General features: G+C 34.9%; 6 protein-coding genes, 1 non-coding gene and 1 pseudogene across 14 annotated transcripts in view; 6 read left to right on the forward strand and 2 right to left on the reverse strand.

The window, feature by feature from the left end:
• The first annotated feature begins 2,273 nt into the window (after positions 1 to 2,273).
• Positions 2,274 to 8,715, forward strand: LOC132062166 (uncharacterized; annotated as a pseudogene).
• A 12,485-nt stretch (positions 8,716 to 21,200) lies between these two features.
• Positions 21,201 to 22,758, forward strand: LOC132064662 (peroxidase N1-like). The gene is made up of 3 exons (XM_059457725.1): positions 21,201 to 21,657; positions 22,013 to 22,175; positions 22,320 to 22,758. The coding sequence occupies exons 1-3, from the start codon at positions 21,247 to 21,249 to the stop codon at positions 22,736 to 22,738; spliced, it is 993 nt and encodes a 330-aa protein (XP_059313708.1). The 5' UTR covers positions 21,201 to 21,246; the 3' UTR covers positions 22,739 to 22,758.
• Positions 22,759 to 32,172: 9,414 nt separating this feature from the next.
• On the forward strand, positions 32,173 to 34,204 carry LOC132064663 (peroxidase N1-like). Its single transcript, XM_059457726.1, has 3 exons — positions 32,173 to 32,657; positions 33,245 to 33,407; positions 33,555 to 34,204. Exons 1-3 carry the CDS (start codon positions 32,247 to 32,249, stop codon positions 33,971 to 33,973), a joined length of 993 nt encoding a protein of 330 aa, XP_059313709.1. The 5' UTR covers positions 32,173 to 32,246; the 3' UTR covers positions 33,974 to 34,204.
• Positions 34,205 to 41,700: 7,496 nt separating this feature from the next.
• LOC132062780 (probable inactive receptor kinase At2g26730) lies at positions 41,701 to 45,915 on the forward strand. Its single transcript, XM_059455276.1, has 3 exons — positions 41,701 to 43,313; positions 43,932 to 44,270; positions 45,432 to 45,915. Exons 1-3 carry the CDS (start codon positions 42,026 to 42,028, stop codon positions 45,770 to 45,772), a joined length of 1,968 nt encoding a protein of 655 aa, XP_059311259.1. The 5' UTR covers positions 41,701 to 42,025; the 3' UTR covers positions 45,773 to 45,915.
• A 3,219-nt stretch (positions 45,916 to 49,134) lies between these two features.
• Positions 49,135 to 52,218, forward strand: LOC132064664 (uncharacterized CRM domain-containing protein At3g25440, chloroplastic). Of its 3 annotated transcripts, none has more exons than XM_059457728.1 (5): positions 49,135 to 49,292; positions 49,712 to 50,183; positions 50,686 to 51,087; positions 51,201 to 51,398; positions 51,489 to 52,218. In XM_059457728.1, the coding sequence occupies exons 1-4, from the start codon at positions 49,210 to 49,212 to the stop codon at positions 51,324 to 51,326; spliced, it is 1,083 nt and encodes a 360-aa protein (XP_059313711.1). In that variant the 5' UTR covers positions 49,135 to 49,209; the 3' UTR covers positions 51,327 to 51,398; positions 51,489 to 52,218. The 3 variants fall into 3 exon arrangements, with proteins under 3 accessions (XP_059313711.1, XP_059313710.1, XP_059313712.1); XM_059457727.1 differs by having other exon boundaries at positions 51,500 to 52,218; XM_059457729.1 differs by having other exon boundaries at positions 51,201 to 51,394; positions 51,500 to 52,218.
• Positions 52,219 to 52,609: 391 nt separating this feature from the next.
• Positions 52,610 to 52,682, forward strand: TRNAV-UAC (transfer RNA valine (anticodon UAC)). Its single transcript has one exon. It is a non-coding gene; the product is annotated as a tRNA-Val (tRNA).
• Positions 52,683 to 53,945: 1,263 nt separating this feature from the next.
• Positions 53,946 to 63,324, reverse strand: LOC132064666 (uncharacterized). Its single transcript, XM_059457730.1, has 13 exons — positions 62,916 to 63,324; positions 59,289 to 59,362; positions 58,963 to 59,046; positions 58,762 to 58,842; positions 58,260 to 58,340; positions 57,984 to 58,076; positions 57,313 to 57,492; positions 57,131 to 57,198; positions 56,758 to 56,809; positions 55,869 to 55,922; positions 55,690 to 55,782; positions 55,130 to 55,196; positions 53,946 to 54,496 (listed from the first exon to the last, which is right to left on the reverse strand). The coding sequence occupies exons 1-13, from the start codon at positions 63,055 to 63,057 to the stop codon at positions 54,405 to 54,407; spliced, it is 1,161 nt and encodes a 386-aa protein (XP_059313713.1). The 5' UTR covers positions 63,058 to 63,324; the 3' UTR covers positions 53,946 to 54,404.
• Positions 63,325 to 65,375: 2,051 nt separating this feature from the next.
• The window catches only part of LOC132064667 (protein LNK1-like), an 8,879-nt gene continuing 2,444 nt past the window's right edge, over positions 65,376 to 71,810 (reverse strand). For 3 of the 6 annotated variants that reach the window (XM_059457731.1, XM_059457734.1, XM_059457732.1), the window contains 7 exons: positions 70,012 to 70,589; positions 69,487 to 69,826; positions 69,319 to 69,393; positions 68,514 to 69,119; positions 67,492 to 67,640; positions 65,903 to 66,038; positions 65,376 to 65,823 (listed from right to left, as the gene is read on the reverse strand). In XM_059457731.1, the coding sequence (XP_059313714.1) occupies positions 65,719 to 65,823; positions 65,903 to 66,038; positions 67,492 to 67,640; positions 68,514 to 69,119; positions 69,319 to 69,393; positions 69,487 to 69,826; positions 70,012 to 70,589 (1,989 nt within the window). In that variant the 3' untranslated portion in view covers positions 65,376 to 65,718. Of the gene's footprint in view, positions 65,824 to 65,902; positions 66,039 to 67,491; positions 67,641 to 68,513; positions 69,120 to 69,318; positions 69,394 to 69,486; positions 69,827 to 70,011; positions 70,625 to 71,810 lie in introns of all 6 variants that reach the window. The other 3 variants (XM_059457736.1, XM_059457735.1, XM_059457737.1) reach the window with 3 other exon arrangements.

Here is a 71,810-nt window from a genome sequence, read left to right on the forward strand (position 1 = left end):
CTGGTCCTCGCCGCGACCAGCAGAGCCCTCATACCTTGCCAGGGTATAAGATGGTATCGTGCCTGATGGATCCATTCGGGTAAAATTAAAGTATCGTCCTATCCGGGCGGAGCGATCCTTGTCCTACGGTGGCTACGTAGTTTCGGTTATCCGAGCTTTCTCGGTAATTCGTGCAACTCCCAAAACATGAACATAATATAGTTGGTTAAGAAGCCCATGATTTTCGTGAATTAACTTGTACTTGTCTTGTAATCATGATTTCACGAAATAACTTGTAAACATAGTTTCATGAAATAACTTGTAAATAACATGTATGTATCTTGAATCATGGCATGAACATAGTTATATAATACAATTGCATGAAAACTTGTAGACATGTAGGATATTCATAAAATAAGCATTTTTATTTAAAACATGCATGCAAGAACCCATGGAATACAAGATGTGAGTTTTCATGGATTACAGACGGATTCTCAATAATCATAAAGAAATATTAAGAACTCAATGATGAAATTATAACAATTCATACATAATATAATCATGGACATGGACCTAGGGTTATCATGAGCATGGTATAGAATAGAAACCCTAGTTTTGTAAAGTTTCATACTTTATGGATTAGGAGGCGTGAGGAAGAACAATGATGTTCCCACACGTAGATAGTAACTCTACATACCTTAGTCTCTCCAAAACTTGAATTAAAGACTTGAGCTTTGAAGAAGATTTTCAAAATCTTGAATTTTTGAACCTTGAGATGGGTTTTCTTGAAAACCCTAGTTTTAGGAATGATGATTTCTGGTTTAGATTACAAGGATATGTATTAGAATTGACTTGGAATAATTAGAGTAGGCTTACCTTGGTGTTCTTGATGATGGAGGAGGGTAGGAGGTCGTTCTAGGGCTTGAAGGAATGAAAAATAGTGATTTGAACTGATAGGGACGAATATATACTGTTCTGGAAAATTGCGCTTACGTCCAGCACGACTGGCCGTATTTTGAAATATCGTCCGTATTTTGAAATACGGCCCGTATTCCGAAAGGACTACCATCACCGCGTCTCTTCGGTAAAATGGCCATAACTCTTTGCACAGACGTCCGTTTGACCCCCATAATATACCGTTGGAAAGGTATTTCAAAGCTCTACAACTTTTATAAAGGAAGTTTTCCCAAATTCCAAATAAGTTTTGAAATACGGGCCATATTTTAAAATACGGGCCGTTTTTAACAATGTAACAAACAAATGTCAAATTTCAGAATGCTCAGAAATCCTTGGTATCAATTTACATTTTGAAATACGGGTCGTATACTGAAATACAGTCCGTATTTAACAATGTAACACCCAAATATTAAATTCCAGAATGTCCAGAAATCTGTGGTAACGGTTTACGACTTGATTTACGACCCGTAAACTGAAATACGGTCACTGTTCATGGGCGTAAACTCCCATCTTACAACTGAACAGGAAAATTCCAATCCTCACATCCTTTATCTACTTCTCTAAGTCTAGGATCATGGTCAAAACTTAGGTTAAAGGTACGAGGTGTTGCATATCTGGTATGGTATACATACAAATAATATATACAAATAATATATATAATTTATTGACAGAATATTTTTATATATGGTATACATACAAATAATATATATAATTTATTGACAGAATATTTTTATATATATACTGTTATACTCTACAACAACAACAACAACAACATACCCAGTGTAATCCCACCGTTATAGTCTAATATATTTGAAATATATTGTAGGTATTTACAGAAAAAATAAAATTGTCCAGAATTTTATGTGTGTATATTTAGTATAATAAAGACATATATGGTCTAATAATGATATCTGTACACGATATAATATATCAAATTGAAATTAGAATCATTAGCCGTAAACTAATTCCTAGCAGAGAAAATGATGACGATGAAAGAGAAAGGGATATATATTAATTAGGATCATTAGCCATAAAGTAATTCCTCAAATAGTGGAGAAAATAATGATGAAAGAGACAGGATATCTATGTAATTAGAATGCAAATTAATTTCATTAATTTCTCAATTAATGATCCTTCATTAATGGTAGATAATCTTAGAATATGCTATAATAGTTTTTGTTAATTTTTTTTTTTTAACCTAATATTACGAATTTCCTTAGTTCTCTTAACTAGTTACCATATTTTAGCCAATGGTCACCTAGAAACACACAATAAAAAGGTAGTGATTACTGGTTGGAAAGATGTATCAGTGAAATAAAAAAAGTTTTAGAAAAGAAATGGCAATTCCTAAGAATATTCTTCTTCTCATCATTGGTTTTGTGGCAACTTTGTTCTCTATAGTTTTGGCTACACCAGGGACTGCATAATTTTATACGAGCTATGTTCGCAAGTGTTTTTTTTCTTTCATTTTGCTCCTTTCTTTATATTTTATTACAAGAAGAATCTAATAACTATATTAAATCTCATTGTTACCGACCTTTAAATTTTAATGCACAATTATCCTATGAAATCGGAGGAAATAAGATCTCTTGGCTTCTTACAATTTGAATAGAAGAAAATGACCGAGTTGGTTGGCTACCTGAACTTTCATCGTGTTGGTGAGGGTTCGAATCCCACGTTGTAATCCCCTCCCCCCTATATAATAATAATAATAATAATAATAATAATAATAATAATAATAATAATAATAATAATAATAAAAAATAAAAAAAATAAAAAAAAAAATCGTCGCAAGTTTATCACTAAGTAGCCATGGCCGTTCTGTTCGATTTTGGCCATCATCGAGTTGAAATTCTGAATTTCGACTTTCTAAAATTCTAAACCAAACTCGATCCATTCTAGGTTCAATTCGATTCGTTTTTTATTATTTCGGTTCGGTTAGACAAATCAATTTGTTCGGTTTATTCGAAATTTAAACAAGTAACTATTTCATTTTCGTTTTAGAGTAAATATAACAAAAAATAATGAGATCCTAAATTTGCAGCCTTATAACCAAGACATTAACCAAGAAAAAAATCATAAACTTGCAAGCATAATAGCATATAAATAGCAAAACAAGAGCTTGACAACTTGTGCAAGCATACAAATCCGCCAACACCACATTACATATACCAAATTAATAATCCGGCATCTTGCAACTTGCAAGCAGACAAGCATAATAACTCAGTTTGCATCCTCAAAAAAAAAAAAAACAATATAATTTATACAGGCTAAGATCAAAGAACAAACAAAGCCTTGGGTGGACTGTGGAGGCAATGACCAAAACGCAAAGATGGTTCGTGAGAAGAACACTGAAAAGATGAAAGACTAAAAGGGAAGTCATCCTGAGGCCAACAAAAAGGCCATGAATATCCAGTCCAAGGTGTGCATGCAGACATTAATTTACCCCACTTCTGAAGTTAAATAAATATTACTTCACTATTAAGTATTAAGCGTATATATAGTTAAACTATTAGAATATTAGTCATATTAGTCACTAGTGGCATATAAATTCGGTTTGTTCGGGTCGATTCAGTTGATAATTGAAGCCAACCGTACCCGAACCGTTAAACCGTAATATTTTACAATTGCATTTGTAAATCGAAATCGAATTGTATTATCCAAATTGAATTATCTAAATTATTTCGAATCGGTTCGGAAATTCGGATTGAACCGATTTGTGCACAGGCCTAGCCATAGCTAACAAGAGTTTTTGATAATCCATTGTTAGTTCGTCATTAAATGGTAGTAGTGATGGAATTTTACTGTTTAACGGTAAAAGTTGTTCACTGTCAATTCTTGATTTTTTAATGATGGCAGAGCCTATAACGACGGGTACAACCAGATTTATCTTATCACTAGTGACTTTTAAGAACCAGATTTAGACTTTTACGACCAATTTTCCTGTCATAAATATTTAATAGCCATTTTTCTTGTAGTTTTCGCTTTTAAAGTCAAATGATTGATGTTTGACCAAGAACTTTCATGTATTTTTTTTGGCTAAACTTCTTATATATTTCACTTCAAGTATGTATGTTAAAACTATTTTTTTTATCAAAACGCGATTAATTTTAATCTGATTGACTTATTCGAGAAAACTAAGCTAAAGATAAATAAAATCAAATATTCTTTTATTGTTTGAAACCTCGATTCAAACATTAATTAACAAATTCAGCTCAACTTATTTTCTTATTCTTTAATTTGACGGTTATGTTTTGGGAGTTAACGATTCGAACCACCGAATAACTAGGGTTGGTTATGTTTTGGAAGGGAAAATTGGACCCATCTAATAGTGCTTCCAAAAAAATACATTCTGTTACCATTTCCGCCCATTTAGATATCTATTCGATACTATACTACAATATTCTCATTCATTTATGTGCTCGAATTTGACTGATATATACACTGATGCTGTAATTTTTTTCTAATCGACAACCTCGACGTGTTACAGAAGCACACCACAAGGTACCATGATAGCATCAGCCAGTGATTCCCTATGGGATGGTGGTGCAATTTGTGGGAAAACTTTCAATGTGGCATGTACTGGAGAAACAAGTCCATACTTTCCACACCCTTGCACTGGCAAGAGTGTTGTGGTGAAGATTGTTGATCATTGTCCTGGATGTAGCAGTGCAACCCTACATCTCTCTAAAGAAGCTTTTTCAACTATTGCTAATCCTGGTGCTTTCGTTATTAAGACCGATTATGTCCAGTAAGTATCGGCTAGTATATGCAGAGACGAATTTAGGATTTAAATTTTAATGCTTATAGTCTCACTAGTAAAAATTAGTCAATGAGAGTTTCTTTCCATGACAATCTGCTACTGAATCAGCTGGACGGACTTATCTCAAAAAATTGGGAATATTCTGATAAAAAAATTGGGAATATTCTGATGGAAAGTCCGTCAGAAACATCTCCGACCAGTGCTTTTCTGATGGACTTCCATCAGAAGTCTAGTTTTCCAACGGATTTTCAGCGGACACGTTCATAAACAGTTTGATTTATTTCTAGTAGTGAGTCTATATCATTGCTTTTTTGACGGATTTTTAACGGAAAATTCGTTGGAAAATGACTGATTTCTTGTAGTGATTGTGCGACAAAATTGAGTAAGTTAAACCCTTTAACTATATGCTACATCCGTTAGTGAATATATATCTCCCTTTATTTTAAGCATTAAGGAACTTTTAACATTTATTTTGTGTTATTGTTGTAGTAAATATACTTTATCACTTGAAGTTTATGATTTATTTTTGTTCTAATTTTCAGGACTTCATGAGGGTGTCAAGATGTCTTAAAGACGCCTCTTTATAGAAGATGGAGCTTATGATTCCAGTTTATACTATGAGATAATAGTCAAAATACCCCCCAACGTTTGACCAAAATGCCAACTACACACCGAACCTTTGCGGGGGTCCTATTACCCCCCTGGACAAATTTTTTCAATAGCAAAATGGCCCTTTTTTGGCCGATGTGGCAGAGAGCGTGAATACACCGCCCGCCGGCGCGTGACGCCTTTAAAAATCAAGATCCGACTGTTTTGGACGCCAACTAAGCTGCCACATATGATGCCAAGTAGATAAAATTTGAACTCCTCCATTTTTAGGCTACTTCATCTTCATCTTCATCTTCACCCTATTTAATATCCATCCCCATTTTTTGTTGTCAAAATAATATCCATTATAAACGAAAATCTCAACCGAAGAAAATCCACATATGATTCCGAACAACTTGTTAAAGAACAACTTTCCACCATAAACGAAAATCAAGAAAAAAAAATGAAAAATCAAGAAAGAAAAAGGAAAAATCGAAAAAAAAATAAGATGAAAAATCTAATCTTGTTAAAGAAAATCCGATTGGAAGTTGCTTGTTTGGAGTTGCTACTTGTTGCTTGGTTGGAGTTATTTAAGCACTAATTCTTTGAGTTGATTTGGGAGAAAATTAAACTCCATTGCTAAGAATTTGGAGAAAGCTAAATGAAGAACACCAAATGGGTTTCTCTAAATTCTTGATTGTTTAATCAAATTAATGGATGAACTTTGTTCTATTTGGTGTTAGGAAGCTTCCTTTCACATTTGGGTTTGTTTGGATTAGATTTGAGCAAGTTGGTGTGATTTTTTTTTTCAACTCCTGTGTGAAGACGATGATGATGATGATAATGTTGATGAAGATGAAGGAGAATTGGGTGGGGTTTCGGATCCTTAATAAAAATGGAGTATGGAAAATTGAGAGATTTTTTTTTTTTTTTTTGAAGAAGAGTAGATGGATGGAGGAAGGGGGAAATTAATAAAAAATGGGGCAAAATTAAACACGTGGCACGTGGGCGGCGCGTGTGGACAACCGCCATTTAATATTTGGGGGTTGGCGATTGATCGCCACATCAGTTAAAGGGCCATTTTGCTACTGAAAAAATTTGTCCAGGGGGGTAATAGGACCCCAAAGAAAGGTTCGGTGTGTAGTTGGAATTTTGGTCAAACGTTGGGGGGTATTTTGACTATTATCTCTTATACTATCATATATCTAGTACCATCTACCTTAGTGAGGTTGATTTGATCAATATATATTTCACATATGAATACACGTACTTGATCAATTCTAAGAATAAAAGTTCATTGATATTCTCATTTTTATTATTTTTGTTCAATGTTTGAAATGATTTTGAGTACGCTTTATCAAGTGCAGCTATTTATCACATAAAGATTGCAAGACATGAATATACTCCCTCCGGCCCATTGTACTTGTACTCCCCCCCCCCCCCCCCGAAATAAGAATGTCACTTTAGTAAGAAAAATTTGTCCAAAATAAGTGTCACCTTAGGAATTCAAGATAAAATTAACATTTGTTTTCAACTATGTCCTTAGCACTGAAAAAATAGTCCTTCTTAATATTGCGTGTTCGATTCTCAAATAAAAAAAAATCTAATAAATAGGGAAATTTAGTAAACTCCATATTATATTTATAGATTATTTAAAAGAATAATAATTAGTAACTCAATTAATGTTAAAGTTACTTGGGCTGAAAAGGGTTGGGTCGATTTGGATCAAAGGCCAACACGCTAAACTCTTATCGAGTTTTAATTTCTATATTTATTTTATATTATTTGTTTAATTACCTAACAAAAATTTCTTTCTTTATTATGGCTAGATATAACATATTAAATGAAAAAAAGCTTTTTAGAACTTTTAACCAGACATATGTCAATTTGGACTACATATTTAGCCCAATTCAGGCTATTGTGTTGTCTTGGTTGGTGAATTCCACTTCAAATAGTCTATTGAGTGATGTTGTGTATGCCAAAAATGCATGGTCAGTGTGGGAAGAACTTAAAGAAAGATTTGACAAAATTAATGGGTCAAGAACTTACAACCTACATAGAGAGATTGCTACTTTAACCCAAGGAACTAGTTCAGTTTCCACTTACTTCACCAAACTTAAAGGTTTCTGGAATGAGTTTGAGGCTCTTGTTCCCTCACTTGGATGTAATTGTGAAAAATCAAGAGATTTCTTAGTATATCTCCAAAGACAGAAACTGTATCAATTTCTTATGGGGCTAAATGACACTTATCAGCAAGCTAGAAGCCAAATTCTGCTTATGTCACATTTACCATCTATAAACCAGTCTTATGCAATGATCATTAATGATGAGGGACAAAAGGCTAGTTCTAGTAGTGCATTTGGTCTGTTACTAGCTGGTCCTAGTTATCAAGGTGCAGGGTTATCCAATCAAGTTGGAATCATGCATCCTAGTTCATGTGATCCTACAACACTGTATCTGAGAAATGGTACTAACACAAATAGGTAATTAAAGATTCAAGAAGGACTATAACTTGGAATGTGAGTTCTGCAAATTGAAGGGACATACTAAGAAAAACTGTTACAAATTAGTTGGATATCCTCCTAACTTCAAGAAAAGGAAGTTTGTAGAAGGGTATGGATCAGGAAATAGCAGTTCTGCTCATAATGCTACAACATATAATGCTTTAATGATCGAGAATCCTGTTCAACCTCAAAGTGAAACTCGAGGGGAAAGCTTCATTACCTCAAATGTAACTGGCTTGTATTAGGATATGGAGAAGGGTAATATGCCACAACTACCACAAGGGTCCAAAAATAATCAGCCTGAAGCATGTGTGTTCACTCAAGATCGCATACTGTCAAATCCTGCAGATGTTGAACAAAAGTAATGCTTTCTCAGCAAGTGCAAATGCAGCAAATGCTACAGGATCAGATGATCTATCAGGTAAACCACATGGTAAGGATACAGTTTCAAATATAAACAGTGTATGTTTACTTGCTGAAACCAAAGATGAGTGGATTGTAGACACTGGTGCTACAAACCACATGGTTTCAAAACGTAAACTGTTAGATGAGCCCACTATCACAAAGAATGTAGTACCTAAACCAGTTCATCTACCAAATGGTGACATTGCATTAGCTACTCATGCAGGGTCAAGTACTATTTCACCTAGAAGCACTCTTGAGAATGTCTACTTGTTGCCACAGTTTAAATATAATTTGCTGTCTGTGTCAAAAGCAACAAGGGAGCTAAAATGTGCAGGCTTATTCTATCCTGATTTTTTCATATTTCAGGATCCCTCAAGTGGGACGGTTAAGGAGATTGATAGACATGAGGAAGGACTTTACCTACTTTATCAAACAAGTGCATCTAAAACAGCTCTAATTGTTAGTACTACTTCAGAATTTAGTTCTATAAATGTCAATCTATGGCATATGAGGTTTTGACATGTGTCCACTTCTGTATTGAGAAAATTACTATCTAATTCAGTAGAGAATATAGCAGATGTAATAGAAAAATGTTCTATATGTCCTAGTGCTAAATAGACTAGGTTTCCTTTTCCTACTAGTAGCATTAAAAGTTTTGATTGCTTTGATATTGTACACGTGGATGTTTGGGGTCCTTATAAAATTCCTACTGTTGATGGTTACAAATACTTCTTGACAATAGTAGATGATTATAGTAGAATGACCTGGATTTACTTGTTAAGACTTAAGTCTGATGTCTGTGTGATTCTACAAAATTTCCTATCTTATGTGAAAACACAGTTTGACAAACTCATTAAAATCTGTAGAACTGATAATCGTACTAAATTGGTGAATGATGTGTGCAACACCTTGTTTAAGAATGCTGGTATTATCCATCAAAGAACTTGTGCATATTCCTCTCAGCAAAATAGTGTAGCTGAGAGGAAACACAGACATATTCTAGAGATTAGAAGGGCAATAAGTGTAACACCTCGTATCTTTGACCTAAGCTTTGACCATGATCTTAGACTTAGAAAATCAGATAAAGGATGTGAGAATTGAAATTTCCCTGTTCAGTTGTAGTATGGGGGTTTACGCCCATGAACGATGGACCGTATTTCGGTATACGATCCGTAAAGCAAGTAAATGGCCCGATACCAAGGGTTTCGAACATTCGGAATTTGGCGATTGAATATCATAGGGTTAAATACGGACCGTATTTCACAATACGGCCCGTATTTCAAATCGTAAATGAAACCAAGAATTTACGAACATTAAGGAATTTGACATTTTGATGTCGCAATGGTTAAATACGGATCGTATTTCGTTTTATGACCCGTATTTCAAAACGTATTTGGAATTTGGAAAAACTTCCTTGATGAAAGTTGTAGAGCATTGAAATACCTTTCCAACGGTATATTATGAGGGTCAAACGGACATATGTGCAAAGAGTTATGGCCATTTTACTGAAGAGACGCAGTGCAGTCCATATGTCAAAATACGGACCGTATTTCAAAATACGGCCGTATTTCAAAATACGGCCGTATTTAAGCGGGCCAAAAATCTAATTTTCCAGAAACAGTATATATTCATCCATATCAGTTCTAATCATTATTTTTCATTCCTTCAAGCCCTAGAACGACTTCCTACCCTCTCCCACCATCAAGAACACCAAAGTAAGCCTACTCTAATTATTCCAAATCAATTCTAACACTTATCCTTATAATCTAAACAAGAAATTATCATTCAAAAACTAGGGTTTTCAAGAAAACCCATCTCAAGGTTCAAGAATTCAAGATTTTGGGAATCTTCTTCAAAACTCAAGTCTTTAATTCAAGTTTTGGAGCGACTAAGGTATGTAGAGTTACTATCTACGTGTGGGAACATCATTGGTTCTTCCCCACGCCTCATAATCCATGAATTATGATTCTCTACTAAAACTAGGGTTTCTATACCATGCTCATGATAACCCTAGGTCCATGTCCATGATTATATTATAAATGAATTGTTATAATTCCATCATTGAGTTCTTAATACTTCTTTATGATTATTGAGAATCCGTCCGTAATCCATGAAAACCCATATCTTGTATTCCATGGGTTCTTGCATGCATGATTTTAAATAAAAATGCTTATTTCATGAATATCCTACATGTCTACAAGTTATCATGCAATTGTATTATATAACTATGTTCATGCCATGACTCAAGATACATACATGCTAAATACAAGTTGTTTCATGAAACCATGTTTACAAGTTATTTCATGAAATCATGTTTACAAGTTATTTCATGAAACCACGTTTACAAGTTATTTCATGATATCCATGTACAAGCAAGTTATATTCATGAAAACCATGGGCAGCAAGTGCCACTTATTTTACATGTTCATGTTTTGGGAGTTGCATTAATTACGAAGGCTTCAACGACTGAAACTACGTAGCCACGTAGGATGAGGATTGTTCCACCCATGCTTGGGACGATCTCTCTAATAGTGGATCCTTTCATAATATTATTAAATCTCGTCCCTGGCAAGGTATAGGTGTTCGCTGGTAGGACGCAAGTACGGACCATGTTGTCGGTTATATTCACTCTCTCCCTATACACGATACTTTACACATGTTATATATGTATATGTACTCATGCTCGGGATCGTGTTTCAGCTCGGTCTACGTTATGTTATTATCATGTCCCATGTTATTTCTTTCGATTGCTTTACATGCCAAGGTACAAACAATGTCTTGACGTCCCTTTTATCGCCGGGTCCTGCATTTCACGATGCGGTACAGGATTCTGACGACGACGCCTACGCTTCGGTAGGATACTACACGTACCGGCTTATTGGTGAGCCCCCATCTCATTCGGGGTTTAGACATTGTCATTCTTTAATTAGTTTTGCAACTAAAAAATCTTTGGGGGCCTTGTCCCACAAAGTATGTTTTCCGGTCGGGATTCATGATTAGAGGTTTCATAGACTAGTCGGTTTAGTTATGTTAGACATGCAAGGTGTTTAGCCATCTTTGGCTCGACTTATGTTATTTCCGCAGTCATGATTTAAATAGGTATTTCATTAAATTATTATGACATCTCATGTTTTATAAAAGCTCATCACGTTCATGCTATATTTCCGCTCATGTATGCCTCATGATGATTCAGCAAGCCATGTGGTTCGCTCGGTCACATGCAGTATGGCACCGAGTGCCGTGTTTCGCCCAGGCCATGGTTCGGGGCGTGACAATAAGGTTTCAAGCTAACATTCTTATAAAATTCTGGGGTCACTGTGTGTTAACTGCTATATACATCATTAATAGATTACCTTCATCTGTAGTTGACATGTCTTATGTTAATAACTGGGGATAGCTTAGAATTGGTTGAAGGAACCAAAAAGGAACTGCAACTAGCATTCAAGATTAAGGACCTAGGAGAATTAAAATATTTCCTAGGAATAGAGTTTGCAAGATCCAAGGAAGGCATTCCTACTGAGCCTTAAAAAAATATCCCAAAACATGTACAATATGTGTATAATTAGTAAGTATACGTTGATTGAGCCTTCAGAAAATATGTCAAAACATGTATAATATGTGTATAATTAGTAAGTATACGTTGATTGAGCGTTCAAAACTTATCCCAAACACATGTATAATATGTGTATAATTAGTAAGTATACGTTGATTATACATTTATTAAACAGAAATTATACAACAATGATACATTTCCTAAACATGTACTTTATGGATACATATTTTATACGACAATGATACAATTTCTATACATATGATAGATTTCTCTATACAACAATGATACAATTTCTATCCATATGCTGAAATTAGTTAAAAAAAAGGCTAAAGATGAAATTATTTTAAAAAGGCTAAAAAATATCTTTTAAGCTTTTTGGGTCATTCAGTTGTCGATAGTTTGGGCGGGATCGCCATTTGTGTCCCTTTCCCATATTAATTTGCTTTAAATCTTTTAACTACAATATGTTCTACTTCCACCAGATTTATTTTGGAGAAATTTCAATGATGTACAATCTAGCATACAAAATTACATTTGCATAGGCATATTTTTAAATTACACCCCAAATAGCCACTTTTTCACAATATACAACATTATACAACAATATACAACTTTATACGTCTGGAGTAGACAATGTATCAACCTTGTATAAAAGTGTATAATAATGTATAAGAGATGTTTATATCTAAAAAAATTCAATTGTATACAACAATATACAATATTTTTTCAATTGGAATCACATTTACAGGCTTTTGAAGTGAGAATACAAATTGAGCCTTTTCGGGTAATATTACAAACATGGCCTATTTCAGGTAATTATTTTTTTCTAAATAGTCATAGAGTGTTATTTCCCTATAGTAGTCCACGTCCTTTTTCCAAATTAAAATAGAGGAGGGTGTAATTTCTACCAACACTTTTTTAGAGTTAGTGGCCCGGATGATCACTCAATTTATGATAATTGACCATTATAGTCATCTACTTTGTTTTGTCTTTCAAAGTCACTCAACTTTGCCTAATTAGCTTCTATGATCATTTTGACCGTAAATACAATTTTTGGAACCTATTTAATGACGTGACAAATGTAAATTTTTAGAACAAGAATATTTAAAATTTCAAAATCAATAATTAGATTTATTTAGAACTCAACCCACTCTAAATTCGATCCAATTCTTGACACAACCCGCTTGTTCATCACGAATAAATATCGAATGTTGATAAGTATTTCTCAAACAAATATTAACTACGGCATTAACGAGCCTGTTCCAATGCGTTATTAGAGTTTAACTTCCAGTTAATAAGGTGGCTTGCTAGGTCTGCTATTCTGCTGTGCCACCCAAATACGTTGGGCGTTGGGAGAGAGGGGCTGGCTGGGTAAAGTGTTTAAATTAAATCAAATTACAAAAGATGTGTGTTTTATATTTACACTCTTAATGATGATTAAGTTATATGTATCTTTACTTTAATTTTTGACTAAATAATTAAATTGCTTGGATTAGAGTATAAGTTTTTACCGGATGTGGGTGTATAACAATTTTTTGGCCAGCAAAAAATACTTTTTTAATAAAGGCGGATGCTTTTGGTGTGTTTGGTAGGAAGAAAAATGTGGGTTGAGTTAAGAATTGAGTCGGATTTTGGGTGGTTTAGGTCCTAAAAAAATTTAAATATTGATTTTAATTTTTTAAATATTTTTTTTTCTAAAATTTACAGTTGCAACGTCATTAAAAAAGTATCGAGAATTGTATTGCCGGCCAAAATGACCATAGAAACTAATTAAGCAAAATTGAGTGACTTTTGAAAGAGAAAACATTAAGTGACTATAGTGATCAATTACCATATGTCAAGCAACCATCTAAGCCGCTAACTCTGAAAAATATATTCCATAGATAGTTGAATTTTCTTTTATCTATCTCATGGTTTACCAAATTAATATTTGTTACTCATAAAGTCAGACATAGTCACTTATCCAATTATAAGCTGGCAATTTTGTAACTGAGCTCCCAAGTCAAAGTAATTTCTTCAAATCAGTGGCTGGTAATCATGCAATAAAGAATCCAATCAACAGTGACATGCCTTTTGGATAAATGTTTAATCAACAGTAACATTATAGGATTAATGTTGTGTAAGCAATGGGAAGAGATTCAGGTGCATGACTTTGTTAATTCCTTTCACATTGGAGAACTTTGATTAAAATGAACTAACATCCTTGATTGCGCATAAATGTTCCAACTTAGGGTGTGTTTGGTGTGGTGGAAAACACTTTCTAAAAAATATTTTTTGAATTATTTTTGGTTGTTTAAAACTTTTGGATAACATTTTCTCCAAAAAAGCAAGTTCCTTAGAAATCAGTAAAATGACTTCCCTAGGGAAACATGAAAAACAAGTTCATAAGTGAAATTTTATGCTATTTGCCTCGCCTCCAGGGCCTTCCCCACCACCACCACCTCTCCTCACCCCATAATCAACCCGACCCCCACTCAGCACCCCGACTCCCTCGCCAACCCCCAACTCACCCCCCATCCCTCATCCCCCTTCAATATTCCCATTCTCATCATACTTGCCTAAATTATATATTATATTTTTTAAATAATATTTAATGTTTTCTTCCTATATATTAGAAATTAAGTAAGTAAGAAAATCACTTACTTTTCAGATAATATTTTTTGTTAAAAATAGTTTCTTTCATACCAAACGCACCCCTAATGCTGCCAACTTTTGAAGCAACCAAAAAAAAAAAAAGAAGTATATAGGGGATATTATAAGCTTTCATATCAGTAAGACTTTCAGTGAGTTTAATCATTATTAATAATAACATGTTGGGGTATGAAATCGATCTTTAGTCAAAGATCATTATCAACTTGCAAAATACTAGTAATATTTTCTGAAAAACAATAACAATAAGTATTTTGAGACGAAGGAAGTATAATTCTTCAATGAGTGAATCTGTATTTCACTCAGGTCAACGTTGACTTAATCATATAGCGGCCAAAATTGATGGTTTCAAATTCATGCAAATCGGCTAACTAATTGAAGTAGAACGCGTTCTTCACCTAACTCATACTACTGAAGATGATGACAACTTAAAGATATGAAGGTCTACAAGACTTTTCAGAATTGCCATCTAAGAGGCTGATATATCAACTCCACTTTTGAGTTATCTATTTGTTTATCCTTTTCTGTTTTACGGATTTGCGTTGTGGACTCGTGGTGGGCACCTCGAGAAAATTGTGTGCACCACTTGCGTTATTTAATAGGCAGAATAATGTGGTACAATTTCACCGAATTTCAATTGAAGAAATTAATAAAGGTTTTTTAAATACAACTACTATAGTAGAGGAGGCCGATTCAAGATTTAAATATGATAAATTCAATATTTAAGGATTTTAGTAATGTACTTATAACTTTTGAAATTATAGGTTCATTGATCTAATTAATAATGCTGACATAGCTTTCACATGTATATATCATATTGAAAATATTGGGTTCAGGTGAATCGATAGTCTAAAAACTGCATTAGCCACTGACACTGTAGTGTGCCGTGGAATGCCTGCTTATAATTATAGAACGAGAGTTACAACTTGTTCAGTTACGTTGTTTGTATTATTGTATATGTATAGTCTTTGTTATATATATATATATATAGAGGATATAAATTTATATATATATAGGAAATCAATGCCTCTTGTTTACATTTTTTATTTTTTAAATGTCTTTTTTGGCTGCCAAAGTGAAGTTGGTAACAATACCTGGATTGTTAACTATCGTCTTTCTGTCTTCATCTTAAAAATACAAAGAATCTACAGCGATCTTTATGATCTCTCTTTCGAGATAATATGAGCTTGAGTAAGTCTCAATTGCAGACCATGTTATAAAACTTCTACTAGGAAGTACTCTTATTTATTAGTAGCATTTTATTCTGCTTCAATTTTTTGTTATCACATCTAATAATAGTTGCAGCTGAGTATTAATAATGATGAGAACCTAGAGGAATTCCAACTTAGTTCCACCCTTAACCTTTGATGGCGTTAATTAAGTTAGTGAAGGACATTCTTTTTTCATTTTAAACATGTTCCATATTAAAAGAGTAAGGTCGTAATCTTAATTTAATCCAAATCCAAATCATAGACATAAGAATCCTATGGTACTTATTTGCAATTCTCCACACACTCGACAAAACAAACAACTACTCCAATACATTTCTGGAATTATCACTCAAGTTTTAGCCGATAATTATTCCTTAATTATTGCATGGAAATATACTACCCGGTGGTGGATCCACACTTGTCGAAAGAGTGTCATTTGACCTGCTTTATTGAAAAATTACATTGTGTAATAGATACTATAAATTAATGTATATATTATACATTATTTTTATTTAACTTCTTTGTATGTTTACTTCTTTATAATATAATTCTCTTTAGTGAAAATCTTGATTCCGCAGCTAATATTATTTACCATACAAAAATTAGTTTGATTTTTCCAACTGAGCTACAAATTAGCATCAAATATCACATCAATATGGGGTACATTATCCCTTCCAATTATTATTGTGGGTCGTCCTTTTATCATGACAAAATGTGAATACATTCTGATATTTCTACGCAAGTGACGAGATAAACCTCTGCCCGCATAAACAAGTAATTATGTGTCAAAGGCACTAAAGTCAAGTTGTTAGATTGATATCTTAAATCTTAATTATGAGTAAGATGTCCTTGTATCCAATTGGCCAACACCAAGTTATTAGTTACTCAATTGGCATATATGCATTAATTGGCTTGTTCTCATAGTTCCACTATAAAAGGTTGGAATTTAAAGTGTTAAAAGAGAATGTCAATGTCTGGTAAATATTGAAGGAAATAAAAATACTCGAAGGAAATAAAAATACTCAACAATGGCTATATGAATTTTTTTTATCAAACTAGAGAGAAAAGGTAGGAGACTTTACTTAATAACTCATAACTCTTTAATCTCACTACAATAAAATATGTAATGAATCATCCCTATTTATAATACTAAAACCAACATACACTAGGACTAGAAAACTCATTCCAATATGAACTAGGTAAATAAATCCTAACTAAGTATGAATTAAATAAATACCAAATACCAATCCTAAACAACTTTGGAGTAGTAATCTTGGTTTAATTCCAACATAGCCTCCCTTAAACCAAGATCTTCAACCTTGAGCGTGCCATTAACAATATATGATATCTTGTAGAAGTCAACCATCTCAGACTCTCAAACAATTTCCTGAAGTACGTAGCATCAACAAACTTGCGAGTGCCATCTTTAGTCAGCTTCAGTTTCTCTTCAACAAGATTCAAAGTTAATTTGGCTTTCTCCATCTTCAAAATATCATGAGCATATTTGTTCTTCTTTTTGTATCCTTCAATAACTCGTCTTGATTTAAAATCATCTTGCTTCTTCACATGATTTGTACTTCGTCTTGTGTGCCCATCGACTCTAGTTGACCTTTCAATAGGTGGTAGAAGAAGATCATCAACAAAATAATTTTGCAGTATCATCAACAAATAATTTTTCTTCAAGCTCCTCAAAATATGCAATCTCAGATAATGGTTCAAAATTGATTGCGTCTTCAATATCCAAAATCATGCACGTCAATTGTGGATTTTAACCCTTAATTATTTCTGCTTCAATTTTGGGTAGATCATCACAAACTTGCTCTTGATGAACTCTTTTGCTTCTTTCATCACTAGATTCATCTTCAATACCTTCAAACAATTTTTCTTGTGTGATAACGTCGGGTACTTCTATTTCTTTTTCAATAGCCCCACATTGTATAGACCAATCATGTCTATTACATATTTCATTACTTAAAACACTAGTAGCCTTTACCGAAAGAGCATCAGTCCCAATCAAATTATCCTTTTTAGCTATCCCAGAAATCATTGATAATTCAATTTGAACATTATTGGATTCTGCATTGCAATCAAAGCCATCTATGCCACAACAAAATTACCTCTATCTTCTCTTCTTTTCTCCATAATTTCTAAATTCTGGCCTTCTTCATTTATTTTTGCCAGATCCGATGACTCTTCTTTATCTTTTGGTTCATCCTTTATTTGCAATGCCTCATCCACTATCTCATGTGTTTGCTGATTCAATGACATCTCATATGCCACCAATTCATCTTCTAAATCATCAACTCTCAACATATTAAGATCCTGGGTTGCCTCAATAACTGTTTTCTTAATGTGAAATTCTAATCTTAGAGACTGCAATAACTTCTCAACAACTTTAACATCTTCCAATACTTCTCCATTAGCCTTCATATCATTAACTAGTTTCATAATTCTTGTAAAAAATTCTTTGACAGGTTCTGTTGGTTTCATTTGAGCCAACTTATACTATCTCCAAAGCTCTTGAAGTTTCTCTCTCTTCACATCTGTAGCACGCCTATATGATTTCACCAATATTGTCCAAGTCTCTTTTGCTGATTTTGCATGCAAATATTTGTTATATACATGTAATTGGACTTTGCTATTGAGGTAGTAGAATGCCTTATAATTCAATTGCATTGTTTTCTCCAATTGTGTAACTGCTTCACCAGTCAATGTTGTGCCTTCTGGGGTTTCCACGAACCCTTCATCAATAATGGACCATAGTCCAACAACATTGAAGAAATTCTTCATCTGTTGATACCAACTCTCAAAATTATTTTTCCCATCAAACACAAAAACGGGACAATCGGGTAAATATGGAATATTCATATTTTTTTTATATATATGTCGGATCTCACATGAGGCTTTGATCGGATCTCACACGAGGCTTTGATCGGATCTCACACAGGCTTTGATACCAATTTGAAGGACATAAAAAAACTCAAAGGAATAATATAAGCACAAGCGGAAGACTCAACAATGGTTATATGAAAGAAATTTATCAAACTAGAGAGAAAGGTAGGAGACTTTCTTAATAACTCATAACTCTTTAATCTCACTACAATAAAATATGTGACGGATCATCCTATTTATAATACTAGAAAACCAACATACACTAGGACTAGAAAACCCATTCCAATATGAACTAGACAAATAAATCCTAACTAAGTATGAGTAAATAAATACCAAATACCAATCCTAAACAACTTTGGAGTAGTAATCTTGGTTTAATTCCAACAAATATTTTCTTGTCTGTTTCTAATTTAGGAGTAGACGCATATGATGATATTTTAACTTGGGAAATATATAGGAGGAATAATAAATGAATTCTGTGAGAGTAAATCCTTTTACCTACGGATCAAGCAAAATAAATTAGGTCTAAAATAATTCACACTTGAAATTCCAACATCCCACATTCTTGCAGTTTCCTCGATCGAAAAGACAACTTTGTTTGATTACGCCAACAAACTAGCAATTTAGAGACGAGTTTAATTTATATTATGCTAATAGGGTAAATATTTTTTTTTATTATCAGATAACCTTTATCTGTTGTAGTATGTAAGATAACCTGCTTTATTTCAAATTATAGATTTGACTTTTATTATGAAAAATTAACAGTAGACATTTTCTGGATGACTATAGTGTAAAAGTTTCTTTATGCTATCTATATGTATATAAGCTAAAGTCGAAATGAAAGTAGTACCATACACTAAATCCATCTTTCAAGGACGTACTGCAAGACCGTTAAAAACACCTTATTAGTACTTTGGTAAATGGAAAGATTTATGAGCATATTTGTACTTTTAATTGTAGTTGTGTACGTACACACATTTCTAGTCCATGCCAAATCTCTTGGATCGTCTCCTCAAACTCTCTCTGATTTATAGGAGTAATTAACAAAGCACTACACAGCTACCTCTATTTTCTTTAATTCAGGTTTGTGCTTTTAAATTTTAGAGAAACAAAATCAATATCTTTTCTTCCGTCTATATTCAGTGCCATACATGTAAAAAGTAATGTGGAGTCGTCAATTTATTAGTACTGAAATCTCTTTGCACAATTTACAAATAGCAAATGTTATTTCTGAATTTGCCATACCACCAACAAACCTTTAACGCCCTAACTCAATTTGCAATATTACCAAAACCAACATCTAGTGACGAGATCTTTTTGATGCATGCATGGAACCGAAAGTAAGCGTGAAACTCTCCATTGTTCTTTTCCAAAGCTAAAATCCAGCAAGTGCTCCTTTGAATAATGCCTTTCATTTTTAGGGGATGACCTCATATTTATAGTAAACTCTAACTTTTCTTTAGTCAACATTTTCACATTATTGACTTATCATTGTTTGACACCCATGCCCCATACAAATTCATTCTTCAACAGAAAGTCCACCATGCTAGCTGTACTTCGACGACCTATTAGCTTGCGATAAGTTTCATTAACATTTAAGGGGAATCCAACTATAAAGAAGTAAATATAAAGAAGCTAAGAAAATGAAACATATAGTATATCTACATAATTCTCTTCATCTATCTACATAGTAATACATTCTTCAATGATGGGGTGTCATTGACGGACACCTCTTGGATATATTTGTTTTTCTTCTCTTGAAAATCAAGGAAAAATCCGTTAACTTGAACCATGTGACAAATCTTATGCTTTGACAAGTGGAGACTATTTTCTCACCTTTTCTTTTTCACAATAAGGAAATGGACTGAGACCGGAGAGTGATTTGGAGCTAAATTAACCGTTCTAATTAAATCAGCTCAGTTGGTCAAATTCGATACTTCGTAATACAAGGTCGCTGACAGTATTAGAAAACTATCACTGTAAGAATATAAAATAACATACATAAAAATGACAAGTCACATTTTGTACATAAAAATTTACCAAAAAACTTAGGTTATGTGCCTCACGCAACCGATATAGTTTTGTGGGACTTTTTTTGTGTCACAAAAAAGTGGCCCCAAATTTTACAGTCTTGGCTCCACATTTTAGTGAGACAAAAAGTGTTGGGTTGTTTAAGGCCCAAAGATACTCTTAACATAGTGTGATATTGTCCCGCTTTGAACCAATTAGCCCGCGCGATCAACATTAAGAGTTCCCAACACCTTATGAGTAATTTACTTTTCTTTTTTGCGCTATTAATGTGAACTCTATTCACAAAGTATATCCAGCAAAAAGAAACATCACACGATTAATATCAGTTGACTGATAACATAGTAAAATTTTTCCAAATTTACCATAGGCAAGACATGTAATTCTCATATTAATGACAAGCTATGGACTAAAAGAGGCAAGACAGAATCAAGGTTGCTGATTAGTTGCATGCCAACTCATGGCCCCAAGCAACGTTGAATTCTTGATCCACCACTCACCTCATAAAAGCAAAATAGAAATAAATTACTCCGTAAAGAAGGAAAATCAAACGCGTAGGCCCATATAGTGCTGTTAGCCCGCTTTGCTTACTGATGGTCTCTTACTCCCATCACTAGCTTTTGCCTATAAATATGTCCAGGTTTCTTACAGAATTTCAATCATTAAGCAACGTACAAAAAGAGAGTAGAGATTTATTCATAGTGCCTACATAACACCATGGAGCACTATTACAATTCATTTGACAAAATGTTTATGATTATTGTTACTCTAGTGCTAGCGATAGATGTGACTATGATATTAGGCCAAGGGACTCGTGTTGGATTTTACTCCACTACGTGCCCAAGAGCCGAATCCATAGTTCAATCAACGGTGAGGTCTCATTTTCAGTCTGATCCAACGGTGGCCCCAGGATTACTGAGAATGCACTTCCATGATTGTTTCGTACTAGGTTGTGATGCTTCCATCCTCATTGCTGGTGCAGGCACTGAGAGAACCGCTCTCCCAAATTCCTTGTTGAGAGGATACGAGGTTATTGACGATGCTAAGACGCAAATTGAAGCTATTTGTCCCGGAGTTGTTTCATGTGCTGATATTCTCGCTCTTGCTGCCCGTGATTCCGTTCTCGTGGTAATAATTTATTTCCTCCCCTTGTTTTTCCCTCTAAATTCAGAAATGGATATTTTGCATAAAAGAACATACGTAACATAGTTTTATGTTTTAGTTATGGTCCCATGCATGTTACATGTATAATAAAATTTAGCTTCTGAAAAATGTAACATAAATTTTGACACTATTAAATTATCCAACAAGTAGCTATACGTAACAATATATTTTAAAAAATGGAATAAGTACCTCCAAAAAATGTGAATTCCCTGCAATTATAACTAGTAAAAATATATTGAAATTGAATTTGTTTTTACGCTTGTGCGTACATATAAGCTAAATCCTTCGTAATAACCTAGTAATACTATTGTTGATGCAGACTAGGGGTCTGACATGGTCTGTGCCCACGGGACGTAGAGATGGGCGAGTATCTAGAGCAGCAGACACTGCTAATTTGCCAGGTTTTACTGAGTCTGTCGATTCTCAAAAGCAAAAGTTTGCTGCAAAGGGTCTCAACACTCAAGATCTTGTCACCCTTGTTGGTAAGCTTAAGATAACATACTGTATATGTTTCACTCTAATCATCCTTGAGTATGGCAGGGCACTTTTTAAAAAATAACTAAAGGTAATCGTTAAATAAAAGTGAAATTAGTAACCTTGAATTTGCTTATTTTTTGTGTTGCTAGGTGGGCACACAATTGGAACCTCAGCTTGCCAATTCTTCAGCTACAGGCTATACAATTTCAACTCCACTGGTGGCCCTGACCCTTCAATAGATGCATCATTTCTTCCTCAACTTCGAGCATTATGTCCACAAAATGGGGATGGCTCAAAACGTGTGGCACTAGACACTGGAAGCGTAAACAATTTCGACAATTCGTATTTCTCCAACCTGAGAAGTGGTCGTGGAATTCTGGAATCAGACCAGAAATTGTGGACCGATGATTCCACTAAGGTGTTTGTCCAAAGATATTTAGGTGTTAGGGGATTGCTTGGGCTGACATTTGGCGTGGAATTTGGCAGGTCCATGGTTAAAATGAGCAATATTGAGGTTAGGACCGGAACTAATGGTGAAATTCGTAAAATTTGCTCTGCTTTCAACTGATGCATATATCGTCACCTTTATTTGTACTTACTAGCTACTCTTTGTACTTAATTTTGTTCAGTCAGCGCAAGCTGCAAAATCGAATTGCTAGTGGTGTGCTATATCAAGAAATAAAAGCGTTTACAGAGTGAACTTGTTATTGCTCGTTGCCTCATTGGTTCCCTATCCCCTGCTCTTTTTTCTTTTCCATACTAGTTACTACCAAACTAATCTCCTCATTTAATGCCCTGGAAACGAAAATAGAACTAAAAGAAAACGGTATATACATTAATGTTGAAGCATAATGGATCAATTTAAACGGTTGAAGCATGTTACTCTTGTATTTTCCAGGTTAATGGATCAGACTTGGTATAAATATTTATCTATTATATTAAGTTATTAAGTGAACTTGATAGTGTAAACAATATATATATATATATATATATATATATATATATATATATATATATATATATATATATATAACGTTTAAGTTTTGTGCGCTATTACTATATACATTTTTTATGATGTACTCTTTGCTCTCATCCACCCCCACCCCACACCCCACCCCCCCCAAAAAAAAAAAAAAAAAAACAATTAATTAAGCGGAACTACATGTTTACTAAAACGTGGGATGGAGAATGGATTAGAAAACCCAAACCATTTTGAGGTGATAGTATTAGCCTCAATCACACATACTTAGGTGGGGGAGGACAACTTATAGCCAAGAAAGAATGCCATGAAGTACTGAAGTAATCCTTCCCTGGGACGGATTCAAAGGGGAGCAAGGGGGATCGGCTGAACCCCCTTGGGTATATTCAAGGTTAAAATTACGGAAAGGGTCAAAAATATCCCTGAACTATTCCAAATAGATCATATATACCCTCCGTTTGCATTTGGTAGCAAAAATACCCTCGCCGTCCATCCAAAGGACCACAAATACCCCTCGAGTTAACGGACCAGTTGAAAAGCTGACGAGGCATGCCCATGTGTAAAAAAACTTCCATGTGGCCATCCACGGAGGGTATCTATGATCTATTTGAATAGTTCAGGGGTATTTTTGACCCTTTTCGGTACTTTCTTTACCATCTTGTTTAAAAAATGTTTTACTTTTTTATTTAAAATAATTAAATTTTAAACTTGTCATTCACTCTTAAATCTTTGTAAAATAATTTATACTCACACAAAAGTATATGACATATTTTAGATTACACATTTAATACGTAATATATATTTTTTTTGTTAAATTCCGCATTTAATCAAATATTTGCACATGAATTAGAACAGAAAAGAAAGTTGAAGGGTTATTTCTGAAAAACTAAATTAAAGGAGGCCTTGATGTGCTTATTTCACTAAACATGTTTTTTCATCTTTACAACGAGTAATGAATCGCGTTAGATCCCGAGTTGATTGAATTTCTTAAATTAGGAAAGTAAAACCACCGACGCGGTGGGAGAGTTGGGAGTTGAAGATGATGGTGACTAATCTATTCTCTACCTCCGCGTCGGTGGTGTTACTTTCCTAATTTAAGAAGTTCAATCAACTCGAGATCTAATTCAATACTCATTGTAAAGATGAAAAAACATGTTCAGTGAAATAAGCACATCAAGGCCTCCTTTAAGTTAGTTTTTCCGAAATAACCTTTCAACTTTCTTTTCTGTTCTAATTCATGTGCAAATATTTGATATAATGCAAAAAAAAAAAAAAAAAAATTATTACGTATTAAATGTGTAATCTAAAATATGTCATATACTTTTGTGTGAGTATAAATTATTTTACAAAGATTTAAGAGTGAATGATAAGTTTAAAATTTAATTATTATAAATAAAAAAGTAAAATATTTTTTAAACATGATAATAAAGAAAGTATGGAAACGGGTCAAAAATACCCCTGAACTATTCAAAATAGATCATATATACCCTCCATGGATGGCCACGTGGAAGTTTTTTTACACGTGGGCATGCCCCGTCAGCTTTTCAACTGGTCCGTTGACGCGAGGGGTATTTTTGGTCCTTTGGATGGACAGCGAGGGTATTTTTGCTACCAAATGCAAACGGAGGGTATATATGATCTATTTCGAATAGTTCAGGGGTATTTTTAACCCTTTCATTTTATGTATATTTATTAGATATTGAATTTCCCCAGATGATCAAGCCGAGGGTCTATCGGAAACAATCTCTCTACCCCATAAAGGTAGAGGTAAGGTCCTGCAGACATCTTACCTCTCCTGTACATTCACTGCGACCACATAGGTATATTATTGTTGTGTTGTAGATATTGAATTTTCTGGGCTTTTTCATGTGTTTTACTTCTTCATATTTTGAACCCCTTACTTAAAATCTTGCCTCGGCCACTGATCCCGCCCTTTGGCAATTTATGTAAAATTGGATAAACTTCGGATTTCTATCTAGGAGGATGCTACAAAAGTCCTTAATAGAGAAGTCATCCAAGAGTGTCGGATTATAGTAAAGTCGAGAGACGAATGACAATGATTGAAACCATGCATATACACGTTGAGTTAGATCAAAAGGAGGATTTGATTAAGATTGTGACAATTGCAAAGGATGGCTTTCCCAATTCCCAGTGGACAAACTTTAATTACATGGCCCAATCTAATTGACTTTTCGTTACAAGAGAGAAAAAATAATGATCAATTTGAAGATGGCACGCGCGACTTAAGTCTCCTATGACATGGCATGGGATCTTGCAATTTGTAATCGATGGCTATTATTTGTGCTTAAATCAGTCGTTGACTTGTTGTTTATATAGCGGTTAATTCATAAAGCCTAGAAAAGATCAATCTTTAACTCTATTATATATATGCACCATATTAAAAATCTATAGTAAAAGGTATTTGTTTAAGTCAAATGTTAATTTATAGTCTCTTCATATGGTTTTTGGGTAATCTTTTGCTTACTATTAAGTCTTTTGGTTTAGTTAGGCCGACGTTTATTTTTTTTTAACATTATGTCATAGACAGACATGACTCTATTCTTGGTTTACTCAAAATTGAGTCCCATAATATGCTGTCCATGTTCAAATTTCTAGCCTTGAGGTTCCCACGTGTGTATTAAGAGTCCCAAATTAATTGAGGGCATCACTTGTAGTCTCTTTATATTATTTTTACTATAATTATAGAGTTAGATGCTTGGATGGTCCCTCAACTTATGGGAGTTGGCCACCATAGTCATTCACTTTGTTTTGTCTTTCAAAAGTCATTCAACTCTGACTAGTTAGCTTTCATGGTCATTTTAGCCAGAAATACAATTTCCTATACCTACTTCAACGTACTTGTTGTTGGGTGTGCGAACAATGTACCATATTGGTGCTGGAAAAAAAAGGAGCTACTTATAAGGAGTTGGATACTCTTAATGATGTGAGGCCTTTTGGGGAAAACCGTGCGGGCTTGGCCCAAAACAGAAAATATCACATCATGTTAAGAGTGTCTTTGGGCTATTTTAGCCCAAAAACTGTTATCAGAGCCAATGATTTGGCGGGATGAGTATGAAGATGGCGGAGTGTGGCGTGGGGCCCGGCTTAGTGCCTTTGCCCGTCTATGGGTCGGTTTACAAACTTTACCCATAGCTTTGAAGACGCATACACAACCTTTTGGGCTTCGGTGACCGTAAATACTCTGACGATGTGTGGGTGGCACATTAACACGTTGAATCTCTGACCCGTAATGAGTCATGTGGAACTTAGTTCGAGGGGGAGATTGTTGGGTGTGCGAACAAAGTACTACATTGGTAGCTGGAAAGAAAAAGGAGCTGTTTATAAGGAGTTAGATACTCTTAATAATGTGAGGCATTTAGAGAAAACCGTGCGGACTAAGCTCAAAGAGGACAATATCACATCATGTTACGAGTATATTAGGGCCGTTTTCACTTGTTTTTCCCTGAATTAAGCTCTCTTTCTCTAGGCATTGTCTCCTCAAATGGGAAGAGACACCATGTTAAGGGCTTAGTAAACTAGATGATCTACAAGACAATCCATTGATTTGTGTGTAAAACTGCCTGCTTAATTCAAATAATCTTAAACAATTGCAATGTTTGGAATCAAATTTAACACGATAATTACTTGGTGATTTTTTATGGTTATATCCCAGTATATACTGTTCCCCCTTCCTTGTCTCTCCTTAGCAATTGCAGCAGACACACACGACTAATTAGTAAAATGAAAAGAGCTCGTCTTGCGGCAAATTCTATAAGACAAAAACACTGCCACGAGGTTCCCTTAAATCAAACCTATCACCTTGAGATTAATGTCCTGTTTTTGCTGGAAACAATATATACCTAGTACTACATGTTAACGAAGAATATATACCTATATATTTGTGTATTATTGAAAATATTGGGTTCAGGTGAACTGGTAATCTAAAAACTGCATCAGTCACTGACACTGTAGTGCATGTGACGTGGAATGCCTGCTTATATTTATAGAACGAGAGTTACAACTTGTTCAGTTGCTTGTATATGGATATAGTCTTTGTTAGATATTACATATAAATATAAAGGAAATTAATGCCTCTTTGTTTACTTTTCTTTTTTCGTTTTTCTTATATCCTTTTTGGTTGCCAAAGCGAGGTCGGTAACACTAGCTGGATTGTTAACTATCGGCATGTAGGGAGCGATTCCCTTAGAATGGGTTCTATGATGCGCGAAATTCAAATTAGTCGGGTTTTAATGCGGGTACCGAATAAAGGATGAAAAATAAAAGAAAAACTTAAAATACAAAGAATCAACAGCAATCACGTGATCTCTATGATATCTCTTTCGACAAAATATGAGCTTAAGTAAGTCTCAATTGCAGACCATATTGTTATAAAACTTCAACTAAGCGACGGAGTATTTATTAGTAGCATTTTATTCTATTTCAACTTTTCTTAAATTTTTTTTTATCACGTCTTATAATAGTTGCAGCTGAGTATCAATAATGATGAGAACATAGAGGAATTCCAACTTAATATAACCTTTAATGACGTTAATTAAGTTATTGAAGGTCATTCATTTTTCATTTTAAACTTGTTCCATATTAAAAGAATAAGGTCGTAACTAATCTTAATTTAATCCAAATCATAGACATAAGAATATATGGTACGTATTTGCAATTTTCCACACACTAGACAAAACAAACAACTACTCCAATAAATTTCTGGAATTATCAGTCAAGTTTTAGCCGATAATTGTTCCTTATTGCATGGAATATGTTACCCTGCGGTGGATCCACACTTGTCCAAAGAGTTACACTGAGTAAATAAATAAAATAGTGTATATATTATATGTTAGTATATATTATATGTTAATTTTTTTTAACTTTTTGGTATATATTTACTTCTTTATATTATAATTCTCTTTATTTATAATATTATTTACAATAGATTAAATCAGTTGGACTTTTGGAACTATGCTACAGAATTAGCATTAAATTTCACATCAATATGTGGTATATTATCCCTTCCCAACTATAATTGTGGGTCGTCCTTTTATCATGGCAAAATGTGAATAGATTGTGATATTTCTACGCAAATGACAAGATAAACCCCTGGTTGCATAAACAAGTAATTATGTGTCAATGGCACTAAAGTCAAGTTGTTAGATTGATATATTAATTATGAGTAAAGATGTCCTTGTGTCTAATTGACTCACAGCCCTACAGCACGTTATTAGTTTCTCAATTGGCATATATGCATTAATTGGCGTGTTCTCATAGTTTCACACTTTCACTATTATGAAAGGTTGAAATTTAAAGTGGTAAAAGCGAATGTCAATGAAAGGTAAATGTTTTCCTGTCTGTTTCTAATTGGAAGTAGACGCATATGATGGTTTTAGCTTAGGCAAATATATAGGAGGAATTATAAATAGGGATTCAGTGAGAGTAAATACTTTTACCTAAAGATCAAGCAAAAGAAATTAGGTTAAGAAAATCCACACTTGATATCCGCGTGCTGCATTCTTGCAGTTTCCTCGATCGAAAAGACAACTTTGTTTAATTACGCCAATAAAATAGAAATTTAGAAACGAGTTTAATTTATATATTATGCCAATAGTGTAAAGACATTTTTTCATTATCCGATAATAATTATCTGTCGTAGCACGTAATATAAACCGGCTTTATTTTCAAATTACAGATTTCACTTTTCTTATGAAAAAATATCAGTAAATATTTTTTGGATGACTTGACAACATAAAAATTTCTTTATACTATCTATGTATAGAAGTTAAGGTCGAGATGAAATTAGAACAATACACTAAAACATCTTTCAAGGACCTACTGCATGACCATTAAAAATACTTTGTTATGCATGCACTACTTTGTTAAGCGAAAAGATTTATGAGCATACTTTGTACTACTATTAATTGTAATTTTGTACGTACTAACATTTCTACTCCATGCCAAATCTCTTGGATCGTCTCCTCAAAATTTCTCTGATTTATAGGGGTAACTAACGAACCACTGCACTGCTACTCTATTTTCTTTAATTCAGGTTTATGCTTTTAAATTTTAGAGAAACAAAACCAATAAATTTTCTTCCGTATATTGTCAGTGCATACATGTACAAAGTAAAGTGGAGTGGTCAATTTATTAGTACTATGATGAAATCTCTTTGCACATGAAATTTACAATGACAAATATCATTTCATAATTTGCCTTGCGGTTTATTCTATTCCACCGACAAACCTTTAACGCACTAACTCAATTTGCAATATTACCAAACCAACATCTAGTGACGAGATCTTTTTGAACTCTCCATTGTTCTTTTCCAAAGCTAAAATCCAGCAAGTGCTCCTTTGAATAATGCCATTCCTTTTTTTGGGGATGACCTCATATTTCTAGTAATCTCAACCTTTTATTTAGTCAACATTTTCACATTATTAACTTATCATTGTTTGACAGCCGTACCCATAATTAATTCATTCTTTAACAGAAAGTTCATCCTGCTAGTTGTACCTGACGACCTATTAGCGTGCGATCAGTTTTATCATTGGGAATCAAAATATAAGAAAGTAAAGACAGAAGAAGTTAAAGAAAAATGTAAGAAAGTAAAGACAGAAAAAGATAAAGAAATTCAACAAATATATATTACTATATTATATAAGAGCAAATGTGAGGACTTTTGTAGTCCTCACAATAATTTCCCAATTTTTTAAAAACTTTTTAATTAATTACTTTTATGTCTTAATCTTATTTATTTAAGTCAATTTTTTTGTTTTTTGTTTTTAAAGTCTACTTTTCAAAATATCGAACGCGGGGACTTTTGTAGTCCTCACAATAATTTTCAAATTTTTTTAAAACTTTTTAATTAATTACTTTTAGGTCCTAATCTTATTTATTTAAGTCAATTTTTTTGTTTTTGTTTTTAAAGTCTACTTTTCATAAGCTATCGAACCTGCTACCTCATTTTTCACGTTCTTTGATTTTCTGATTGGTGCTCGATATCCGCATTTGAGCCCAATTAATCCAGATAATTCGCATTTGCATCGCGCTTTATTCGGGGGAGCGCTTCCTCCAAAGATTTTTTTTCCATATCCATGTTCGAACCCCTAATCCCTAATTAAGAGAGGAGCAGCTCCATCTGCTGCACAAGTTAAATTATGTATTTGTCTTAAAAGTTCATTAACTATGTATAAATTATTTATTTAGAACTAAATAACTTCAGAAAATTAGGATACATAAGTTATAATGTCAAATTAAGTTCCAAATTTGATTTGAATTAAATAATTTCATCAAAATCGAAGTTAAAATATTAAAGGAGTGGAATGAAAATTTTGTTTTCATATAACTACCCACTTATGACTACATAGGTATATGGTTGTTGTTGTTGTTGTTGTACACTTGTACTAACACAAATTATATTTCTTTAGTTAAAATATCTACTTTTATATCTTGAGTTTGGGCCCGGGCTTAGCACGGGCCTCACATAACTAGTATTATATAAGAGCAAATGTGAGGACTTTTGTAGTCCTCACAATAATTTCCCAATTTTTTAAAAACTTTTTAATTAATTACTTTTATGTCCTAATCTTATTTATTTAAGTCAATTTTTTTGTTTTTTGTTTTTAAAGTCTACTTTTCAAAAGCTATCGAACCTGGGGACGTCCTCACAATAATTTTCAATTTTTTTTAAAACTTTTTAATTAATTACTTTTAGGTCCTAATCTTATTTATTTAAGTCAATTTTTTTGTTTTTATTTTTAAAGTCTACTTTTCAAAAGCTATCAAACCTCCTACCTCATTTTTCACGTTCTTTGATTTTACGATTGGTGCTCGATATCCGTATTTGAGCCCAATTAATCCGAATAATTCGCACTTTGCATCGCGCCTATTCGGGGAGCGCTTCCTCCAAAGATTTTTTTTTTCATATCCATGTTCGAACCCCTAATCACGATTAAGAGAACGACTCCATCTATTCGCACAAGTTAAATTATGTATTTGTCTTAAAAGTTCATTAACTATGTATAGATTATTTATTTAGAACTAAATAACTTGAAAAATTAGGATACATAAGTTATAATGTCAAATTACGTTCCAAATTTGATTTGAATTAAATAATTTCATCAAAATGGAAGTTAAAATATTAAAGGAGTGGAATGAAAATTTTGCTTTCATATAACTACCCACTTGTGGGACTACAATGGGTATATGGTGGTTGTTGTTGTTGTTGTACACTTGTACTAACACAAATTATATTTCTTTAGTTAAAATATCTACTTTTATATCTTGAGTTTGGGCGGGCTTAGACGGCCTACATATATATATATATATATGTATATATAGACACATAATTTTATTTGCTAATCTACATAGTAATATTTTTCAATAAAACGGTGTCATTAACGTACACCTCTTGAAAAAGGGTGGCTCCGTCACTGTTTGTAATGACAATAGAAAACTATAACTGTCCAAAAATAAAATAAAATAAAACAAAATAACATTATACAATAATATCAAGTTACATTTTATATATACAAATTTATCGAAAAACTTTATAATGTGTCTCACACAACTGTCACTAGCTGTGTGAGACTTCTTTTTGTCTCACAAAAAGTTGACCCAAATCTTATAGTTTTGTGTCCATAAATAAATCACTTTTTTGTGAGACAAAAAAAAGTCTAACAGAACTAATAAAATTTATATATGAGTTACGTAATAAAAAAATTTCCAAATTTACCATAGGGAAGACATGCAATTCTCAAATTAATGACAAACTATTGAGTATTGACTAAAAAAGACAAGATAGAATCAAGGTTGCTGATTAGTTGCATGCCAACTCATGGCCCCAAACAACGTTGAATTCTTGATCCCCCAGACCACCACCAACAATTAATTACTCCCTAAAGAAATAAAAATCAAACGCGTATAGGCCCATGTAGTCATTTTCAGCTGCAGTTAGCCGACTTTGCTTACTCATGGTCTCTTACTCCCATCACTAACTCGTGCCTATAAATATGTCCAGGTTTCTTATAGAATTTCAATCATTAAGAAACGTACAAAAAGAGTAGAAATTCATTCGCAGTACATATATAAAACCATGGAGTACTATTACAATTCACTTAACAAAATGATTACGATTATTGTTGTTCTCGTGCTAGCGATGGATGTGACTATGGTATTAGGACAAGGGACTCGTGTTGGATTTTACTCCCGCACGTGCCCAAGAGCCGAATCCATAGTTCAATCGACAGTGAGGTCTCATTTTCAGTCTGATCCAACGGTGGCGCCGGGGTTGCTGAGAATGCACTTCCATGATTGTTTCGTACAAGGTTGTGATGGTTCCATCCTCATTGATGGTGCTGGCACAGAGAAAACCGCTCCCCCGAATACATTGTTGAGAGGATACGAGGTTATTGATGATGCTAAGAAGCAAATTGAAGCTATTTGTCCTGGAGTTGTTTCATGTGCTGACATTCTTGCACTTGCTGCCCGTGATTCCGTTCGTGTGGTAATAACTAACATACTCTCCCTTGTTTTTCCCTCTACATTCATAACACGATTAACATAGATTTAACCAACAAAATTAAATGGATATTGCATGAAAGAACGTAGTTTTATGTTTTGGTTATGGTCCCATGCATCAGTAAAAGAGTTTAACTTCTGTACAAAGTACCGTAAATTTGATACTACTATTAGATCACCTAAAAGATAACTATACGTAAATCGTAATAGGATATCGAAGATGGAATTAGTCACCTAGATCATATTGCAGGTTACAACTTACCTACTATAACCAGTTAAAATAAACTAAGTGTGTGTTTGGCCATGAAAACCAAATATTTTTCACTTTATTTGGAATTTTGGAGTTGGAGTTGGAGTCGAAGATGGAGAATATTTGGATGTTTGAATGTACTGAAAGTGAAAAAGGTGAAAACCTGAAGTTAAAGTTGTATTTGGAATTTTCATAACCAAACGGTGATTCTCAAATAAAGAAATTTTTTTTTGGGAAAAAGTGAAAAATACTCATGGAAAAATGGGTTTACATAATTAAATATTTAAGTTCTTCGTAATAATATATTATTGTTGTTGATGCAGACTAGGGGACTGACTTGGTCTGTGCCCACGGGACGTAGAGATGGACTAGTTTCAAGAGCAGCAGACGCTGCTAATCTGCCAGGTTTCACTGAGTCTGTCGATTCTCAAAAGAAAAAGTTTGATGCAAAGGGTCTCAACACTCAAGATCTTGTCACCCTTGTTGGTAAGTGTAACATAACATATACATTTGACACTAATGATCATTGAATATTCCAAAGAAAAAAAAATAACTACAGGCAACCTGTCAAATAAAAGTGGAATTATTTGGAAAAGTACATATAATTAACGATGCTTATTTTTGTGTGGCTAGGTGGGCACACAATTGGAACCTCAGCTTGCCAATTCTTCAGCTACAGGCTATACAATTTCAACTCCACTGGTGGCCCTGACCCTTCAATAGATGCATCTTTTCTTCCTCAGCTTCGAGCATTATGTCCACAAAACGGAGATGGCTCGAAGCGTGTGGCACTAGACACTGGAAGCGTAAACAATTTCGACAACTCGTATTTCTCCAACCTGAGGAGTGGTCGTGGAATTCTGGAATCGGACCAGAAACTATGGACCGATGCTTCCACCAAGGTCTTTGTCCAAAGGTATTTAGGTATTAGGGGATTGCTTGGATTGACATTTGGCGTGGAATTCGGCAGGTCCATGGTTAAAATGAGCAATATTGAAGTTAAGACAGGGACTAATGGTGAAATTCGTAAAGTTTGCTCTGCAATCAATTAATTCATTCAACTAATGCATATATGTTGTCCCCTTTTATGTGCTTAATAGTACTCTTTATAGTTTCTTTCAGTCAGCGCAAGCTGCAAAATCGAATTGTTAGTGGTGTGCAATATCAAGAAATAAAAGCATTTACCGAGTGAGCTTGCTGTTGCTCATTGGTTCCCCATTCCCTGTTTCTGTATAAAAACTTTTGGATTGTCGATGTATGGAACTTAAATTATTTTTTTACTATATACTCTTTGCTCTGTTTTTTTTTTTTTTTTTTTTCTTCCTACAATTAATTAAGCGGAACTACATGTATACTAAAACGTGGGATGGACAAGGGGTTAGAAAACCCAAACCATTTTGATCAAGGTGATAGTATTAGCCTCAACCGTACATGCTTAGGTGAGTGAGGACACTTATAGCCAAGAAAGAATGCCATGAATTCTGAAGTAATCCTGTCCAGGGCGGAGGCCAAAAATTACACTGTATATAGTAAATATTGAATTTTCTAGGCTTTTTCATGTGTTTTAATTCTTCATATTTTGAACACCCTTAGTGAAAATTTTGACTCCTCCACCTGTCCTTCGACAATTTATGTAAAATTGGATAAACTTTGGATTTCTATCCGGAGGATGCTTCAAGAGTACTTAATAGAGAAGTCATTTAAAGTATCGTATACAGACAAATGAAAATGATTGAAACCATGCACATTCACGTTGACGAGTTAGTTCAAACGGAGGATTTGATTAAGATTGTGACAATTGCAAAGGGTAGCTTTCCAACTGGACAAACCTTAATTACATGGTCCCAATCTAATTGACTTTTGGTTTCGTACAGGAGTGAGAAAAATAATGAATTTGAAGATGGCACGGGCGACTAAGTCTCTGATGACATGGCATGGGATTTTGCAACTTATAAACGATGGCTTTTAAGCTGTTAATTCATAAAATCTAGAAAAGATCATTGACTCTATAAGATGCACCATATATAGTAAAAGGTATATTAGTTAAAGTTAGAGGCTCATATGTTAATTTTTAGTCTCTTGATTTGGTTTTCGGGTAATCTTTACTACTCCCTCTGTCCAATTTATGTGATACATTTTCTTTTTAGTCTGTCAAAAGAAGAATGATAGATTTTTATATTTAATAATAATTTAACTTAAAACTTCTATTTACCCTTAATGAAATTATTTAGAGCCACACATATATCCATGACTTATTTTAGACCATAAGTTTCAAAAGTCTTTCTTTTCTTAAACTCCGTGTCTAGTCAAATTATGTCACATCAATTGAGACGGAGAAAGTAATTTTTTGGTTCAATTAGACCGAGATTTATTTTCTTAACATTGTACCAGAGACAAATATGACCCTTTCTTGTTTACTCAAAATTGGGTCCCCATAATATGTTGTCTATGCTCAAATGTCTAGCCTTAAAGTTCGCATGAGGGTGTTTTCCCAAATTAGTTGAGAGCATCCTTTGTAGTCTTTCCTTTTTTAAATTTCCCAATTGAAATGGCAACGCCACCTGTGGTGGGTGTGCATATATCCTTATCAGAATTCATGGCAAACGCGCCCACGTCGGATGTTATTTCATGATACCACAGTGTTTCATTTGTAGTCTCTTTATATGATTTTGAATATTATTACATGAGGACATGTTTGGTTCAAGATAGTGTTTCCCTGAATTAAGGTATGTTTTACTAGGCATTGTCTCCTCAAATAGGAAGAGACATGTTACACCCCGTGTTTTCATGCGTTGGAAAGCATACGAGTTAAATGACATTAGTAACGGAAATGAGGTTATCCCCCAAGCTTATAGGTGGTTAGAGTGATGGTACAGATGTATCGTAAGGATTATAAGTTACACAAATGGAAGAAAATAAGTTTCTTCGAGGTTCGAAATTTATTAGAATGAAATACGGTCCAAGCTATAATATCCCGTATTTTGGACCAGGAAATTGAACTGTCCAACATGAGAAAATTTACCCGAGCCTGGAGAATTTGATCATATTCAAGCATGAAAATCAATAACTCGGTGTATACAAGGAATGAAGTCACGAGATAATTCAAGATGAAAAAGTGTGACGATAATGATTGAAAATAATATTTTATGTGTGGCAAATGAGGCTATGGACTAGTGTTATATCACATGGTCATGGTAATGGGTATATGAAGAGTGTTAAAAGTGATCCCTAATTCCCTATTGAGTGAACTGAGATCAAGAAATTAATTACGTGAATAATTGATTAATTGTTAAACTTAGTGGGAGACCAATAAAATAATTATGGATGAATGGATAGGTGGTGAGGTGGAAACTTTATTGATGAGTAAGAATGTGTGAACCAAGGGGGTTACACGTGTATAGGGGGGAAGAGGCCACTTAAAGCTATTAGTACACTTTGATGACTTTTCATATTGGAAAACAACATATGAGCAAATTATTACTATTTTGGAATTTAGTTAAATTCCTCAAGAGCTTAGCAGCAACATAAATTTGTTGTAGAGCAGCAACTAAGCAATTCACTTAAGGGAAAGCTACAGCAACGTGAATACAAAGTGGGCAGCAACTATATATTTTAGTTGATTACAGCGAAGCTGTAAAAATACGAAGAACAATGTAGAGGTTATGTCCACGTTGATTACGTAATTCAACAACGATTGTTCTTTGGAGTTTTAGCAAATCGGAGATTTCTCCGAAGGGAAGTTGTTAGAAAAATATTATTTTCTATTTAATATCTCAAAAATAAAAGGATTACTTCTATGACGTTTTTTATTGGCTTTAATACAAAAGATTTGATTATGATTTATTAGCCTTAATGGCAGATCCTCATAATGAAAAATTGTCTGTTGCAAAACCGTTGTGGCAATTTAACATTGCCATTTACTAGCCTTTATTGGACATTATTTCTAATTAAAATTGCTAACGTTATCTTGACAATTGAATATGGCTATTCAGATAGCCTTTATGGGTTTCATTACGAGAGATTTTCAACTTCACTCTTTAGCCTATATATGATCTTGTTTATTCATTTTGTAGAGGGTAACAAAAATACAAAATAAGAGACTTTTCTTCTTTTCTTTTAGTCTTTGGGTTTTCTTTTCTTATTAAATCTTTGTTAGATTAAAGGCTCTGGCCAGTCTTTAGAAGAGCTTGTTTTGAATCTCGGGGATACACCCATAGGGTGAAATATCCTTGGACAGGTCTTAATCGACATCTCAAGCTATCAAGAGTTTCTCTACAAGGGTTCGTGATCAAGCATTTTCCTCGAGTGTAAAAGATTCCTACAAGTGTTCGTGATGAAGAAAAGTCCCTACACATGTTCGTGATGAAGAAAAGTCCCTACACGTGTTCGTGATGAAGTATTTTCCGTAAGATTTCCAACAGAAGTAAGATGGAAGGAGATTATTTCTTGGCATATAAGGTAAGAACTATTCTCTCCTAGTTATATTTAAATTCATCCGGGTCATAGCTAAATTGTCAAATAGGAACTATGAAATTAATTGCGGAAAATCGAATAAGTTATTGTTGTTGTTGTGTGGGCTGATTTGAGGTATATTTTTGGGTTGTGTTGTGGCTGGAAATTGTTGGAGTAACTTAAGTATATTGTTGTTGTTGTCATTGATATGTATTTTGAAGGAAAGAAAAAATTGGAGAAGTGTGTTTGATAATCGTATCCCACATGTCGCTCGTCGTGAAATGTTTATGACTTGTTGCTGCTACATGGTATCTTGTTATTGATGTATATACTTGCTGGATTGTTCTGGTTGTTGTTGTTAATATATGGAGTTTGGGAAAATAAGAAGAACAGGGCAAATGCTGCCCGTTTTGTTTTAGGATAAGTTAAATTTTCGTTATACGATTAAGAGAATCGTTTGTATAATTAAACGATAGTATCATTGTTGCTAGATTAGATCGTGGAGCAGATACGAGTTGAGTTCTTGAGTCATTGAGCTAAGACCAAGTATGTTAAGGCTATCCTTCCTTTCATTTTGGCATGATCCGTATGATATGAACGAATGAACGAACTTCCATATCACTCTACTCTTAGAAGAATTAGGAGTACTCTAATCTTTGATGTCCCTGTACCTTTTTTATAATTATTCCTCGTGGGTCTTGAGATTACGCATATTGATGATATTAGCTCAAAGATGTTTATCGGAGGTAGCACGACTTTATGTCACTCCGAGAGTTCTATTTATTCATCTTACTCATGCATTGCATTCATTTATACATATGCACATTCACCCATGACCAGAAGGGGATATATACGCATATATTATATGTATATGGGGTATGAGGAAAGGGATAGGCGTTATATACGCATCACCACCTGATCAGCTGGTATAAGATGATGATGATGATGCCCACAGAGGGGCCGACATGATATGATATATGGATCGGACTGCACGTTCTGCAGCACTAACATTTATGCATCGGGTTGTACGTTCCACAAAGACTAACAATTGTATTATGATATATGTATATGATTTTGAAAAAAAGCATGCATATCATACGCCCTCAGAGACACTTTCAGTTATACAAAGTTATACGGACAATTTCAGGTATATAGTCATACAGATACATTCAGATCCACAAATTGATTCTCATGTCTCAATTCCTTTTATGTTTCTTATGTATATACTGTTTCCATGCCTTACATACTCAGTACATTATTTGTATTGACTCTCTTATTGCTTGGGGGGCTGTGTTTCATGCCCGCAGGTCCCGTGATATAGGTTGGTGATCCATCTATTAGGATGTCAGCTCAGAATATGAGGTTGATGCACTCTATTTGTTCCGGAGATGCCAGAAGTCAACATGGTCTTATGTATATTTATGTATGCACATATGTATGGGTATGGCGGAGTCCTGTCCCGGCCACGTAATGTTATGTTTTCTAGTAGAGGCTTGTAGACAGTTATGTACAGTCAGATGATGTTCAGACTGGAGAGTTCATATGTTGTCACAAGTGGTTATGATAGCCTTATTTTACCATACAAGATGTCCAAAAGCATATTCACACGTACGAGTCTTTCGTATTATTCGTTGCGATGCATGCTTTTCTTATGAGTCTATTGAGAGTCATATGATGGCCCTATTGGCCTACCTATGTTTATGATGATGTCACAGATGTATGTCGGATGGTACTTGACTAGTACGTTCAGGTGCCCGTCATGGCCCTCCAATTTGGGTCATGACAAGATACCATGTTAAGGGCTTAGTAAACTAGATGATCTATAAGACAATTCATTGACCTGTGTGTAACAACTGGTGCTTAATTTAAATTAAACAAGTGCAATGTTTGGAATCGACTTTAACTCGACAAGTACTTGGTGATTTTCAATGGTTATATCGGTATATGCTATTCCCCCTTCCTTGTCTCTCCTTGCAATTGCAGATTACACACTTGCCTAGTAAAGATAAAAAGAGCATACAAAAACACAGCCACGAAGTTCCTAAAATGAAACCTCATCTCCTACCTCATCTCCTTAAGAATGTCCACTTTTTGGCTAAGACAATTGTACCTGCTACAACCTGTTAACATAGTAAGCGGCTTACCTAGGATTCTCAGCTGATAAGACAATCGATTTTTCGTACCAATCGTTCTTGTTTTCTTCTCTCAACAATGAAACTAATCTCTCACAGGTGTCAACTCCATCCCCTGTTATTGAAGCTTATTTCTTTTATACGATGCAAACACATTTATTTGTGCTCAACTCTTTGCCTTGGCAAAAACAACATTGGGTTCTTCTACTATCTTCAAGTACTATGTTGTCTTGCTTTTACTGAATTGTCTCATAGCGACAGCCGAAGATGGTTCTCCAGCCGGTTTTTATGTGGCAGAGAGGGACGCTATGTTTCTCCAGCCGGTTTTTATGTGGCAGAGAGGGACGCTCTTTTGGCGATTCGAGCTGAATTAAACAATCCTCTACTACTCAAAAGAAGTTGGACCAGCGTCGTGTGTTACTTCAATAGCACCCCAAATTGGTATGGAATTAACTGTACCAATGGTCGAGTCACCGGACTTGTGCTAGAAAATCTTGGCCTCACTGGAAAACTCAAGCCAGACGCATTTGCCAACCTCTCTCAATTACAAACACTTAGCTTCAAGAACAACTCCGTATCGGGGAACTTGATGGACTTTTCTGGAAACAAAAATCTGAAGGATATTGATTTATCCGGTAACAGATTTCATGGAGAAATTTAACCTTCTATTTTAATACTTAAATTCTTGGAGTCATTGCAGCTTCAAGGCAATAGCTTGAATGGTTCAATCCCTGGTTTTAATCAGTCTACACTGAAAGTTTTCAATGTTTCTGACAACAATCTTTCTGTTGAAATTCCAAACACAACAGCTCTTCAAAAGTTTGGTCCTTCCTCGTACTTAGGTAACAAAGATTTATGTGGTCCTCCTATTAACACACCGTGCACCATCAAGATTAAAAAATAACGATACATCTGCCCCAAGTCCAAGTGATTCACGGAGTGAATCTTCAAAGAAGTTGCGTGGAATGTCTGCTATTGTTCCTCTAATTCCATTCTTGAGCCGAATGTACTTTAATTTTCTGTTGATATTGGTATTTTTGGATTTTGATAATCCTTTTCTTGAATGGAATTTAATCAGTATGGAGAAATAGCTGATGAGTGGTGACTATTTCTTCTGATCCCTCATGTTTTTTAGTAAGACTTGATAAAAAATTACTCAATACTGTTAGTGTACATAGACATATTTCTTGAAAATGAAGTCCAATGATAACTTGTCCAAAAAGAATTTTGGACATGTCCAACGCCAAAAAGACACTATCAATGTTGAAATCCGTATATAAATCGGAAAAAAGAAGAAGGGAAATTTACATTTTTGGACCGCTCTAAAACTTAATAGCCATAAAATGTATATGTTTTGTATATTAGTATATATGTTTTATATATTTTGGGTAGCTAATTAATTTTGGCCGGGCCATGAAAAAATGCCTAAAAGAAAATGCTTTGTTGTAGTTCTTTTTACTAGCTTAGCATACAAAAAAAAATAAGTTTTTCCTTTTATTTATTTATTTTTAGAAATCAAAAGAGCCCCACTTAGCTTCTGGTTATACGATATTTTTGGGATTAAATATTATCCTTTTGGACTTCATCTAATGCTGCTACCAAACAGAGGGAGAGGGTGAATAATTGTAAAATCGGCGGTTGTGGGGCAACTATTTAGTGAATGACCTTTTTTTTATTTATCTTACAATTTATGGTGCTTTTAGGCCACATATTAAAGATTTCTTCTAACCTAAAATCTTATGAGAAAACGTTAGAATATGATTAAAAATTATAAGTTATTTTAAGTGTTATACGACACACTAATGTTTTGTTTGTAAGTTGGGAAAATATATAAGCTAACCATTTGACCCGAGTCTAACATTGTCCGGATATAATATAAGTTTGGATTTGTAATAAGAAAACTTATATGCATGTATACTCTTATATTCATTTGATTGTTGCAACGGTAAGTTTTCTGTCATTGTTAGTATCCAATAACTAGTACTCTAGTACCATGTCTATTAATGTTGCCTTTGCCTTGTTTTAATTCGAAAGTTGGAAAACCCTTGTCTTTTTTGCTATCCGGTTATGAAGATTTTAAATCACATAATTAAAAGAAATAAATATAGATTTTGGCTGATTTTTACTCCTTATATGGGTCTCTCACAGTTATACTTCTACCACTTATATAATGGCATGATTGCTGGTTGAATGTTGCGGCAAGTTCTATGCATAAGACGAGAAAGTGCCACGAGTATCACCAAAATCAAATCTCATATTCTTGAGATCAATGTCCTCTTTTTGCTGGAAACAATTGGTCCATAATACTACATGTAAAGAATAAGCCGCCTTCTAGGATTCTCAGCTGAGAATTAATACAACCAATTTCTTGTAACAATCATGCCTTGTTTTCTTCTCTCAACATTGAAATTAACTTCCCACAGCTGTCAACTCCATCCCCTGTTTTTGAAGCTTAATATTTACTTAGTGATTGCAAAACATCTATTTGTGTGACTGACTCTTTGCCTTTGACAAACAACAATGGGTTCTTCTAATATCTTCAAGTACTATGTTACCTTCCTTTTCATGCTGAAATTATGTACTCTGGCCATAGCACAAGATGGTTCTCCGACAGGTTATCATGGCGAAGAGAGGGACGCTCTTTTGGCAATTCAAGCTGAATTCAACAATCCTAAAATACTCCAAAAAAATTGGACAAGTCTCATGTGTTACATGAATAACACTCCAAATTGGTATGGAATTAGCTGTATCAACGGTCGAGTCACTGGACTTGTGTTAGAAAATCTTGGCCTTATTGGAAAACTCAACCCAAATGCACTTGCAAATCTCACTCAATTACAAACACTTAGTTTCAAGAACAATTCCATATCAGGGAACTTGATGGACTTCTCCAAAAACCAAAATCTGAAGAGCATTGATTTATCTGGCAACAGATTTGATGGAGAAATTTCACCTTCTCTTGTAGCACTTAATTCCTTAGAGTCATTGCAGTTACAAAACAACAATTTGAACGGTCCAATCCCAGGTTTCAACCAGTCAACATTGAAAGTATTCAATGTTTCTTACAACAATCTTTCTGGTGAAATTCCAAACACAACAGCTCTTCAGAAGTTTGGTACTTCCTCGTACTTAAGTAACAAAGATTTATGTGGCCCTCCTTTTCCTAACACAACGTGCACTACAAAAAATAATGAGTCATCAGATCCAAGTCCAAGTGATAATCCACATAATGAATCTTCAAATGGTTCAAGACCATGGTTGGCTCCAATCTTGGTGGTAATCAATATTGTGGGCGTTGTTGTTCTTTTATTTCTCGTCATTTACTACTTCAAGAAATCAAGAAAGCTAAAGAAAATGCTGGCGAATAAGAATACAAGATTAATGGATGTTGAAAAAATGGAGACTAGCAAAATGGAGACCACGACGTCGACGCCAACAGAAACCAGAAGTGTGGAATCAAGAAGTATGGGGTCAGAAATGGAATTAGAGAAAGGAAAACTGGTATTCCTAGGAAGTGAAATAAATTTTGAATTGGATGATTTATTGAGAGCATCAGCAGAAGGTTTGGGAAAAGGAAATTTTGGGAATTGTTATAAGGCTATGTTGGTTGATGGACCTACTGTTGTGGTGAAGCGTTTTAGGGATTTGAAGCCTTTGAGTAATGATGAATTTGTGAGACAAGTAATAGCAATTGGTGATATGAAGCATCCAAATTTGTTGCCCATACTTGGTTATTATAATACAAAGGATGAGAAGTTGCTGCTCTTGAAATTTGCACCCAATGGAAGCTTATACAACCGCATTCATGGTACGTTATATTATCTCTAATTCTTATTAATTGGACATCATTCCTCCTGCAGGCCCATTTGTATGAACTACTATATAACTTTTAGATGATCAAACAAATTCCAACGGATGTTTATACCGAATCAATTAATACTCTACAAAAACATGTCATGTATAGAGATAAACTTTTATCAATTTATCAATTTTACATATAAGTAACATGAAATCTTCACTTTAGTCTGTACTGTTAAGGCTTAATTGTTTGATTTGATTTAACATGAACCTCGAGTTAAATTGTTATGTCTAAACCTTGACATCCCAAATTGTACAGTGTTCATTATTCCGGAATCTGGACTATTATTCCCTTTTATTATTGTTCAGTAACTAGGCAGTGGTTAGGTTGGTTCCAAATAAATGTCAGAATGAACTCCTATAGTAAGTCTTAATGGTTAAATTTTTTACCATTTATTAACTTAATTTGAAAGTCACATTTTACCCAAAAACTAGTAAAGATTATAATTGAATCCTAATAAACTCAATGAGCAATTTGAAAAAGCAACAACAAAAAAAAATAAAAATAAAAATAACTTCAATGTTGCATGTAGAACAGAATTATTTTTGTTACTCTTGTATCTAATAGGAGGAAAAGGGACGAAAGATAGGATTCCATTTCGATGGAGCTCAAGATTATCAGTTGCTCGCGGTGTCGCTCGAGCATTAGAGTATCTACACCTCAACTGTGGCTTCTCCCAAACTGCCACGACTGTTCCCCATGGCAACTTAAAATTCTCCAACGTTTTCCTCGATGAAAACGATGAAGTTCGTGTTGCTGACTATGGACTTACCTCCCTTATTGCTCCCCCAATTGCAACTCAACGAATGGTTTCCTACCGATCACCCGAATATCTAGCCTTCAAGAAAGTGTCCAAGAAATCTGACATATGGAGCTTTGGCTGCCTACTCCTGGAATTGTTAACAGGTCAGTAACATAAACATCCTTTAATAATGGAGTTAAGTTATACACATTGTCCATAATTTTCTTTTTATATATTTACAAATTACAAGTAAGTCTTTCTCGAAACGTAGATTTATAGTATTAAAAAAAGGGAAAAGGGTCAAAAATCTTTCGAACTTTGGAAAAAATTTAAAATATCCTCCGAACTTATTTTGGCCAAAATACCTCTCATCCCAAAGTTTCAATGCATTCCTCTTTCATAATCGACGGAATTATCCCCCGAAATCATTTAAATCATTTTTAAACCTTCATCATTTAAACCCGACCCAACTAAATAATTACCCATAAGATCCCCCTTATTCCCCCAATACGTAGGTTTGAAGTTTGAGGAATAAGGAGATCTTGTGGGTTATTATTTAGTCGCTGATTTAAATGACGGAGCGAAATGGTTTAAAAATGATTTCGGGTTATTTTGGGGGATAATTTCCATCAAGACAGGGATATATTTGAAAACTTTAAGGATGAGAGGGGTATTTTTAACCCAAAATAAGTTCGGAGGATATTTTTAGCCCTTTTTCCAAAGTAGAGGGGTATTTTTGACCCTTTTCCCTTAAAAAAATAAGATAAGTTACATGCTACGACAACTAAAGATGACATGATACTGTGAAAATTCTTTATACCGACAATTCGAATTTTAATAAAAATGTGTCATCCCATATCCTAGAATTATTTTATACTGTAAATAGGTTTTTTTTTTTTTTTTTTTTTTTTTTTTTAACTCTAAACTCATTTCTCCCCTGATCGAAAATAAGTGACACACCCATTACCATTAATAACAATAACTAAAATGCCCTTGTTCTCACCTTAAATTACCCTTTTATTTATCCTCATATACTTTTACAAACTTGTATTGATTTTTTATTGAAGGTTGAATTGGGAAAAAGTAATGATGTTTTCTTGGTTTTCTAAAATGGACACTTACTGAGGAGGAAATTTGATTTGGCCAAAATGAGACTTCTTTTGGACCTACACTACAATTTAAAAGAAATAAATATTAAGTTTTGGTTACAATTAAGTAAAGCCTTAAGATCACCACAATCTCATACTAAAATCCACTCATATAAATCAAACCAAATTGTAATAATAGACTAGCACAACTTATATTTGTGTACGCCATTGTAACAGGTAGAATTTCTTCACATTCTGCTCCGCCAGGCGTCACCGGTGCAGATCTATGCAGTTGGGTTCATAGGGCCGTCCGAGAAGAATGGACAGCTGAGATTTTCGACACTGAAATAGCTGTACAGAGAAGTGCCAACTCAGGGATGCTACGTTTGCTGCAGATTGCTATAAGGTGTTGTGACAAGTCGCCGGAAAAACGACCGGAGGTGAGTGAGCTGTTGCGGGAAGTGGAAAGTATTAACGGTGCGGTACTTGATTCGGAAGATGAAGAGGATCTGTCATTGTCGGTGGATCAATCCATGACAGATGATTCCATAGCAACTGCAACTACTCCGTCTCGATAAGATGTGTTACAAATATTGCATGATCTTTCTAAAGGTTTGGAATGTACAACGTAACATGTGCATGTAATATTAATTTGAGCAAATTCTTATCTATAATACAATATTGTATTCACTTTGCTGCTTATTATTTAGGACAACATTCAATTAACTCATTGTTGAATTGTTTCATAATAAGCAACGCAAATATTCAGAGACGGAGCTATAAGATTTTGAGTTTGTGGGTTCTAAATTTCAAAAAAATGTAGCTTACTGAACTATGGATGAATTATAGTGTATACATATCAAGTGAAATTTGTAATACAAATACAAGGTCTTTACGAAAGCTATAGAATTAAGTCAAACTCATAAACTGCGTGACCTCTAGCTCCGCCCCTGGAGCTAGCGTGCATGACCACATATTTTTGAAGTCTCGTGAATTGTTCCTTTCCTAGTTGGAGGTAGGATTGTGCATGTTAATTGCTAAACCAATAACCCGAACCGATTATTAGATTATTGGATTAATGGTTCGGGTTAATGGGTTATTGGTTCGGGTATCAGGTGGTGTTCTCTAGTTATTGGAGTATCGGTTCGGGTCTCACGCGGGTTCACCACTTTTGTTAACGGGTGAACCGATAACCGGATAACCATTTATTTAATTACAATTATACCCTTCCATATATAACCTTTCATATATAATTTGTGGAGTCCACTGTTCGGCATTCCATATAACCCTTCCATATCTAATTACTATCCCTATTATAGCTAGATATGCTTTTCGATTTAACTTTGTGGATGATTTCTGTTACCTAAAGAGGAACTTGGTATATTGTATAATCACCATCGCTTGTAAGTGTGAATGTAGGTGCAAGGAGTGCTTGCACAATGAGTCTAAGGACTAAGATGCCTCAATAGTCTGATAAAGTTCTAGTCATGAACACCGGGACTAAGGAACAGAAGTAATCTTTTTGGCATGGCTCCAATTGATCAAAATCGATCCACAGCCTTGCCACCAAGTTAACACTTGCTTACTAGTAGGCTAATAGTGCCTTGTGAGTTCTGATGGAGCAAAGTTGTAATTGATTTCTTTGAATGGTACATTTTTATAGCTAACTGTTGCAGGCACTTTCTTTTGTAGCTACCTTATTTGCATCGCGTTAATTGGTTTCTGATTCTGCTTTGAAGATGGGTTCTTTGTTCTTGAAATTTTTTTGTGTGATATCTTAATGGTTAAACCGATAACCGAATCGATAACGATCAAAAACCGACTAACCAATAGCCCAAAGAACCGATATCTTAACGGTTCTTTAATGATTTAACATGTCTACAAATCGATAACCGATAAGTTTAACTGATAACTTTCAAACCCGAACCGAACCACCCGATACGCAGCCCTAGTTGGAGGTACTTTTTCCAAAACTTTTTCGTATCAAAAGTATAGTTAAATGTTGATAACCTTTAAAATAGAAGCTAATACTTCATAGCAGGGGTTAAAAAGGGAAGAAATGATCTTCCATGTTTACTTACAATTCGACGGAAAGAAAATGATTGTTTTAGATCTCTCTCGTGTGTTATTTTCAAATACTTTATATATTTTATCTACTACTTAGAAGAGGGAGTTTGGTCGTCCCTCTTCGTCGTCAGTTGATGGGCCCAATTAAAAAAAAATCTTTTTGGGCCCTAAGAAACAGCATTAAAAAAAAATAAAAAATTGTGGGTCCCATATATATTAAACAACAACTAATATTTAAAAAAAATTATGGGCCCCCTATTAAATACCAACCAAATATTATAAAAAAAAAAAAAGTGAATCTCATAGTAAACACCATGCGTATTCGTAGAAAACACTAATATAATAAAGTTTTAGATACGGACACAAATTACAATGTTATATCAATCGTGTTTTGAACATAGTACATATAAAAAAAAAAAAAAATGGGCCCCATATTAAAACGGAAGCCCGTAAAAAAAAAAATTGTAAAAAAAAATTGTGGGCCCCATATATATTAAACAACAACTAATATTAAAAAAATGTGGGCCCCATATTAAACACCATCCAAAGATAAAAAAAAAGGTGAAACTCACCACATCCAAACTCACGGGAAAAAAAAAAGTGAACCCCATATTAACAAAATCAAGTAATATTAAAAAAAAAAAAAAGTTAATCCCATATTAAAAAACAAACAATGTTAAAAAAAAAAAATTGTGGGCCCCATATTAAATACCGTGCGTATTCATAGAAAATACTAATATAATAAAGTTTTAAATACGGAGAAAACTACAATGTTATATTAATCGTGTTTTGAACATAGTATCCCATATTGACAAAATCAAGCAATATATATAAAAAAATGAATCCCATATTAAAAAAATAAACAATGTCAAAAAAAAAGAGTGCAAACTTTGTATTTTTAACAAACACTAATATAATAAAGTTTTAGATACGGAGCACAAATTACAATGTTATATCAATCGTGTTTTAGAACATAGATATATATATATATATAAAAAAAAAAAAAAAAAAAAAAAAAAAAGGGCCCCATATTAAACACCATCCAATTAAAAAAAAAGTACCACCACATCCAAACTTTTTTAAAAAAAAGTGAACCCATATTAACAAAATCAAGCAATATTGAAAAAAAAGTGAATCCCATATTTAAAAAACAAACGATGTTAAAAAAAATATGGGCCCCATATTAAACACCATGCGTATTCGTAGCAAACACTAATATAATAAAGTTTTAAATACGGAGCACAAACTACAATGTTATATTAATCGTGTTTTGAACATAGTATCCCATATTGACAAAATCAAGTTATTATGTTCACTAAATATACTTAAAATATTTATATTTTAAAATAAGATAGAATTTAATGCAAAAGACAACATGACAATAAAATGAGCTAAACCGAGAATATTTACCAACAATTAAAAAATAATATTTCTTTGTTTAAATAGAAAATCAATTTCTACAACAAGTCTTTTCTTTTAAAAAATATCAATAAATTTGCTGATTTTGTATTCGTAGTAAACATTAATATAATAAAATTTTAGATACGGAGGACAAACTACAATGTTATATTAATCATGTTTTAAACATAACATAGACACTCTCTCTCTCTATATATATATATATATAATCACTATTCAAAGACAACTACATACACATAAATGCACTATAATTTAAAGTGTTGGGCCCGTGCGCAGCACGGGCATAAGCCGTCTAGTAAAAATGAATTTATAAAGGACTACAAAATCAATTAACCCGGTTAAAAGGGTTTATTTACCAATTATTTCCATTAATAATTGTTGATGGGCTTTGGCATTAGACCCAATCTAGAAGCCCAATTGTAAAGGGGGACCCACCCATAATTGTTGGAGCGGGCTCGTGCATTTGGCGGGTCAAAAATTCAGCAGCTGAGGGTAAATCGAGAGCGGCTGAGAATTCGCCGCTGTGAAGATGATGTTTTCAATAAACAAACGCTTGAAAAGCTCTTCCCTCAAGTTTCGGAGCTTCATATTCAGTCATTCTGTCGTCTCAAGGTACACATTTACACCCACTTTCCTACCTAGCCTTTTTAATTACTGGCTACGACTCTTCCTCTTAATATATTTAAGCTAATGACCCTCTCTCAATCAACTAACCACAATTTCGACAAAGTCATAGGAATCATCATATAGTTTTTCTAAGCTGGATTGAAAATTTCATTCTTACTCCAAATTTTTGGATTTGTCAAATGGAAATGTGAATCTATTTTCTCTTAATTAGAATGAGTCATCAATACACAAAAAAAAAAAAAAAAAAAGAAGTTAATTAACAGTTTGATTTGAGGTTATTTAACAGTATCATCTTTGGCCGATGCTAAACGTTGTTACGAATTGATGAAAAGTATTTTTTACATTTTCTTTTAGATTTTGAAAAGCATTTGTAAGTAATCGCTGATTGGTTTTGTTTAATGCAGGGAATCTCCTCTTATGTTTTGTCACTCTGGACCAAGTGTCTTAAATCGTGTGTATTTGCCTGAAGCAACTTTCTTTGTGAGATTTCTTAGTCATGGCAACTCCTCAATTTCCAGAAACTATCACCAAATGAGATCAATTCCTAGATTACCGTGTCAAGATCCTGCAATGAACACTTTGCTATTCCCAAGTTCAATAACTTCCAGGCCTCGTGAAATCATTTTGAAATGGCTCCATGCTAAGCGGTTCTCTAGTCCATCGATGGAGCTGAATACAGAGAAAGGTGTTGTCAGATTTAGATTTGCTCAAGAAACCAAAAAAAGAGTTGATCAGACAAAGGCAAAGCGTGCCGTGAAGAAGTTTAAAATGTCTAAAAAGGCAAAATTGAATGAACTCAGATTTTACAGACTGAAGGCAAAGAAGAAAATGAGATCCCCAAATCCTGAAGTTAGGATCAGATACAAACTTGACAAGGTCAGTCATTAAGGGTGATGATATCCATGTTTAAGATATGCTGAATATAATAGTTTGCCTCTATATAGTAATTTTTCCCGTTTAAATCACCAAACATTTGAATTGTATATTGGTATCTGTTATCATGACTTATTTGTGTGAGTAAGCTCATGTCTGTGCCGTATTTCTTTTTTCTTTTCGTCCCTTTTTCCTATTGGTGCTTTCTTGAACAATTTAGATTTTTGTTTTGGGGGAGGAGGGATAGTGATATTTTTCTTCTTCTTTGAATAAAATGAAAATTGGCATGCCATTATGTTTTATCACATCACTATCTTGCTTGCTCTAATTTCTGGTTCTGATATCTTTGAGAATTATTTATCCATGTATGTATATCAGGTCAGTAAAGCTTTCGCGTGTTTGCAAAAACTGCTTCACTTTCTTCTGCAATGTTCCTAGCTGATGATAAAGAAAAAGAAGAGATGAAATCTAACTTTTTATGTTGGTTATTGCATGTATACTGTAGGCAAAACGAAAGGAAACTTGGTTGATTGAGAAATTGAGAAATTTTGAGGTACCTAAAGCTCCAGATGAACCACATGATCCTGAAATTTTAACTGAAGAGGAGAAATTTTACTTGAAGCGCACTGGTGAGAAAAAGAAAAATTATGTACCGGTTGGGAGACGAGGAGTATTTGGAGGGGTGGTGTTGAATATGCATCTTCACTGGAAGAAACATGAGACAGTTAAGGTTGTATGCAGGCCTTGCAAGCCTGGGCAGATTCATGAATATGCTGCAGAGCTGACTCGGTTAAGCAGAGGCATTGTTATTGACATTAAGCCAGACAATACCATAATATTTTATCGTGGAAAGAATTATGTTCAACCAGATGTTATGTCTCCTCCAGATACTCTATCTAAAGATAAGGTAATGTATGCATTTTTTTGTTGTGAGATCATTCTTGGATCAGCCTGTATGTGAAAATGAAAAGGATTTTATATTCAATAGGCGATTTATCCTATTGTCTGGTAAAATCTCAGGCCTTGGAGAAGTATCGGTATGAGCAATCCTTGGAGCATACAAGTCAATTTATCGAGAAAATGGAGAAAGAGTTGGTAGAGTATCATGAATATCTTGCCCGGAAGAGAAAAGAAGAAAAGAGTTGAAGCTAAAGGTTTGAAGTTAAATTTATTGAGGGTGTGCATGCAATTCCAAAATCTTTCTACCGCTCAAGGTAGGTAATACAAATCGTTAGTTTGTTAATTACTTAAAGTTGTTAGTGAAGCTTAGTGCTGATTGTGTATTTTGATTATACCTAACACTTGAAGGTGCGATGTAGGAGTGGAACTGAAAGAGGAAGAGAAAGAACCATTTACCTTGCATGGTAAAAAGAGGCTGAGTTAGATTTTCAACCCCTCAGAAGTTGAATGAAAGGAGTAGAATCTCACTTTTACTCTCATCTGATCATGTCTGGGAGAAAGTTAGATAGCCTTGAGGCACAACCTTTTTCCAATCCTCAAGCGAAGCTTGGTATAAGGTTCACAATTGCGACTTCCGGCTTACTGCACAGATAAACCAAGCTTGAATCTTGGATAGATTAGTGGATGTTCCTTCAAATGAAAGAGTTTTGTCTCTATATCTGTTAGCAGAATTGTTCAACAAAGTGTCTATATTGACTGAAGGAGTTCAGGCGGGGAGGTTTGATGGTAATAACTAATAAGGCTTGTCAGTGAAAAGCAAAGGGACTGTCTAAACTTCATTTTGTCATATGTTGCTATCAGAAGAACTTCAGCTGTGAGCTCTGGACTGTCCGTTCTAAGTATATTGCTTAGTGTTACAGTGCGAAGAGTTCATGGTAACAAGCAGTCCAAAAGCAACTTACGCTTTAAACTGTTATGCTTTAGTTTTGCAATCAGTTTGAAGCTTTAAAGGTGTGGGTCCTTTGATGGCCAATGTTGCCATCTCCTTGAACTTCGTTTTCAGGTTGATTATTCATCCTTGTATTCCGGTAGTATATATGATAATACAACTTGCCCCTTGGTAAGGGTTTCTCTTGCAGATTTATTGACTTACTACTACAGGCAAATGTGTTGGCTTTGAAACATGATGTGCTGGAGTTATTAATTTTTATTTTTTTTTAAAAAAAGAAAAAGTTAAACCTAAGTTGGAATATTAATTGGTACTACTCATAAAGTGTACTGTGACTACGGACAGAAACAGAGCTATTTACCAAAAAAAAAAAAATTATCGAAGGATTATTTGTTCGTTTTTCATTTCTTGCTCTTTTCAAGTCCGAATTGGAAAGATGAGTTATGGTTTCGGACCTATTCCAATGAATTTCATGTTTAAATGGATTCGGATTTCTTTAAATATAGGTTGTGAAGAATGTATCCTCCAATTTTATTTCAACTGTTACGAGCACTTGAGCAGTTGAGAATGACGTCAAGATGTTGTTGTGGTGTAGTGGTTATCACGTCAGTCTTACACACTGAAGGTCCCCAGTTCGATCCTGGGCAGCAACATCAGTTTTTATGCACCCTTGTTTTTTTTTCCTTTTCTTTTTGGTGCCCGATTTTGCAAGGATGAGCCAAATCATGAAGAAGTTCTTGTAAAATTGACGAAATGGGACCAAATTTTACCATGTCCAAGTCAGAGTGACCCACATTATATGTTTAAACATTTCTTCCTCTCTTTTGATGTTTATATTTTTAAGGTATAATCACTTATGATTAGACTTGAAAAGTTAGAAAAGAGAGACAGATATCGTATATTTCTTTTTTGGTATATAGAGAGAGAGATGTCTCATAGCATACAGCTGTAATATGATAAGAAAATGATAGAGCAAATTAACAATAACTGTAATATCAGTAACTGCATATTGCTCTCTTTTATGCACAAGCTGGCCATATAGAGATTCCAAAACAGGCTCTTCCTCAATATCTTTATGAATGGAAAACCTCCGTGTGCTACATAAAGATCATGCTTTTGTCCGATGCCATCTGTTACTAAAGTTGGTTCTATTTCATTGAGGATTTTGACAGAATATTATCCTCGGTGCATGAAGTCGCTGAGCTGGCCAATCTAGTACAGAGCTACTAAAGAAATTATGGAGAAATATGACGAAGATCCCTCTGATCAAAGTTTCAACCTATCACAAACTTCGACAAGCCAAAACTCTATCGTAGCATTTCTTCAGAGAGTTCAGTGATTTTATCAACCTGTACTTGGCTACCTCTTTGTTCTTCATTTTATGTTTTTGTCACCCATCCTTCTAGTATCTCATCCTCATCATTTTGGTTTCCTCACATCCGTAAACGCAATTAAATCAGAAATGTGAAGCAAATGCGCACACGTTCTCGACATTTAACGCTCAGCAGTGACTGATCATCGCCTGATCAATTCAGTTGTACCGATAAAGTTGAAAAGCTTACCCACCCACCACAATTTTGTGAGGTGACAAACGTGCAAGACAGCAACTACCCAACTTCGTTTAGGCAGTATGAACTCTCTAACACGGTGTGCCCCAAAATGGAACAATGGGAACTCTCTAACGCGGTGTGCCTCAAAATGGAGCAATGGGCCAATGTTCTTTTCTTATGTAAACCCAGGAGAAACAATTTGAATGGAAGTATTCACGTCGCTCCAGTAATAGTAGAGAACCGATTTGACTGGTGACAGGTAGTATTTCTTCCCACGGGAAGTGATGCCACTGCTGAGTTGCACGACTAAACATACCCAAAAAGTAGTACTTTTACCATAATATCACATTTAGCGGAGCAAATCAATGGCCCTACAATGCAGCTAACATTCAGGCTAATGTTTTGTCATCTTAAAGTATACAATCAATGTGGTGGTCCACTGGCACAAGTCAATTCGTAACACACAAAATTACAATTTACTCTGTTCCTGGGGAAACACTCAGCATGTCACATGCAACCCAAGCTATAGAAAAGATCATTTCTCTCCTTTGAACAAGACCCAAAATCATCTAACTTACAGGCGAAATATGGAGCAAAATGAGAATGAAATGAAGCAGGAATTAGAGAAGTTAGTCATATTCTGTGGTTGTGGAGTTCTGCCCTTCTGAATGTATTTTACCCCATGAACTGATGCATATGTCTTCCTTTTTGTTGGAAAGCTTATACATAATAAATAACCAAAGGAAAACCATCAGAAGGGCCAAAACAGGGAGAAATGAACAAGCATCCAGTACTACGATGAAGCACTAGCTTGCAGTAGTGTCATTAACCAAACTTCCCGAGTTCCACTTTCTTCTTTATGGCCTTTTGACTGTGGTAAATAAATGCATCTACTATTCCAGCAACTGTGAAGACACCTGAATGAAAGGACAAGGATGATGCTGTAAGTATCCTATAGGTTGTAAGAAATAAATATAGAGAAGCAAAGAATATTCCTCATACAAGTAATCTAGAAAAATGAATGTTCACCGCTTGGTTGACCAGGGCAACAACTTAAATGCTGTTGATTCGAAATGAAACGGGAAGCAAAATTTGGATAAACAAAGTTGTGGACAGAATTCTGTTTAACACCCTACTAGTAATGAAGTGTTACCGGAGCTTATATACTGCTAAATCACCGATTTCACTAGAAGAGAAAAATTGCGCCAAAGAAAGATAACTACATATTCCCTTTTTAAGATTTACCATTTTGACAATTTATACAAAAGAGACTGCAGAAAGCAACGTTAACTCAATCAAGCTTACGGCAAATCAAGCATGATTTCACACTGATGGGAAAACTGATATCTGGAGCTTGAAAAAGTTCCAGATTGCACTTTGGAAAGAGGGAAAGTCTCTCTTGAGCAGCATAACAGAGATCTTCCAACTGTCTAGTTTCCCTCTATTCTGACTCCCTTTGGAAGTCGTAGAATGAGATAATTCTTTAACAATCATAAGTCAAATTAATACAAGAAAGATCAGCTGAATACTAATAACTGAGAGTGAGTTACCTCCAATAATTGCACAAACATTGGTGAGGAAATGAAGGAACGACACATGCTCCTCCGTGAAAGTCACCTGCAACAAGAAACCAAAATGGAAGAATAACCCATCTTGCTCCACTGCAAATTTAATCATTTTTCAAGATTCTTCTTTTTTTTTTTAATACCCAAAAGTAGGCAATTTCCGGCTAAAACTTGACTTGATAATAGGTCCACCACGCAACTCCTGATCACTTAAATACCAGACTTAGTACAGCAAGATTTGAACTCGCATGGGCCCTACCATACATCCCTTCTAGTGCTACTTTTGGCATTGAACCATATTTCAAATATCTAGTAGTCCCATGGGAAGTTTTCACTTCATGCTAGCATGTTCATGATAGAGATTACAGTCAAATTGGGATACCTAAATGATATCATAAAGAAGGGAAGCCCCCAACCACCCCCCCCCCCCCCCCCCCCCCCCAAAACCCCCCAAAAAGTTAAATCCATCACTTCGACCTCTACTTATATAATTAAAAAATATAACAGAAAGAGGAATAAAGGGGAAAATGGATGGAAGATTTCACCTTGATTGGAGAGAGATCATAAAAGAAGTAAACTCCTGTAATTGATTGGAAAAGACCCATTTCTGAACTCTTGAAATGCTCAGTCACTGAGAACTATACATAACCAGTGTCTTTCATATTAGGAGGATTGAAAAAAATGCCAAGAAAAAATGTTCATCTAAATATGGTTTTAAAAATACCTGATTAGAATCAATAGTACGGCCTCTATAACCTTTATATATTGTAGGGACCACCTGAAACACCAGCAAACGCGTTGAGCAAATTCTTATTTTCTCAACTTTGATACAAACACAAAGTTTGATTCTTGCCAATTAATTCCCATTTAAATCACAAGTATATGTAGAAGATTCATATGTTGTGCGCAGTTTTGGTTTTCTCTGTACTTAAGTGGAATGATGCAACAATTGGTGTTCGTGTTCAATGTAATGTTTTGTCCCTGGCAAGACAAAATTCCGGATCATGAAGCATGACAATGAGTTCTTTTTAATTTCAGTACCTCTATTTTGCTTAATCCTTATTTATTTTCTTTAGAAACTTTTTTCCCCTCAAAAGCAACTCAAATTGACTTTTTTTATCAGTAAATTAAGCTTGTATTAACAGAAATAGCCAAGCCCCAAGCTCGTGCTGGACATAGCAACCAAGATTGACATCCTAGGGGTTAACTAATGATTTACAATTAAATACCGTAACAATGACGCAATTACCATAGATTTAGTGAGCACTTTTTGGACTTAGACTAAGGCTTCCGACTGAGACATATTCAGCCCCGTGGAACTTTTTTTGTAAAGTACTAAAATTGTTTACATTTTTCTGAATCCCACCACAGCTTTACCTACACTTAAAAGGGAGTGTCTTGGCTTCATAGAAACTTCATATTTACAGTTTTGAGTTGCCATGCTTCTCCTGTACAGGTCCTTCTTTTCCCTTTAATTATGTTAACTTAATTTCCTTTATTTCCTTCTCTGCATCGCGCCAGTTTCCGACATCAGATGCATATTTATAAAGCTTACATATATGCATGTTAATCAGGATACAGAAAGGACAAATGTTATGTCCACAAACTCTTACTTTGAGAAAGTACTGATACACTCCACTCTGTGCTTCCTGCGTCCATTGAACCCTAAAAAGTAATAGAACCAAAATTTCTTAGGCAAAAGATAGACAGAATGGAAATACTAGGTTCTCCATTTTTCCTTTTCCCCAAAGAGAGGGTGGAAAAGGAGGGAGGATATGTGATAGACACAGAGAAAATACAATAAATATAGTTGTACAGCAAGAAAGAAAGACAAATGTGCCAAATTGCAATTACATGGATTTGACATATAAGTCAGCAAAATGCATGTTAAACTTCACAATAACCAGGTAACTGCAAGTTAACCTTGACCTGTAGAGAGGAGCACACGGGGATACAAAGCAGAGTCTGCAGAGAGTAAGAAATTACCCATCAAGTGGATTTACAACTCCAGGAATAGACTCGCCAAATGCTAACTTATTTACCCTGTGACTTATCTGCATGACATAAGAAAAAGTTAATTGAATGTAAGCAAAGATTTCTAAACATATCAAATTACTAAGAGATGACAATTTATTTTTATGAGTAAATTATTATAGAAGGCATCTTACATTATAAGTATCCGATTGTAAGGAAATCAATTCGAAGAGTTGAAAGCTTGACTGGTGAAAGCTTTTGCCAGCGGCAAAGTGAAAATTTCCAGCCACTTTATTAACCTCTAGAGATCCATGGATGTTACATCCTTCACCTTCTTCATCCTTGATCTTTTGGACAAAACCTTCCCTTTTACACTACAAATTAAAATATCAAATAAAATCACAAGTTAAAAAAATAATTGACCGCTGAAGAGTAAGTAGGTTAGTAACATTAATTCCGAGTCAATATACTTCTGCCAGGAATATATACAATACAACTATTAGCACGACCGCTTTTATTCATCCTTTCCGCTATGCGAAATAAAAACTTCTAACTTCACACTATATTGTGCTGAACAATAATACTGCATACTCCCTTTTGATATTTAATTAAAATGTCTCCAGCTTCCCCCAAACCCCTCACGGAGTGCTGAAGCAACAAGCTAATACAAAAGAAACTGGTTGAAATATGATTGTCAATGACTTGATAACACTAAATTAACCAATTTGTCAACAATTGTTTTTTCTGTGTTAGAAGTCAACAGCCACATGCTAATAATAGTCAACTAGCAATTGAATGCACCTATTCTGTTTAAATGTATTTAATATATTGTATTTCAGCTAGAAAAGTGAGCATGAATGTAAACCTGGTCGATTAAATCTGGATTTGTCATCCCCCAGCCTCTCTTTCGATATGCTTCACGAACTTCTTCACATGAATTACAACATTGATCATCTGCCTGCAAAAGACATGGAAATGTAAAATATATGGAATGTTGTCAGTGACACTATGTTCTTACGAGGGATAAATTGGTAATCTTTAAACAAGAGTTCATGTTCACCAGTCTGGAATTAAAAACCAGCAACTACCTAAGCTAATTGAAGGAAAGAATAGAGAAGCCTAGCTGAAGTTGGAAAAGTACCGTTTCTGCACCAAAGCATGACCCACAGTATGTTTCATTGTGCTCAAGTCTGCCACCATGTCTCTGTAAAGGCCTCTCAATCTACACAGGAACAATTAGAAGAGAGAGACCGAAAGAGAAAACACAACGCGGTTAGTGAAGTATAAGCAAACAGTAAATCTAAACCAGAACAAAACAAAGAGAACAATCAGATATCTCAATCACCATGCTAACAGAGCATGCTTACCCTTCGCTACAAGACCCATTGAAGGACATTAGATATCACCAAGGAATTAACTCATAATGAGGCATCACTATTCTCTAAAACATTAGGTTAGCTGACACCATAAAAAATGCAGCAGAGTCTATTATATCCGGGTGGAAATCCATATAAGAATCATATGGACTAATAAGCAGAGGAATATTCCAAGACATTCATGAATGTGTGGGCCTTCATATTTAAATAAGTACATAAATAAGCAGAGGAATACTGCAAAACATATAGTATCAATCGCCAACAAACCTTAGGAGCACCAATTCCATCTTGTTTCACTTCAATAACAGAACCATGGGAGTCAATCCTCTTTTTGAATATATCATGTCGCTGCAAGTTATTTTAAGTGAAAAAAAGAAAATGAGTTTTTGAGAACAAAAAGACAGAGTGACGTAATGATTACAGTAGAAGCAAAAAAAAAAAAAAACTAAGAATATGTGGATCACATACTATGTCAAAATGTTCTTCTCCACTAATATCCCTGGCATCAAGACTGAGCACTGAACATGGAACAGCTGGAAAAGTGATATCAAACTGCTTGAAGAACAAAAGATACATTAAGTCTACATATACAATTACAGAAAAATCAAAATTTCACAGGAAGATTTTTCTGAAGTATACTGGTCCGAAAAGACACTTTTAGCTATTACGTCTGCCAAAGTTAAAATCAACATTCTCATAGAAAGCATAAAATTTTGAAAAATACAGGGATAAAAACGCTCTCGGAGATCATATATTATGCTGATTTGACATCTTAAGAAGGCAGCGAAATTTACGTGTATATGTAATTTTCCTCCCCTTGAAGTATCTACTACAAGCTGTGTTTCAGTATAACTGTGGATATATAATCCTGCAAATCAAGAGTTGGAAAAAGATCAATGAACAAGAAATTCTGGTTGTCATAAAATTAAATATGTGAACAGGGGAATGTCCACCCATTGAAGTAGCCATGGAGCAGTTATATTGACCATATGAACATTAATTTGTAGCTATGCTGTGATATACGTTTTTTGACTTCAGCAGTCAATTAACAAAATAAGTAAGATCTTCAAGCACAAAATCTAGAGCAAACTATAAACCATGGCAAGATTTTAAAGAAAAAATTCGTATTTTTAGAGAATCAGAAAAACTTCCAAACAAAGATTAAACCGAGGAAAAAATCTATGAATAAAATCAGTTACTAAAGCACTTACACATATGAAACAATAGTAGATGCAAATGAAATATTTCTTTTAATAGGGACAATAACACCTTTGCAAATTCTATAAGACTCTGTTCTTATCAAAAAAAAATCGTTGAACTCCCACCAGGCTTACTAGCATGTTTATTCCAAAAGCAGCAGTTCATCCCAAAAAGTGAAAGGTCCCAGCAACAACAACAACAAGCCCAGTATAATCCCACCATGTGGGGTCTGGGGAGGGTAGAGTGTACGCAGACCTAACCCCCACCTTGAAAGGTAGGGCGGCTGTTTCCGAAAGACCCTCGGCTCAAGAGAGGAGAAGAGAGGAAGATAAGAGGAAAACAAGACAAAAGGTCAAATAGGGCCAAGCATATCGAAAACAATATGATAACACGAATACCAAAAGCGAGAAAGTCATGGTAGAACAGTCCGGGAATAAAGGAGCATTAACTACTATAGATAAATAAAATAATCAAAGTACCAACGGCCCAACAAATATAAGCAGCAATCAGATGCATAAACAAAAAAAAACAAAAAAAAAAAACAAAAAAAAAAAAGAGAACATCTACATACAGAGTTGTCAGAAACTGCTATCCATGTATCTATGACATGAGCTGACCATTGAATCTTAAGTTCACAGCTATCAAAAAGTTCTTGAGCTTAAAGCTGAGTGGGTGGTAATCCCTAAAACCTTGAGACTACAATCCCTAAATCCTTAGAATAAACTTTCTCTTTGTGGAAGACTTCCAATCCTTTTCATCACTTAAAACTTGATTACTTGAAAATACTCCAGCCAGTGCCCAACGTACTTCCAAATGATAGTTGCATCTTTTTAATTAAAAAAAAAAAAAAGGGTTGATAATTCAGATTTAACTGTTCTGAATCACCAAACTGGTGCAAAGCATATGCACGTCATCATAATGTACACTCACATAAGTAAGCCACTCTTTCTTTTTATTTTTATTTTTTTTTGCAAGCAAGCCAAAGTATTAATTATATAGGCTACAAAGCACTAAGGCCTCATTTGTTTGCACTTAATGGAGGTCTGAATCTGAATGGTTCAGACCTTATACCATTAAGTGCATTTGTTTACATTAAGATCTAACAACTTATTTGGTCTGAATAGGTCTTAATCATTAAGATCTTGAACAAAGTCTGAACATCATTAAGAGGTACTTTTTTTATGAATAATTTTTACCACCGGCTCCACCCCAACACCTCCACTCACCAGCAACACCACCCCAACCCCCAACAACCCACCCGCCCACCCCCACCATCACCACCCAAACCCCCACCCCCTACCACCCTCACCCCAACAACCCACCCACCATCACCACCCTCACCAACACACCACCACGACTCACCCCACCACCACCACCATCCCTCCCTCCCTACTCACCACCAACACCATCCTAACCCCCCCCACCCCAACCACCCACCTACCTTACCCCCAACCACTCCCCTCACCACCACCTTACCCCAGACCCACCACACCACCACCACCACCCACCACCCATACCCCACCTAACCCACCACCACACACTTACCCCACTCACCACCACTACAAAGCATCTCCACCATCACTAGCGAACATAAATGTTTCATTTTTTTGTCAAATAATATTTTTATTTTATTAAATTTTTATTTAGTTACTTTTTTATTTGAATTGTATATTTATTTTGTTTAAATAAATATGTTCTCGTACATTCGTGTTGAAAAACAAACGAGCCTTAATCATTCGGTTCGTATTTAGAGACAACATCTTAATCATTCAGATGTGCATTCAGATTCAGACGTCTTAATCTTAATGAAAACAAATGACGCCTAAGTAGGCATTGAGAATTAAAAAAAAAAAGGGATCCCCTTGTACAAAATATCAATGATGTAATGAGCTAACGAAGTCTATCAGCATACTTCTCTCGAATACGTCTTCTAACCAGCACCAGATGCCACTACACATAAAAACCTATATAATATGTACAGCTATGACTTTGCCCTCAAAACATCTCTGATCACTTTCCTTCCGTAACACCCAACATGGACATGCTGGATTAGTTCTCCAAATCTTACTCAGATCTTTCTTTACCGCAGTTATAACCCATCTAGAAGCAGAAAAGATCTTTCACTGATAGCGTTATCAACCAATTGGCCCTAAACATGCTCAAAAACAAGTTCCAAAATTGCTCAGCAAGTGGGATACAATTTGCCAATCTCATTAAAACCAATCACCACCAACTAAAAGTGATTTATGTTCTTCAGTCCTTCTTGATGCAAAACTGATCCATACTCAATAAGAAGATCCTTTCTCTTACTTACCACTCAAAACTCAATAATGATGTAATATCATTCCATCACTACAATCTACGAGAATATCCTGTATTTACATTCTACAAAATCATTTTTATCCATCCAGGAGCAGAGACGGATCCAGGATTTAAATTTAATAGGTTCAATTTCTCAGCCGTTGAACTTATCGTTCCTTTAAAATTATAGGTTCACATATAATAGTTATTACGATTTTAGTAGGGTTTTCTTATATATACACACACACACACACTCCACGTCGAACTTTATGAGTTCAGATGAACCCGTAGCCAAAAGGTAATAATTTCCTCTCCTTTATCCACAATAACCACTACAAGAAAGTACAGAAATGGCAACAGCTTTTTTGGCAACAAAAATAATATAGTTGGCAAAATTCAATATTTAGCAACAACTTAGTTTTATTGTTGGCATATATGATGAATCTTTAAAAAATGAACTTTTTTTTTGTTGCCAAACAATTTAATTTTGTTGTCATAGTATTGATTGTTAACAAACAGGTTATTGCACGTCGTTGCAATAACAGCCCATGGGAAAAGTTTATGTAACAACAAAAAAAATGTTGTTGCCCAAAGTATTTTTTGCAACAATAGTCTATCTATGGCAACATAAAAAAATTTGGTAAATGCTTCTTTCTTGTAGTGAACCTTGGTTCTCAATTTATCTTAGCCTAGGAAAAGATTCCATGAAACGGATCAACACAATACAATAAACACGTACCAATCTCATTTCAAGGGCCACCGGAAACAAAATGAATAAATCAACAACACCTCGATCCAAAACTAATTAGGGCGGACTATACAAATCCTTTAAATCCATTCCCTTTTACTGTCATTTTCTATTCAATAAATCAATTAAAAAAAAAAACGAAATTTCGAGATGAGAATGTAGGAAAGCATACCTAACTCATTGACGAAGAGAACAAGCATAATAAGGGAGGCGACAAGGGTAACAATACCACCGGAAAGGGTACGGTTATAGAAATCCTCATTGATTTTAGGGTAAGCGTCCAAATTTCGAAGCTTACTAAATACTCTCTCCATTTCCACCTTATTTCATAACCAAACTTTTACAACAACACAGAACAAACCTAATTCTAGAATGCTTAGATGTTGTCTCCGATTCAGATGTGTTGAACCGCCGGCGCCGGCGAAGAAAATCGTTGTCTTTGGGTTTAACGATTGGGCCGGGGCTAAATTACATGGGCGCCCCACGTTTTTATTTTACTATAAATATATAGGCAGTAACAGATTCTTTGGATTCAAAGATTTGTTTTGATATTAGCAGTATTGAGGCAATGGTCAGCTGGTCAACGCGTCCACATTGATATTGATATGTACTAGTACTATTTCCTTTGACTAGCTGCCAACTGGATCGGCCTAAATTAATACTAGTAGTGGTCGTTTGTTACGCGAATAAAGTTATGCTGGAATTATAGTCTTGAGACTTATTTAATACTTATTCTTTGTTTGGTTCATTGAATTAAAGGTAGGATATACCATGTAAAATCCAAAGCATATGCTTGGTATTAGTTATATCATCTGTGAAATAGGATAATATTATCCAAGATTGTGGTATAGTTTTATACCAGTATATTCTGCCTTATACCGTCTGCCAAACGACCCGGTACTCTCTTAGTACCAATTCTCTGTGTTCCTAATTTACTTTTACTATTTTAAAAAAGAACCACTAAATTTAAAAATAATTTATAATTTAAATTCTATATATATGTTATCTTTAATAATAAATTTTTATATTCATATAAATATTATGATATATTTGAAATGCATATGGGAGAAGTCATTGGGTTACATAAATGTTACTATATGTACAGAGATTAGAATATCTTTCTTTCTTAACCTTCACGTCCAGTTAAAAACATTTAGATACATTGAAAGTGAAAGCACAAATGTTATTACATCTTAATATTCTTACTCGAATAATAATTGTTTCTCACTCACGAAACCCTTGATATGGTTTGTTTAGTCATTTCATAAGAAACCTTGTTCCTTTTTTAAAAAAAAAAAAAAAAATCTTGAGAATTTCTTGAATTGATTCTTAAAAGTGCGAGATCTTTTTTCAGATGAGACAGAGGACATGCAATAAACTTTAAGTCGATTCTCATTGGCTGTGCTAACGCATAGAAAGAATTGTACAAGTCCAATGCGTATACTACAAGAACATTGAGAAATCAACTCATGACTCGATACACTTTTAGGCTTAGCTACCTTTTACCCGCTTTCCCGCATGGACACACACAAGCCGATATACATGATTTTTCAAGATTGATAGCACACGAGGTGCCAATTAATGGATGAGCACGAGAAGGTACATCACTCCATCCTTGTGATATTTGACATGCTTATATAACATGACTTTCACATTTACTCAAAAATCAGCCAATTAAGTATCATAGTTCCAGCATTCACTACTGACGAGATAGAACGTGATGGATAGCAAGAAAAAGAGTGGTGTAAACTACTTCCAAATGCCTCTGCACTACCCAAGGTACACGAAAGAGGACTATCAGCACATGCCGGAGTGGATGATTGACAAACTTCTTGCTGAATATGGTTTACCTGCTAAGGGGGACTTGGCTAACAAGCGAAAATTCGCTATGGGTGCCTTTGTTTGGCCACATTGCCCAGCCAAGCCTTCTTCCCATTACGCTACATCTCACCAGCCAGCTTTTGTTGACAAAAACACATGAGCAGCTGCTGTTTAGAATAAGTACTACTGAAGTACCGGTCACCACTCGGCTCAGCCCTCTCTCTATCGTACTGTTTATGTGTGAACAAAATGTTTATATTTTATGCTGGTGCATAAAAAAAATGTTCCAACTATATATATTCAGACCAATTTGAAGGAAGCAAATGAACCAACCTTTACTGACCAGAAGTGGTCTATCCATATGGCTCTCCTCACTTTTAACTGCTTCAGACAAAACTTTGTTGAACATCAATGAGTAAAATGCTTTAGGACTTAGGGAGGAACAACACTAGGTAGAGAAAAAGAACCCGTATTGACGCTAATTAGTTGTGCATTGTTCTTAGTTGACCTCGTCGCTACTGCAAACGCATTCTAAACAACTTGAACGAAATTGAAAAAGAGTAGACTCTTTTAACATTAGATACAACTGACCACAATTTGATGCATGCAGCTCTTTTGGATTTAATTCGTGATTCTAAAATGTAGATGTGCTCAGAAATGATTAAACGTAACGCATCTGAAAATAATCTTTCTTGTATTGCAATTGGGTTAAATTGCGTAGGGGCAATACCATGGTGAATGATATTTTGAATTAGCTTTAAGGGGGACAAGGGCAAGGATCCAACAAAAACAAAGGAACAGGTCCATGAGCTACTTCAAGACTTTGCAAACATCAGTATATGGAAAATTTCCAGGTATTATCTACTTACAGACAACAAAAAGAGTCAGTTGGCTCGATCTACGTATACACAGGAAAGGTTGTTTGAGTATGCCTTCCGAGTTTGGAAGGGTTACAGTTACCGGAGGTGTGATAGAGGGAACTAATAATAACTTAATTGTGAAAACTCATACAAGGATATGTTGTCACATGCACCAGAAACCGGTCACTGATAAACATTGAAAACATAAAGGTTCCTCGTAAGAGATTTTGATAATTTGTGCACGTGAGCCCCTCACAAATTGAAAGTGGACAGCAGCATTTGCTTCGTAAATAGTTATAGTGAATGATCAGCAACTTCTCTATCTGTTTGAGGTGCACTTTGTCCATGAGAGATCAAGTTGTCGCTCATCACTGGTGCGTTAGACAACGACCCATGAATCTGCACATTGATTCTTTGCAGAATAAGGTTTGATGCAGCAGACAGTTAAACATGAATATAGATAATAAGAAAAGCTTACCATGGAAGGCGATTTCAAAGTCGAGGAATCGCGGGCAGGGGTAATAGATGAATCTGAAGGCCTGTGGAATAGCAAATGTGCAATAGATCGATCGATAGGATTTGTGTCTGTTTCGATGTCTATGTATCCTGTGCAACTGAAAATACAACCCATTAAACGTTACTGACCAAAAGGTGATGTCGAAACAAAAAAGAAAAAGAATTTGTTACATGTGCAGCAGCACCAGAACTGATGCCACAATTTGCTATTAATAATGTTCTTCGAGTTGACATATTATCCCAGTTCTTCCTAACTCAGTATGGTCGTGCATAAACTGTTTTTTGATAAATCAATGACTATTAAATGAAAAACAACCAACATATTTGCAGAAAACATATGCTCCTGCAGTACCGTCCGTCAATTGGGATACATGTCATGCATAAAACTAATACATGTCATCAATTTTTTATAGGTAAGTTTATGTACGCATTTACATTCTACAATTGATATAGCGAATTATAACTATCAATTTTTTTATATATAACTTTATGTACCACATTTACATTGTACAGTTGTATATTGAATATACCAACTCTTTACTGAGCTAAATCCTCGGTTCTGCTGCTAAATATGTGAACTAAATCCAGACTTGTCACCTTTCAGGACTTGTAGCTAGAAGTGAAAACACTAATAGTTTAAAGATCATATCCTTAGCACCAAAATTTTGAGCATTCAAGAAGAATGTTGTTCCAGAGCTATTGACTACTAGTAGATGGCCCTAGAAACTAATTAAGAACTGTTCAGCAAACATCAATTTTCTGTTCCAGTATCACAGTCTTCCTGTACAGTTTATTAAGTATAAGATCAACCCAATCTCTCTACTCAAGCGATTATTTCTGCACAGAAAAACCTGCTTCCGCTCATTTTAGGAAGAGAGCAGGAAGATAGTGGAGGAGATCATCTGCCGGCCTATCACCAACAGGAGCTGCAATGTTTGGAAACCACTATTGGAACAACTATCTCTTGTTATTCGTTCGTATCTCTAGATTTATTTTATGTTTATCTGTTGCACTTATCCTTTAGAATAGAATATTACCTACATTACATAGGCATTAAGAGCAAGCAATCATTCAAACTTCCCTTTTAGTTGTTTTCTTTGGTTTTCATTATAGATCTTCTACGTGTAGAACTAGTACAATTTCTTTTTATATAGATGTGTAATACTAGTACAATTCCACTCCGTACTATTAATTTCACCCTGATCAGTGGCTAATCTCAACGAATAAACTTGTATAGATAAGCTCTTCCGTAGCAAAATATAATTCAATGGACAAACAACTATATAGAAGCACTAGACTTAAATCAAGCATGCTACTACTTAAAGTTGGGCAAGTATTCAACCACACGCTGAACATGCCATCGGTGAACTATGTAAAGCCAAGCTCAACAATGATGCAAATTAAGCAAACAATCAACTATATAAACTAATACCAGATGATTAATTAACAAAACAAAAAAGCAGTATAGGAGAAGTAATATGAGAGAACCAAGACAATGAGCTATGCAGAAGCTAATACATATAACTGTAGATATTGAGAACAGATCCATACTCGTTTGTTCCCTCGCTAATCAGTGGTCCGCTGGTACCTCCATCATCTCCAAAGCCATTATTGGGATTAGCATGTCTATGCCTTTGTTCAGCACTCCGAGCCAACCGGTACAAACTATCCCTTATACATAGCTTTGTCCTTATATCCAACTAAACCACAAAATTTACAAAGAGGTAAATACCAAGAAGTCAATTTCAGCTACAGCCATAACATTTAAGACCCGCTTTTAGCACATTTGCTAACAGGCCCATTCTAGACAAAGTGTTCTGGACCAACAAATGAACAATTACCAGATAACACTTAAAAACATATGTCACATGCAGGATGGTCTCTGCATAAAGAGCCAAAATATGACTGCAGCCTGTTGATGAAGTATGCAACAGCCTAAATAAAGCGATCATTTGCTTACCTCTTGCAACAGTGACATGCACGGAAAAGATCAGCCTGAAGTATGCACAAAACTACAAGTGTGCAACTTCTATATCACAACTTTCTAAAAAATCGGAACAGGCCCTTGAAGTATTTTGGAAGCTATAAGGGGTCGTTTGGTGTGAAGGATAAGCAAAAATAATCCCGGGATAAAATTTTAGTGCCTCCTTACCCCATGTTTGGTTGGAATAAAAATTCGGAATAACTAATCCCGGGATTAGTTATCCCGGGATTGTAGCCTTATTTTATCCCACCTTGAGGGTGGAATAACTAATCCCGGGATAACCTATCCCGGGATAAGTTGTTTCGGAACCAAACGAGCCCTAAGAGTGTAGTAGCAAATCATACTGCATCCCACTTCAACTATAGTAAGATGAAATACTCTGGAATATACGATGTATAGGGACATGAAATGTTTTTTGATATAATAAGATACCAGATCAAGATAATATCTGCTACCTCGAACATGCATATAAGAGTATGTCAGATATGCAAAGTTGAATTAACTCTTTTGCAGCTTAAACTCTTAATAAGCTCATCATCAAAGAACATGAAGATCATAACACAGTAAACTTCATAGTGGGACTGACTACCTGTTCCATGACACGTTGAAGCTGATGAAAACTAGCTGCTTCTTCCGAAATTTCATCCAACCGAGAATCTATAGAAGTGCACTCCTGTACAACTGACGATCCTAATTCTGCTGGAGTTCCCATGCCAACCCCTTCAAGATCACGGTTATTTTCAACCTTAACTCCGGACTGGAGGAGTAACTTCTCCACCTTCTCATTTCTTGTCATAGCAGCCACCTGAAAGGAAGGATCAGGAGAGCCCTCCATGGACTGTACCTGGTTTGATGCATAGGAGTCTTTGGGGGAAAGAGACACGAGACCGTTGCTTTCATATTTTAAAATTGGTAAAGTTGGATGGAGAACACTTCCATCTGAATGACCGTAATCTGAATGCATGTAAGAGAAGCTACCACCCAAGCAGCCAAAATCAGGTACTTGGGCTTGCTTTTGCTGCAGCACACCTGCAGAAGTGAAATTCACTTGAGTGCTTGCAGCCCCAGAAAGCAGTTTTTTCTCTTCTGGAAGGCTATCAGTGTAATTGAGTGTATCGTCATTTTCTAGATAATCACATTTTCTTTTACCCTCAGATCGATTCTGGTGCTTGGAGTGTTTCTTTTGCATACTATTCTGTAAAAAAGACACCATAAGAAAATTAAAAATAGGAGGAACAATTGTTAACATCAGGATCAATGCATGTAATAAAATAGCTAAGGTATCCAAACACATTATCATCCAGAAACTCAGGAACTGTTCCTTCATCCTCGCACTAAAATTCGAAGACGAAGAATGCGCCTAAATTGGAGCTATCCATCCATTCTTTACTCACCACTACATTATTGTTGCTTCTTGGCTGGTTGTTAGATGCAACCTCGACCTGGACTCCACCACCATGTAGCTCAGCCTTCTCCAAAACAACCACATTTCAGGTAAGCTGATGCACTATATGATTTTAAAGATAAGAAAATCGATATACACAGAAGCTGAGTAATATTACCTTCTTGTCAGGTACTAACTTGCACTCCAAATCACTTGATCCATTTAAAAAAGACAAATGACTCAGATTTACAGATTCATTTTTCTCGGAGGACAACGAACTGCCATTATAGCCAAGTGATTGATTTTCAGTGCCAGAATTGTTAGTTGAAATGTTTGTTTCCTTTGGCTTTGAAGTGTCATGACTTGCATACGTACTTCCAAGCGCACTCGATGCTGGACATGGAAACTTAAAACCAGACGTCAATCCATCTCCAGATCCTTCAATAACATCTGATGATGAAAGCCAACCCAGGTCATCTTCACTACCAGGTCCAAATCCAAATGTCGAATCACAACTCCTGAAACACATTACAATATTTAGTGTTTTTAAATATACTATTCGTTTTATCTATATTCACACTAAAAGATGACATAGATATTATGGCTACAATTATTTTTGCAAATTCTGTTCACATCTTACCCCCTTAAAAGGATAAAATGAGTATGACTTAAGTCCATTTGACTGAATAACGAAAGCAATTACCTGAACATCCTGTCAACATCTTCAAAGTTCTCTATCTCAGGCCAGCTATAATAGAAAAGATCATTAGAGTCTTTATCCTCACAACTATTGTCAAGAAAACTGAGATCATCATCAGCCTGAGAAATGGAACCAAGTGGATAGCTATATGAGTTTTCCCCCACAGCAACACTCTTGTCATCCAGAGTGCGACCATTGGGACAGGACTCGCTCTCAATGGAGTCTATATTATTACTCTTGATGCAACGATTTGATATCCTGGTATTTTCAGATGGTAAACTTGGAACTTCTTTGACTTTGGGTTTTTCACGTGTAGAAGAGAATGCACCATCAGGTGCATCGCCCCACGAGTCCTTTTCTGGCATTTTGGGGCTTCTATTACTCAATGCTTGCTCATTTTGCTGATTAGCATATTTACCGGCAGATTGATCACCTAAATTACTTGTTAAACCAAGTACTTCATGGCGGGGCTTCTTACAGCTATCATTCTGGGAGAACGATTCATTGGTGCGTCCACTATTTTGATGTGGCACTATATGATCATCATTGTGGCAGAACTCTTCCCAAGATATATCATCAAGCTGGAACACCAGTTAAAGAATTTTAGCTGTAATAACTGCAGAGGATACTTCCATAAAATGAGCGACTCAACATAGAATATAAATATTGTAATATGAGAAGCACAGATAAAGGTAGAATGCTCTTTGTCTCTTACAAGGATATAGGTAAAAATCACCAAAGGAACTAGCTAATATTCACCGAACTGACCAAAAAATGAGGTTACAAATGAAGCAAAGGTAGCTTACTGAGATGACAGAAACTTTAACATAATGGTGCTGACTAAGCCTGTGACTATTCCACCAAGTATGTGCATCCTTCTATAAGTATCAGTAAGGAGTAACCCTTTTTTTTAATACGAAAGGGAATAACTTTGCCCACGAAAATGAGAAGAAAACACCTAACTCTCCGCTAATTGTGCTCTTATTACTTGTTGTTGAGGAGAGAGAATCTAAGATACTCACAAAGCATGAAAGATAATTGATTAGGCAAGCAGATCAGCTGAGGAAAAAGGACGACATTGTTTGACAAAATGTGTGGTACCTCTAATCTAAATAATGGGAAATGGAGGATGATGAAGAAGATAATGCTGCACCCGCAGCATTATTTACTGTATACCTCTTTATAAGGGTAGCAACATTAGCTTTGTCGCCATAGTAAGGCTAACAGAAGAATTCAATATAGTCTATTGATGATGCAGGAACTGATGGGAATAAAAGTAACTCTTAATGCTGCAGTAACTGTTAGTTCTTAGGTAGTTTAGCAGTCTTCTTATCTGACTTTATCATCTTACTGGGTTTTTATTAGCAGAAAAACAAAAAACAGTAGTTATCTTACTGGTTTTTCTTATTGGCAGGTGCTTGTTTCCTAATTATTTTAGGACTTCTCTTGTTTTCTTTAGTTAATTTCTCAATCAAGAAGAATCAGGAACTCCAGCTTGTACATTATTATAGCTCTTACGGTCTTTTTTCTTATAAGTAGGACTTGGAAAACCTTCACAGATTTCCCAACCTTTATATGATTAATGATATTTTGCCGTCTAGTTTTCATATACTTTTCAACAACATCTAGGGTTTGCTAGAAATAGCCCCTTCATAAGCTTTTCCTCAGTTTCCCTTCAATACAGAGTATTAGCCACACTCGTATCCTATAGACATGCATCTTTTTCTTTTTGATAATCGAGAAATCCCCGAAGGCAGGTGGCACATGGTTCGAACTCAGTGGATAATGAGTCCGCCCCTCTA

This window comes from Lycium ferocissimum, chromosome 7, assembly GCF_029784015.1.
Source record: "Lycium ferocissimum isolate CSIRO_LF1 chromosome 7, AGI_CSIRO_Lferr_CH_V1, whole genome shotgun sequence".
In the NCBI taxonomy this organism is placed as follows: domain Eukaryota; kingdom Viridiplantae; phylum Streptophyta; class Magnoliopsida; order Solanales; family Solanaceae; genus Lycium; species Lycium ferocissimum.

Coding starts and splice junctions, on each gene's coding strand:
- LOC132064662 (XM_059457725.1), top strand. CDS start 21,247: ATGGAGCACTATTACAATTCATTTGACAAAATGTTTATGATTATTGTT. Junction 21,658..22,012: donor CCCGTGATTCCGTTCTCGTG/GTAATAATTTAT, acceptor TTGTTGATGCAG/ACTAGGGGTCTGACATGGTC. Junction 22,176..22,319: donor AGATCTTGTCACCCTTGTTG/GTAAGCTTAAGA, acceptor TTGTGTTGCTAG/GTGGGCACACAATTGGAACC.
- LOC132064663 (XM_059457726.1), top strand. CDS start 32,247: ATGGAGTACTATTACAATTCACTTAACAAAATGATTACGATTATTGTT. Junction 32,658..33,244: donor CCCGTGATTCCGTTCGTGTG/GTAATAACTAAC, acceptor TTGTTGATGCAG/ACTAGGGGACTGACTTGGTC. Junction 33,408..33,554: donor AGATCTTGTCACCCTTGTTG/GTAAGTGTAACA, acceptor TTGTGTGGCTAG/GTGGGCACACAATTGGAACC.
- LOC132062780 (XM_059455276.1), top strand. CDS start 42,026: ATGGGTTCTTCTAATATCTTCAAGTACTATGTTACCTTCCTTTTCATG. Junction 43,314..43,931: donor CTTATACAACCGCATTCATG/GTACGTTATATT, acceptor TGTATCTAATAG/GAGGAAAAGGGACGAAAGAT. Junction 44,271..45,431: donor ACTCCTGGAATTGTTAACAG/GTCAGTAACATA, acceptor CCATTGTAACAG/GTAGAATTTCTTCACATTCT.
- LOC132064664 (XM_059457728.1), top strand. CDS start 49,210: ATGATGTTTTCAATAAACAAACGCTTGAAAAGCTCTTCCCTCAAGTTT. Junction 49,293..49,711: donor AGTCATTCTGTCGTCTCAAG/GTACACATTTAC, acceptor TGTTTAATGCAG/GGAATCTCCTCTTATGTTTT. Junction 50,184..50,685: donor TCAGATACAAACTTGACAAG/GTCAGTCATTAA, acceptor TGTATACTGTAG/GCAAAACGAAAGGAAACTTG.
- LOC132064666 (XM_059457730.1), bottom strand. CDS start 63,057: ATGGAGAGAGTATTTAGTAAGCTTCGAAATTTGGACGCTTACCCTAAA. Junction 57,493..57,983: donor ATCCAGATTTAATCGACCAG/GTTTACATTCAT, acceptor TTTAATTTGTAG/TGTAAAAGGGAAGGTTTTGT. Junction 54,497..55,129: donor TGTTTGTGCAATTATTGGAG/GTAACTCACTCT, acceptor CCTTTCATTCAG/GTGTCTTCACAGTTGCTGGA.